This window comes from Diadema antillarum, unplaced genomic scaffold (assembly GCF_040938485.1).
Source record: "Diadema antillarum isolate AM-2024a unplaced genomic scaffold, OU_Dant_1.0 scf00000112, whole genome shotgun sequence".
NCBI classification, from domain to species: Eukaryota; Metazoa; Echinodermata; class Echinoidea; order Diadematoida; family Diadematidae; genus Diadema; species Diadema antillarum.
Window position 1 is genome coordinate 2,173,180 of NW_027271001.1, and position 60,274 is coordinate 2,233,453.

Here is a 60,274-nt window from a genome sequence, read left to right on the forward strand (position 1 = left end):
GTTACTGTTTTCCATTATAAATCTTGCCACTACCCCTAATGATTTTTGTGTTTGTTTCTGTTTTAATAAATGTGTGTGTGTGTGTGTGTGTGTGTGTGTGTGTGTGTGTGTGTGTTCAAGGATCTGCTGCTCAGTTGGTGTGAACATCATCCTTGACTCTGATCAATGAGCAAGATAAACTTGATTGCATTCTTTCAATGGTTTCATGTTTACTTCTGGTACTGTACTTGATTTGATCAACAATCTCTCTGTGGGTCTCTTATCTCACATAATTGTTCTCCTTGGCATCTGCCATGTATGCTATTTGCACAGTCAGGCATTATTACTCACATGCAACATACATGAATTTCTGCAGTATGGTGAAGTTGGAAATAATGAGATCCCTTTTTACTGTGTAAACGATTATCACAATTCAGCTATTCAGTCACCCTTGACACTTAATGAGCAAGATAAACGTGATTGTATTCGTTCAATGGTTTCATGTTTGCTACGGGTACTTGGTCTGATCAACAACCTCTCTGTGTGTCTCTACTTCACATAATTCTTTTATTATCATCATTATTGTTATCATTTATTCGGCATTGCAGACATTGCACATGTATGGGTAAACACAAAGCACATTCTTCTCTTGGTATTTGCCATGTACGCTATTTGGATAGTCAGGCATTATTACTCACATGCAACATACACAAATTTATGCTGTGTAATGAAGTTGGAAATAATGAACTCCCTTTCCACTGTGTAAACAGTTATCACAATTCAGCTATTCAGCTGTGAAGATGAGTGAATAAAGACCATGCATTGAATTGAATTTCCACATGGAGGCCAGAATTCTAAAAAACACATTAATCATTGTAACCTTGTCTATCCTTTTTTTTTTAAATTGCTGAGGTGATTAACAGTCCCTGAGACACACAGTTGGCAAAAATGTGCAAATGCATACCTACATGTACATTGTACCTGGTAGCCTAGTGGGATTTTGGGGAAATGTGAATGCAAGAGGCACTTTGAAATTGAAGTTGGGAACCAAACTTTCAGTACCATTCAAAAATGTTGGAATCATGTAAACCTGGTTCCAAAGCAAAATCCTAGGAATTAGACCATCTGAAAGCAAGAGGCATTTTGAAATTGAACTTTGGAACCAAGCTTTCAGTATAATTCAAGTACATTGTATGTTGGTATCATGTAAACCTGGTTCCAAAGCAAAATCCTAGGAATTAGACCATCTGATTTGCTTATTAAAACAAACTGATTTGCGAAAAAACAAAGATCATTTGATACAGATCACTCTTTTAAACTCTTTCAAAGGATTCTCATGAGGTGGGGTAAAACTTCAAATACTACATGTATCACCTTATAATTTGAAATCCAAAGGACAGAGGAGGGGTTGGCAAATCATTCACTTGTGATATTGATTGATATGCAAATTGTTGCCAATATATGCCAGATATAAGTTGTGCGTTTATGTGTGTGTGTATGTCTGTCTGTCTGTCTGTCTGTCTGTCTGTCTGTCTGTCTGTCTGCTGCTCTGTCGGTAAGAATGTCATCCTTGACTTTGAAGAAGAAAGATATACTTGGTTGCATTCATTCAATGGTTTTGTGTTTGCTACGGTTGCTTGGTTCAATCAACAACCTTTGTGTGCGATTCTGCGTCGTCAAATTCTTCACTTGGTACATTTTGTATTTGCATACCGTAAAGCAAGATATTTCCATGGCATGAAATTTTCCGGCATTGGAGCTGACAGCCTTTTTCACGGCATGAAATATCGCGAAGTGCCACTGGCATTCAGTGCATATCGTGAAGAAAAGAACTCTTGTATGAATATGAATCCTGACTCTCACAATATTCTCAAAATCACAATGATCATGAACATTTCTGGTTTCACTGTAGTCAGGCAGTATCAGACAAGCACAACATACATTATGCAGTGTGGGAAATCAACTTTACCTTCTTTAGAAGCATTCTTGCAGACTTCTACCTTTAGAATAAGAACACAGCAAACTTTGTGTGTGTGTGGGGGGGGGGGGCAGGACATAGTGAAGAGCTTTTGCTTAACTGGGACGTTCCTGTTTAAGCATCACGTTCATGGTCGTACGAGAAAAGCCAAAGTTGTACTGGACTAGAATGAATTGAGAAGAAATTGCTCCTGACACACATCTGACCCTATTTCGTTTCAACAAAGGAGAATGTTCAGTCCCTTAGCACACAAAGTGTGAGGAGAAACAGGAATGACCTCTAACATCGGTGGAGAGCAGAGAGGCTGCATTCCACTTCGTGATGGATCTGGGGCTCCCGTCCACGGTGAGAACGAGCCACTGTATTTGAGTGTGTGTATGTGTGTGAGTGTGCTGTGTGTGCATGTGTGTGGTATCCAAATTCTCCCACGAAAAAAACAAAACTTACACCATAATGTAAAACTACAGTCACACATCTACACTGTACTTTCATACACATAGCACAAATACAGCTCTATCACTTCTAGTTTTAGAGAAAAAGATTTGTAAAATGTTCCTTTATAAAGTGGGGATTGGTGCCCATTTGTGCAAGTATACTCTATCACCCAAGCCATAATAATTTCAGTGCCTGTAATATAGCTAAAATAATAACACAAGGCAAGTGCCGAAATGTGTCTCGCCCACAAATGTACCACAACACATTATGTGATGATGCATGTGGAGTTATTGATTATCTGCAGAGAAGCAAACAGTATCTCATGTCATGCTGTTATAACAGCAATTCTTATTTTGCGCATTCTGACAGATACTTTTTTTAATGGTTTAATCAAAAACTACATCATATTGTCCTTAGCCACAATCTAAAAGAAAAAAAGCACACAATAAAAATTTTCCAACCTACAATATGTCGCTAGGAAATTTCTGAAGCAAATCAGTATTCTGAAATAATGTGTTCAAACATTAACCTGTTGAGGATGGGCTGATTTTGTTACAACACGCATTTCCCATATAGACACTTGCTCGAGTATACTCAGGACTCTTCCTCAATGGGTTAATAGTACATGCCTCAAAATCTGCGTAGTTCACATGGCATATAGAATTTTTTTCTTTCTTTTTAATGCAAATGAATCAAATTTGTGTTCTGGAATTGAAAAGGCCTAAGTAAAGCAAACTATTCTAAACATGAAGATCCAAACACTGTTGCCCATCAACTTCACACTGTGTTCCCAGCAACACAGGTACTTGACTTCAGTCTACATCTCACACAGTGTCCGCACTTTTTACACAAACTCTCTCTCACATAGAGCTCAATAATGCATGGTATGCATACCATGAGACTGCATGCATCAAAGTAAAGGTTATATCATCTGAAAAAAAGCATGCTTTACTCACCGAACATCTAACCAACTTAGAATATAGTCTACCTTGCTCTTTCATAACTCTGAGTACTGGTAAAAGCTGCTGAAATTTCTAGGAATTTTTTTTTTTTTTTTTGGGGGGGGGGCTTGCCAAGGGAAAAATGAGAGAGAGAGAGAAAAAAGAATTTAAAAAAAGGAAGAAACATGAGCTTCTTTACGAACAATTCATACTTACTTTTGGTTCAGGCTCGTCTTTCTCTGTCTTTGATTGCGAGGGCTTCTTAGCAGCCTCCTCCTTCTTTTCACTTTTCTCGTCCTCATCGTCATCCTCATCGTCGTCTTCGTCATCCTCGCTCTCTTTCTGACTCGTGCTTGGCTTCTCTTTGCTTCCTTTCTTTGGCACGGCTGCACCAGAGAAATACAAGACATAAAAAAATGCATAAGTCCTCAAATGCTGCAAGTCCTCACCATTATAATTGAACTTAAGTATATATTTACCTCCGCCAAGGGAGGAGGTTATGTTTTCGTTACCGTTGGTTTGTTCGTTCGTTCGTTCATTTGTCTGTGCGCAAAATAACTCAAAAAGTATTGAACGGATTGGGATGAAACTTGCAGGAAAGGTTGAGAATGACACAAGTACCAAACGATTAACTTTTGGTGATGATCCAAGAATTTTGGGGGAATTTATGAAGGATTTGTGATATTTTGGCAGGTAGGGTCAATGAACTTGGGAGTTCAGGCTGGGCGTATTCGAGGTTTGCATGCGCGCACTAAAGTGCGTGCCCCAGTTTCTGCCAAAGATAGTAGAGATAAGCGTCTTTGGTTTCTGCTAAGGCGAGGCACGCCGCACATCTGAGAGTTTATGACGTAACAAAGGCTTCTATATTGGGGATCTCGGGCAATTTTTCAGTGGGTGGAAATCACTGATCTCCGTATGGAAGAGTAAGATCATCGATGGAAAGTAACTGCTTAGCGGAGGTCTGCGCTCTCGGAGTGCTTTTCTAGTTTATGAATGTGCCTTTTGTGGTTAAAAGAGCTAATACATCCAATTCCAGAGAAACTTTTACAACAAAAATTATCATCTTTCCATCATCATATTGGCACCTCTGAATTTTGCTGTGTGTCTCAAATGTTAGAAAAAGATTTATACAAAGAAATAGTTCAATTTGATAAGTCTGGACAAAATCAGAATGAATTTTTTGTTTGTTTTTAAAGTCCATCTTATAGAAAAACAAGAACTTCAATCTTCTAAAACATGCTTGTATTAATGTGCTGGACTTAAAAATCTAAGTTAAGCAATTAAGATGCTTTATGAAATTCTGTAACCAAATCAATCTTCTATATATGAACAACGAAAGGATAAAAGGCCTATATTATAAAATCAGAGACTCCAACTCTCCCGTTTTCGACGGGAGATCTCCCGCCGAAAGCCCATTTTTGCAAAATCTCCCGTTCTCCCGTTTGAGATTTGATTTCTCCCGCCCTGGCTCTGTGTCTCCCGTTGGAAAGGATTTCTTACTTATTGCTATCGTATATCGGGTGAAAAAAATAAGCCTTAGATAGCACCAGAGAACATCTAGAACCCTAGGAACTTCGCGCTTCGCACACATCAACTTGGAGTCTCCCGTTTGCTAGGGGTTTCGGGCGGGAGAATCTCCAGATCAGAAGGTGCTTGGGGTTGGAGTCTCTGTAAAATGGGTTCAAGAATGTAGCCAATAGGAAGCGCTGAAATGAGACACACCTCCTTCCTTTACTTCAGTACAACTGCACTGCCTGTAATCCTATGGTAGATTGCCGATCGTCTGTGCGCGCGGCGGCTCCTTCGATGAATTGCATGCATACGCGTACGCGCTGTCAATCCTGTAAACAACTTCTAGTTCGGGCTGCCGGCCGGCGCTCCGGCCGGCCTGTCTTCCCTTGTGCATAACATATGTGGCGTACGTACGTACTATACGTACACTTTGTACAGTACAGTAGACCAAGCGTTATGGGACCGGACGCGTACATGGAGTCACTTTGAAGAGCAAATCCAACGATTTAGCAGGTTAATTCTCACGCCGTTTTCAGAGTATGTTGTCTAGTAGGCCTATATGAGGGGTCTATATCAAGTCTTTAAGGTAAAGGGTGCATATTCTATGTAAAATAAGTAAGTTTTCATGCGGGTGTCCGGAAACCCAACCCCCCGTTATACTTATACTGTATGTGCGGGACTTCCGCGAGTGCGACGTGCGTAAAAGTTTGGGACGAACATCTTCGGACGTCTTGACCCACAAAGGTACGTGAAAAACGCTGAAAAATGATGTTAGTTTTCGAATTTTCGACCCATTTTATAAAACAAATGATGCACAGGATTATTTCGTGGCGTCAGTGTAGGCGTAGCTCACTCTCGGGTATTTACAATGTAGTGCAACATGCACTCGGCTTCGCCTCGTGCATGTTTCACAATTGTAAATACCCTCGAGTGCACTACGCCTACACTAACGCACTCTATCCTGTGCATCATTTGTATATTAACGAACCTTTTGACACACTCTGGTTAAATGACCGACTATGACGCACATAATGGGTCAGTATGTGACGGACATTTTGCTCCCGTGACGGTACCACGCATCATCAAATTGGTGGTACTTGACGCGACCATGACGCACTTTTCCCGGGGGTCAAGAGGTGCGTCATACAAATGACAGCTGCATAAACATATACACTCGTGGCTATCTGGTTCAATGCTCAGACACTTCTGCTTGGAGAACAGTTGCTCTAGTTTGCGTTCCTAACAAGAAATATTATCCGTAGTGTTGCTCCACATAACAAGTCATGATGTACAATTTTATTATAACTAGCGGGTACCCGTGCTTCGCAGTGGCCATGGCCACTGTGCACAGTGAACGCGTCGCCGCAGTTACCGTGCATTCGCGTCTGACGCGAGCATCACCGTCATCGCGCGTATAACATGACCCTGATGTTGCAACGCGTAATCCATGTGTAGGACCGCATAGCAACCGGCTTGTGCCGAAAGGGTGGGTTGGGTGGTGGCGCGTCGCGTTAATGGGAACACCACCCTTCGTCCAAAGCCCCCCCCCCCCCCCCCCCGGTTTTGCCGAAAGGGTGCGTTGGGAGCGTTGGATCGCGTCGCGTTGACTGGAACCCCACCCTTCGTCCAAACCCCCCCCCCCCCGGTTTTGCCGAAAGGGTGCGTTGGTACTTTTTCTCTTTTTCTCATGTAACCCTATAAAGCCCAAGCTATCTTGATGTTATTGTTTGATGTTTCATCGTCACATTCGGCACATGGGTAGAGCAACTCATAGTCTACATGACCGCATACTTGATTTTTTTTTTTCATGGTGACACATAGAGGGCGCTATTCACCAAAATATAAAGAAATACATAGGAAATATGCTAAAAACATGATTTTTCTGTATAATTTCTTTATCCCCACTATGTGTTATCATAGACCAATATTTTTCATATTTGCCACAAATGATTTGCAAGTCAAAGCTCATTATTTTTTATGGTCGAAATTTCTCAAGGTCACTACATGGGGGCGCTATTCATAACAAAATAAAGAAATACATTATGAGACCTGTGATGTATTGTTAGGAATAGGGTACATGCAGGTAATATGAGACTATTAAGCTCATTTGCATAAATGGCATGAAGATGAATACAGAGAAACCGATCAAACTTTGTTTTTGGGAATTAGCAACTATTCATCCTTCCTTTTATATAGCATTTGCACCAATCAAATATTTTTGTTGACAGTTAATATGCAAATTATGACATCATCGCAGAAGTCTCATATTACCTGCATGTGCAGGTAATATGAGACTGTGCATGGTAGACATTGTGTCAATGTTAAAATGACAATCTTATGTCTTAAATTCATGACTTTTTCTCTATTGGTGTTGTTTGACTATTTAATTTTGATAGATATCATATGAATATTATCTAAAACTGAGACAAATAACACAATTTTAAGCCAAAAGTTGATTTTAAGCATGAAACGCCATTTTCCGTGTGTTTGTACACAAATCTCAGAAATTCTCAAATTTGACGCCGACATGAGATTTCATTACCGACATGAGATTATTACGTTAAAGGACAAGTTCACCTTCATAAACATAAGGATTGAGAAAATGCAACAATATTAGTAGAACACATCAGTGAAAGTTTGAGGAAAATTGGACAATCGATGCAAAAGTTATGAATCTTTTAAATTTTTGTGTTGGAACCGCTGGATGAGGAGACTACTACAGCTTGTGAGTCATATGCGTACAACAGTATAAAGAAAATATAAAAGAAAATTCAACATATTTTCATTTTTTTCGCATAATAAAAGAGCAATTGACTTGCCTCTTTCTAAAGGCAGGGGGAATAATATTACCCATAACATTTATCGGTAACGAGTCAGGGGAAAGTGTACTTTTTTCAAAAGATGGAATTTTGTGAAATTCTCTTTATATTTTCCTTATATTGTTGTACGCATGTGACATCTAAGTTATTCATACACTGCAGTAGTCTTCTCATCCAGCGGGTACTGCAAAAAAACTTCAAAAATTCATAACTTTTGAACGGATTGTCTGATTTTCCTCAAACTTTCAATGATGTGTTCTACTAATATTGCTACATTCTCTCAATCCTTATGTTTATAAAGGTGAAGTTGTCCTTTAAGGTCTTTTACTTTTATTTTTACAAAATAGGTATCAAATGTTGCACAAAAGTTCAAAGAAAAAAGATAATCCTGATGAGCATTTTATTATGTTTTATTATTCTTTTTTTTTTTTGCAACTGAGCTAGGCCTGGCCTAGCTCAGTTGCAAAAAGAAAATTGAATAAAAAATAATAAAAACCGCGGAAATATCACACAAAACGTTGAGACCCCAGTCTTTTATGGTTAAAACTATGAAAATTGTGAATTCAAATGTTTGAAGTAATCGTGTACAGTATCTAACACCTATAAAATAACACTTAAACTAAAGATTATAGCACACCAAATTAATTGTGGCATTAATTTGAAAGCACCCTATCTAAAGTACACAAATATTAATTTACATACATGTTCATATAGCTGTGTGTTGTACTTTGTGATACATTTTTTATATACTTTGAATATAAAAACTGTCAGAGAAGAAGATGAGGTCTTTTGATGTTGGCTTCTATCTAATTAGGCAAGTCACTTGAAATCAGAGATGTCAATAAAACCTGTCCGCCATGTTGACGTCTCATATTACCTGCAGCTTGTTGGGTCTTGTTGGTCCCCTTTGAAGCCATATAACACATATCTAGTACAGTACATAGACCAAAACACACTTTCTTTGGTTAAACCAATCAATGAGCTTACGTAAAATGTAAAGAATTGATTTCACACACAATAACTTTACTTACACCAGTGTAATTGGTGAAATGTCAAATCTTATATCAAGGCTAAAAAATACTGTAATTTTTACATATCTTTTCAGTATTTGGTGATATTCTCACCAAACTTTCAGTCAGCGAGCAGGAAAATCATCAAGAACTAAGCACAGTGATGATATAAATCTATAGATGGCGCTATATGCATTTTGGAAGTGGTTCAGGTGGAGTAATAAGGGTTTTTAAGTCACGCGTGCCATATTACCTGCAGTCTCATATTACCTGCATGTACCCTAGGTACATGCATATAGTTATCATATTTCATATACCAATAATATCGGAATTTTAAGTTTGCAGATTGATAATGTGATAAACAAATGATATTAGAGGTATAACTTGGGTGGAGGAATCAAAATGACACAAAATAGAATGGCAATCTTTGGAAAATACTGTTATTTTCAAGTACCTCTATTATATCTACTGTTTTATGGCATTGTCACAGAAAAACAAAGGAAATAATAGGAAGAACATTTCAGGGCCATAATTACTTCACATTTTGCTCCTTCAGCAAATTTCAGCCAAGAAACGCCCATTTTATACATTATAATATGGGTAATTGGAATTGGAACAGAAAAATATGCAAAATCTGACTGACATGGTTGTCAGTTTTATTGTTGCCATGGCAACCAGCAATATCAAATATAGCTTAATCATATGTCAAAATGTTTGGAATAAGATTTTTAGAAAAGTCACCAAATTTGGTTAAAACTGAATTAAGGGCGAAGGAGTGGCGAATGAAAATCGGGTAGGGGGCACAATGTGCCCCCCCCCCCTTGGGCTTTATAGGGTTAAAAGACGAGTTTTGAATTCATATCTAACCAACTGATATTAAACAACAAATAGCAATTAGACCAAACAGTAATTGGACGAAATGATGACTAGACCAACTGGTATATATTAGACCAACTGATATTAAACAGTCTATTAGACCAACTGGCTGTAGACCAAGTTGTAATAGAGTGTAAACCGATCCGGACGATAGCCTCTTTGAAATGGTTGTTTGAAGGTTAAATATAAATTCAATTCTTTTGATATTACGTAAGAAAAAGTACCAACGCACCCTTTCGGCAAAACCGGGGGGGGGGGGGGGGGGCTTTGGACGAAGGGTGGGGTTCCAGTCAACGCGACGCGACCCAACGCTCCCAACGCACCCTTTCGGCAAAACCGGGGGGGCTTTGGACGAAGGGTGGTGTTCCCATTAACGCGACGCGCCACCACCCAACCCACCCTTTCGGCACAAGCCATAGCAACCAAGCTGTTTATTATTCATTTTTTTTTTGTTATTTGCATAGTAAACGATTGACCCCCTACTCTAACCTACCCATTGCACATCTTAGATACCTGTTCTATCATTGTACGGGGTCAGTTCAGTATGAAAGTACATCGTTTAGGAGCCTATTCGTGAACAGACAAAGAGAGAGTCTCTGATTTTATTAGTTTAGATTTCAAACGGGTTAAGTTTGCATCATGTTTGCTCTAAATAGTAGGTGCCAAAAGAGGTGTTGCTAATGAGTAATGACATCCAAATAGTAGGCCTAATAATGTTACTTCTGAAAAACTGTTGCTGCTTATTGTCAATTAGAGAATGAAGGTATTGTTTTTAGTTGCTGACGTGCATCTGTCGTCTCATATAAATGTACAAAGTCTAATGAGGTTTAGAGGGGGGGGGGGGGTGTGGGAGGGGATGCCCCCTCCCGCTCGACGGAGCTTTTGCGGTTTTTAGAATTGAAATAAAGCGATCTGAAGCACTTTTTTGGGTGGAAAATTCTGAAATTGTCATTCCCAAAAGTGTACTAAGTCAATAGAAGAGACCAATCAATGGGAGGGTGGCAAGATACTCCTCGTATATTCGAGGGAGTTTTTTTTTTTCATTATTAGAACTGAAATTCAACAATCTGGCGCACATTTCTGTTGGAATAGGCTCCCTATTTGGACATTAATTTTTGTCAATCAGAGAAGTGCAAGATATACCAGGAGACATACCAGGATGATGTGGGAGGGGATAAGAGATTCTGTATTTTCCGATTGCAGTTAAACGTTTTGGTGAACACAATTCATTTTGTGGCATATTGGAAAACTCAAAGTGTAGCCATAGTCTATATAGTATATATGCACAATGCGGGGGGGGGGGGGGGCGAACATGGAGAAAGCGTGGGAGAATGCTATCCCCACCCTTCCTGTATAATACGAGGGAGCTTTTGCCTTTTTAAAGTTGAAATTTAGATATCTCCTATACGCATATTATGAAATAACTGTGGGAAATTATCAAAACAAAAATTGATCGGGGGAACTGAGAGAGGAAAGGGTTGATTAAAAAGGAGATATTCCCCTTATCACATGAGGGAACTTATTGATTTTTCGGAATGTAAGTGATAAGTCTTGTGCACTCAGCATTAGTCAGAATCTTAAGGGGGCAACCGCCCCCACCGCCCCCGACCGTCCCTTTTTGCTACGCCGGTGCTTAGACGGGAACTTTATGTAAGGGCGGAATCTTTGGAAATTCCAATTCATGGGTGTTATGATTCCCCCCCCCCCCGATTTTTCTTCTTTCTTTCTTTCTTTCTTTCTTTTCTTTTCTTTTCTTTTCTTTTTTTTCACAAACAAAGAGTGTGGGGGGGGGGGGGGGCTGCAGCCCCCAGCCCCCCCCCCCCCCCCCCCCCCAGGTTCCGCGTCCCCTGAAGACTGATAGTCCATGGGCCAGGCCAGATATTGGTACCATCTGAGGTGGCAAAACCTTTTTGGTGTCATTTTGTTTGTCGGGCATAGATATGCTTATCAAGCTATGATAGCATTTCCAAATGAGTAGCTTAGTCATAGTAAATGAATTTTTAACCAACTTGGTCTCGTTGTTATATCCCTATACTTCTGAATCGAAACTAACCGCCATACATTTTTCGGGTCTTGGCCCATGGACTATGAGAGGGAGGGAATCACACGATTGCGTAAATAATACCTCATGGCTGTTGATAGACGAGGGAAGTGGAAGAGATTATCAGCATTGTCATGTTCCATCAACACTATACGTACATGAACGTTTTTCAGTGTTTTGTGTTGTTGGTCGTTGTTGTTTTTGAAAGGGGAGTTGTTAGGGGTGGTGGTGAGTTGTTCTTTTAGTTTTTTGTGAATCCACTGGATTCTAAGCAAAGTCTTTGATTTTTTAATATATTTATGAGCAATTGGATTTTTCAAAAAGACAGACTCTTTTATTGATAATCCAAAGAACAGAAACTGTCGATTTTCACTTTTAACCACTAAAAATTTGAGCATTTTTTTTTTTGTGATCAACTGTTTTGAATTGATTCAATGTATATGTACATGCATGCCGTGTTTTCAACATGTCATAATTATTTTTACGATATAACCGGGACTCTGGATGACTATTATCAGGTTCATGTCCAAGTTTATTTCATCTTTCCTCCTTCTGTATATAACATAGTACATTTTGAATTACATATTGTCAGAATAACAAGCACATAAGTATAAACTAGAGTGAAAAAAAGATGTACTGATTAAGCAGGAAAAAGAAGAAGCCGAAGAAGAAAGACGAGAAGACCCTACAGGAAAAACAAAGCTTAGTAAAAATCAAAGCCAAAGGTCGTAATTATCACTACAAATAACATTCAGCAACTGATTATAACAAGAAAGGGGTATGTATTGAAAACAAATATTCACAAAAAGGGATATAAGCAAAAACAATGAAAATGCTAAATAAGAAAATAAACAGAAAACAGAAGAAAGGTTGCAGAAGCAAGTAAATCATACCACTATAGGCTACTTTTAAACAACTATGCAACATATCTAACAACTATAATCAAATGGTACCAAAGGGGCATAAAACAGAAGAAACGATCACACTGTAAACAGCTGGTAAAGATAAGAAATAAACAGAAAAAAGAAAGAAGCAACAGAGAGCATATATGATTCACAAAACAACAATGAAGGGAAAATGATAGACCTAAAGTAAAATGGGTTAAAAACTTTAATAAGCAAGGGCATATGGATATAAAACAAATATTTACAAAAGAGACATACAGCAAAACACAATCACAATATTAAGATAAAAATAAGAGAACAAGAAAGGAGGAACAGAAAGCAAGTGTGAATGATAAAATTTACAAACAACACTGAGGGATAAAAGAAGAAAAAGAAGTTGGCCACAACTTGGTGTGGAGACAAAAAAGTCTTCAGAAAGAGGTTATGCATTAACTGAACAGAATACCACCCCGAAAATGGCAACACAGCAATTTAGAGCGCAAGTTTATCAGTCAACTTGATAAGTATGACTTCAGTTTACGTTTAACATACTGACAGCACAAAGCAAGTATTGGTCTTTTATTATGCTTGAATCTAAAGAATCCTAGAATCTGAGACCAGTAAAGTTTGGGATGTAAATGTTGTCTTTGTATGATTAAAAAAAGTTAGATGCTGGTGAGACAGGTGCATCCTTATGGATTTATGAATTCATGATTTACACACACACACACACATAAAAAACCCACCAACAACCCACACACACCTCACTTGTAATGTTTCGTAAAACTCAAAATGATTGTTTTCTCTTCGTCATTGCCATAGTCCTCACCTCCCTGGGTCCCGTTGCATAAAAATTTTTTAGCAACCATAAAGAATTCAGGTTGGGATTTGCCCAACCTGAATTTTGTAAGGTTGCTAACCTAAGAATGTAAAATCCGTTGCATAAAAACTCTGGTCGGGAGCTTCCAACCGGAATTTTGTGATTTCAACCGGAAAAAATCCGGTTGGAGTTTTATGCAACGGGCCCCTGGTTTCAGATTGTTTTTAGCTAGCGCCATCTATGGTTCGCATCCTCTGCTCATGATATTGATTGGGCAGAGTACTGTCATAAGTTTGTGTGCATGTGTGTACTGTGTGTGTGTGTGTGTGTGGGGGGGGGGGGGGGATGCTGGCTGAAGGATCTTTTCTTCCTATTCTCTTTCTCTCCCCATCTCTCTCCCTCCATTCCATTCAGCGCGCTGATCGACCGCCGCACGTTTAGTATCCAGAACAACGGGACGCTAAGGCTTGGAGAGCCCGGCTGGCTCGGGGAGGACATCCACAGCTGGACGGTCAACGTCTAACGTTAGAATTATTTACGATCGAATACTAGTAGCTTTATGTGACCGACCGAGCTAGTTTGGAGATGTCGTGAGGCGAGAAGAGGTAAAGAGCATTTATATCCCTGCAACTTGTCTTCTGCAGTGTTCTTGGATTTCTGCCCTATGCCGTAAACGCTGATGAAAGACGCGAAGGATGGAAAGTTGATAGTTAGAACATCTTTATCAGCTAACAATAACAGTGGTTTCCTACTAGTGGACAACGTTAGCTTTGCTTTGTTTGGATCTGTTTTAATCGGAGCAACCCCAAATCTTTGGAAGAGTGTCTAGGCCGAGTGCTCGGCTCTGCCGTTCCGTGAGATTCTCCGCTCGCTCTTCGATCTTCCGGCCAGTCGACTCGCCCTGATGTTGCGGGTAGCTGGTGGTCAGCAGCGATCACACACCACCTCCCTGCGAATAGTGACAAGATTTGACCAGATAGTGGTAAGACTTGTTCTTTGTACGATTTTATAAAGTCTAAGAAGAGGAAGAACAGAAAGCCAATATTTCCATGATATGGTCACAGATAATGCAGATGGCTGTTGTATGCACTCTGGCGTTTTCCTTTATAAACATTTGAAGCATTTGTCAGCTAGCTTTCGAGAGCTAGATATTATACGTATAGCAATGCCAGAAATGAGTGATGTAAGCCTATTAAATAAAAGTCTGTATTTTGTAATCAGCCTAATCCCTGTACTAATTCATTCTAGTGGAGCAAATAATTGCTCCTGACCTATTTGTTGCAAGCCTTCACAAGAAAAAAAAAATCTTTAAAATGGCATTTGGTATCTATCACAACAGTATACCCGGTAATTTGAATGTGAATGAGGATCATATCATACATGTTATCCATTATTCCGGGTTCAGCCAAAATACCGATGAAAATGTGCTGGCAAGAGATCTAACAAATTTTTGTTAACATTTAAAGTCAGATGTAGGTTCCTATTAAGCTTTAAACTGTGGATGGCATTGTGTATTGCATGAAGAAGTAGCTGATGTTTTCATTCAATTTTCATAGAGCCTCTTTTCCTGTATTGCAAGCTACAATGTATAAGGGGCCTACGTAGGCCCTACCTGAGCTACAATTTAAAATTAAATTGATTCTTTTCTCATTTCAGGAAACATTGTAAATTTTCCATCCCTGGAAAATTTACAAAATCATTTATCTGTTTGCCACATGTGTTTTGATTTGATAAATTAATCACTTTTGGTTTATCAATAATCTAGATCAATTATTCTTTTTTATTCATTTTTTATATCATTCATGTATATCTAGTTACTTCTTTCATATTGATTTATTTTGTTCTGTGAAAGTGCAGAAGGCCTTACGCACTAGATAACTTTTTGTAGGGAATTGACATATATGTTGATTTGAATTAAAGGGACTGTACAGTACTGGTTGAGGTGGGGATTCATGTTTTGAACATTCCTAAGTGAGATAATGAGAAACCTCTTACGAAATATGAAAGAGCATGTAATTTTAAGAAGGATTCAACGTTTATTTGATGAAAATTGGTTTTGAAATGGCTGAGATATCCAAAAAAGTGATAATAATGAAAGGCGATAGGCCACAACTTTATTACGATCTCTTTGTTTCACCTTGATTTTGGATATCTCAGCCATTTCAAAACCGATTTCCATCAAATAAACTTTTGATACCCTTTAGAATTGCATGCTCTTTGACATCTCATAGAGTGGTTTCTGAATATCTCGCAAAACGTTAAAAGCTAAATCCTCACCTCGACCAGAACTGTACACACCCTTTAAAATGAGTGATTTCAATTCAAGATGATATTGAGAAGATGTAATATACATTTTAGCCTGAAGAACACAGAAGTGACCAAGAGATATGCTCCTGTTGCACATTTTCTAGAAAAATTGCATTTGATCCTGAAGGACACAGGAGGAAAGTGTTTGCATTATTGTGTTGTAAAAATGTCTGAGATATCTCATATATGATGAAAACAAACTCAAGATCTAAGCTTTTTATTATCCCACTGCACTCATGTGTGCTACTTTTCTGGCTTTCACTGGCATAAGTCAATTATGATGCCTGCATCCCTCCTGTGTGGAAGGTAAGAGGAAGCAGGGTGTTAATTGACTGTGTCAACATATTTGAGCGGCTGGTTGGCATGGCAACCAGATGCTGTGTGCAGCTTCTATTGTGAGAGGTCTCTGCCGACGTAGGGTATCTATGATAATACGTATGTATGCAATGAATGGGCATGCAGGCGCAGGTGATGGATAAATTGCCCAAGGGGGAAAGAGCTGCTTATTAAAGGTTTACTGTAGCAGCCAGCACTTTCCAGAATATGCCAGAGGGGGTTTGCCTTTGAAGAGAAAGGAGCACATTAAAGATTTTAAATGTCATAGTTTCACATTGATATAGATGGAACCATAAATTTGGTGATATCAAACCAACATAAAACAGTTGTGTGCATTGTAGATGTCTTGTAAGTCAAATAAATAAAGAAAAATATAAGACAGAATTTAAAACAAACTTAAGTTTTGAACCCCCCCCCCCCCCAAACAGTGATACTGGTCTCAGTCACATCCAAGAGAAAACAATGATGATGAAGCCTCTCAGCTTTCCACAGCTATTGTGTTCTCGTTGAAATTATCACTCAAGTTTTTAATGATTTTAAAGGACAAGTTCACCTTCATAAACATAAGGATTGAGAGAATGCAACAATATTAGTAGAACACATCAGTGAAAGTTTGAGGAAAATTGGACAATCGATGCAAAAGTTATGAATTTTTAAAATTTTTGTGTTGGAACCGCTGGATGAGGACACTACTACAGCTTGTGAGTCATATGCGTACAACAGTATAAAGAAAATGTAAAAGAAAATTCAACATATTTTCACTTTTTTCGCATAATAAAAGAGCACTTGACTTTCCTCTTTCTAAAGGCAGGGGGAATAATGTTACCCATAACATTTGTCGGTAACGAGTCAGGGGAATGTGTACTTTTTTCAAAAGATAGAATTTTGTAAAATTCTCTTTATATTTTCCTTATATTGTTGTACGCATGTGACATCTCAGTTATTCATACACTGCAGTCGTCTTCTCATCCAGCGGTTACTGCACAAAAACTTCAAAAATTCATAAATTTTGAATGGATTGTCTGATTTTCCTCAAACTTTCAAGGATGTGTTCTACTAATCTTGCTACATTCTCTCAATCCTTATGTTTATGAAGGTGAACTTGTCCTTTAATAGTTACCTAGATCTCTTCTGAAAGTCATTTCTGCCAAATAATCATACCTCTAGATGATTTAGGTTGAAGGATATAATTTTCTCTTTAGAATTCCTCATACTCTTTAAATCCATCATATTCGTTACACTGAAATTTTAAGATTCTAGATTGAACTTTGTTTGTCTGATTCTGTGAAACTTAAACTGTTCAATTTGTTTGATATTTCCATTTAGACAAATCAACCATAATCAAAGTGGACATCATGTTGATATAACTGTGTGTGTTAATGGGCATTTGTACACCAAAGCATTTGATGTATCAAAACACATTAAATACAGCAGTGATAACATAATGTCTATGTACACATACGTGTCTATGCAAAATGTTCAAAAACAAGGAAACTGCTGAATTCTTCAGACACTTTACTTTTTGCTTGCCTCATTCAGATTGGTTGTATCTGCATAAATTATTATTGATTAAATTTGATGGTGAAATCTGTTGCAGAGCATATCATACATGTAGAGATAAAATTGCCTTTTTGCCTTTTTAGAGGTGTAAATTACCCAAACACTTGACATCCCTGGAAGGGTTATATCCACCTTATTTTCTCTGATATTGCCTCGAGAGAAAGTAAAACTCCCATAAGGGACTGTCACAGTATATTACAATAGACTTGAAGGCAACACCATGTATATGATCTGCATTGTGCACATTATTTCATTCTAGCTCCATCGACAACCAGTATAATTCGGGAATTATATTATGTACCTGACACTGCTCAAAATGAGAAGATTTTAATCCTCACTGCATTTGTTCAAATCACCAACCAATAGTATGTAGACCATTTAGTTTTTTTTTTTTTCACAAGAGTGAACAGTTTCTCATGCACTGTAGATAACCTCAATAGTGCAATGGGCATGTTGTATGATTCACAATTGTAGTGTAAATATTATATGTATTGACAGATAGAAGGTTTGCAGAATTTCTCACTTCCTGTGTATTTGTACATAAGAAATTAAAAACATTTCGATTAACGTTTTGAAAGACTTGCACTAGTTAGTCTATCATGTGAATTTGAAGTCTTGTCTACTATAATACCTATTTGGATGAAGTGACTGAATTGGAGGAATTGTTGAAACACATTTGTCTGCTTTTATACAGTTTGATAGCTGGAAGGAATGTAAAGAAGTGATAACTCAGTTTCAAAATGAGCATTGACAGGACAAATCATTCTTTGTTTGTATGTCAGGTGTTGCATTCTATGGATAACTATGCTGTCCATTGTACCAGTCTGACACCTAATAGGTTTGGTAGGATAGAAGCAATGAGCGATGAGGTCAATTTACATACATGGAAGGTCACATCTGCAGAAAGCAACATACAAATAATGGCATTCTACTCTCTCTCCCTCTCTCTCCCTTCTCTCTCTGCATCCCTGTGGCAGGACAAACAATGATGTAGCAACTGAGATGGCCCCAGTGTAATTCAATTCCTGGCGAAATTCAGACAACTCACCAGAGCATGTCACCCTGCCCTATTTAGAGAATGACAGGTATGTTAACGGTTGAAAATTGCTTCTTTGATACCACAGCGAACATTTCAATTTTTTGCTTCTTTTAGAACTCAAGTGTTCAGAAATATACAGGGCACAGAAATTGAACCAATTTGTATTTATGAGGACAAAACCATCATTGACTCCACTGTAAACATGAAGCACAATTCATCATTAATCTCAGGTAATGTAAGGGCGCGTTCATGCGAATTTCGTAGCCAGAATCACAAACATGAATCATGATTCAAAACGGCGTTTCAAACCACGATCTCCGCGGAAGAGTGTTCATGTGGGCTTTCGCAACGCTGATTCTGGCTCAGCTCATCCATTGCCAATGCGCAGCGCACTGCGCAGTTTGACCTTGTCTCTTCTGCAAGTCGAGCCTGCATGACCTCCTGTTAAATCCTTCTGCCAACTGATTAGTCAGTTTATTGTATGCCTGTCCGTTTTATTTCGGTGAATACCTTCCAATAAGCTGTGGCATTCAGGCTCTGCCCACAGATTGGTTCGTCTCTCAAATTGTTTTCCTTGGTAGACACAACTGCAGCCATTACTATTATCGACTCAATTGGAGAGTAATTACATGTATTATTATGTATTATTATAATAAATAGCTAGCTAGATACTAAAGCATAGAATCGGTGTATAGCGTTGATGAAAACAAACTAGTGCAGGTATGGCACTGAAACACACGATTCACAAGACGTACAAAAGCGCGCGAACAGAACCAGAAGCTGTGGGATACCCCGTGAGACACACATGCGCACAGCACACAATGACGTCATAGAATCATGATTGAAATCACGGTTGCGTTCATGCGGTTTCTGCGATTGTGATTCTGGCAGAATCATGATTCAAAACGCCCTTTTTTCCGCGTTTCAGATCAGCGTTTTGAAACGCGTTTAAATGGAAAAATTGCATGAACGCAACACAACTAAACACATTTAGCGACTAAACACGTTTAGCGACTAAACGCATTTAGAAACGCAATTCTAGTTTCGCATGAACGCAGCCTTATTCATACTAAAGTGTAGAGGGTGTTTATACTTCAAATGAAGTGTTGGTGTGTTTGATTTTCACCATACATGCTGTACTGAAGTTATTCGTAATACACAAACATTTTGCTAATGAAGATGCAATTTGATGGATCTCAAAAGATTTCTCATGATACAGTTGTTAAAGTAACTCAGATAAAGTGTACTTATGAAATGAAGATATCTTTTCGCAATAGCTTGTCATTCGTTTACCAATTAATGATTTTTCGGAGATGTTAAAGCATTCTGCCTCAAAGGATGAATCAATCTTTGTTTAATCTTTGAAGGATGAAACATTTACTGAATATTAAACTGCCAGTGTATTTTCTGAAAAAATATTTGCTCAAGTTTTAAGCTCCTTTAGGTACAGAGGATAAAGCAAGTATTATGTTTGCAAGTCCCATTTGTTCTACATCTGCAGTGTGCTCACCCACAACTCAAAAATAAACTGCCACAATGTCATTAAATCAGTACAGTAATAGTGGAGCTAGAGTATAGCAAAGGTCAGAGGTCAAAATGAACAGATTTTATTTAGGTCAAGGGTCATGGTCACAGCCAAACTATGATCTATGATATTGTTCACAATTGCAGCAAATATTTCCTGTAATTTGATAATTCTCACTTGCACAGGCAGATTACTAGTATCAGAATATTTTGAAGGGGAAAAACAGGTGGCCGTGCAGGGACAGCAGACAAGGTCAAATTCTTGAATTGAATGTTATTGTTACAGTGATTTCGTGGATTTCAACAAATGTAGTGCAGCAGCATTTGATCAAGGTCACAGCAAGGGAAAGAAGAGGGTGATAGTATTACTGAAGGTATAGTCAGTAGTCAGTCCTTGCTCTGACATTTAAAGGGATGGTATAGTTTTGGTTGAGATGGGGATTCAGATTTTAAAATTTTGCAAAATAGTTAGATACATTATATGAAATATGAAAGAACATACAACCCTAAGAGAAATTCAAAGTTTAAATAAAATTGACGAAAATCGGTCTTGAAATGGCTGAGATATCAAAAAAGAAGAAAAAAAACAACAACAAATAACCCCAAATTTAAGGCCAAAGTAAAACAAAGTGGCTCTAATAAAAGGTTGGTCCCACCTTTTATTAGGACCACTAATAATGGATAATTTGGATATCTCAACCATTTTAAAACTGATTTTCATCAAATAAACACTGGATTATTAGAATTGTATGCTCTTTTATATTTCATTATCTCACAAAAAAGTAGGAAATCTGAAGCCCCACCTCAACCAAAACTACACCTTCCCTTTAACTTACAGAATACTTTGAATTAATGCAATGATACTAAGATGTTTGTGGCTCCAGGGAAGTAGATGATTTTTTAATGTTTTTTTTTTCTCGATGTTATTTGTGACATTAAAGGTCCAGTTTACCTTTGGAAGCAGTCATTTGCAAAATGTTCAAGATATCGCCTTTCATGCATATGTGTAGGGCTGTTGTACCACAAAACACCCTTCCATGTGAAAGTTTTGCAATAAAGCATAAGTTATAAGGAGATGTCAGCATTTTTCTCAATAAATCGTAGCAGTATATGGTTTACAGTAGTTTGGAAACATTTCTATTATAGATATTGTTCACATTTTGTTTATTTAGCAATACTTAGATTAGAATCAATTTTACTGATTCAAATTTTCACAGTGGTTGTTTCTATCCGTAACTCACACTTAAGAACTATTTTAAGCACTAATGCTGGGTTTTCGTTTCATCTGCAGATGGTAAATTTTGCCTTTGAACTTGAAGTAATTACACATGTGGTATCACACAGTTCTGTATTTTGTGATGGGAGTTTAACTTGGAGGGAAAATATCCTTACAAACATTTGAAAGTGAAAAAGAGGGATATTGTGCAAGGGAGCAAAGCAAGGGAGGGAGATGTCCCCTTGCTACAATGTGAAGCTTGCCCCTGTTTGTTCTTCAGTGTGGAAATTGATTGATGTGATGCATATTGTTTTAAAGGTCCTGTTTACCTTTGGGAGCAGTGATTTAAAATTTTTTGAAGATATCACATTTGATGCATATATGTGTAGGTCTATTGTATCACAAAGCATCCTACCATATAAACTTTGTGCAATAAAGCCTAAAATATAAGGAGATATCAGTATTTTTCTCACTAAACCGTAACTGTAGACGGTTTAGTCTGGAAACATTTTTATTATAACTATTGTTCACATTTTATATATTTAACAATACTACACATCAATTATATGGATTCAAATTTTTATAGTGGTTGTTTCTACCCCAACTCATATTTTACAACTATTTTACAGCACTAATGCTGGGTTTTTGTTTCTTCTGCAAATGGTAAATTATGCCTTTAAGGTATTTTGTATGTACAAGGAGACATTATTATCTATATTGCCATATCTTAGTACAATAGCTTTTAAGGCAGGTTTTCAAAAAGCTGTAAATAAAAAAGAAAAAATTGGTAAGCACTTCATATCTCTAAAAAGCAGTATTCTGCTGCTCAAATCTGTGTAGTTGGCAAGTATGGTAATACAGGTTTCAGCTTTTTATGCCTCCGCCACGAAGTGGTGCCGGAGGCATTATTCATTTTGCTTCTCTGCTGTATTATAAAAACAAAGCAAATTACCCCTCATTAAGAAAGACAAAACAATTAAATTAAAACATGACATTGCAAAGGAATTCGGTTTTACATGTGTTTGCCTACATTTCTACATATTTACCTGTCAGATTTTCTAAGATTAAGTCTGTATTTGAAGGCATCATTGGATGTTGAACATTACCCATGATCTAAAATTTTCCCTTTTCAGTTGGGTTAACTCATCATATGTGCTTCACATTCGAAGATACTGGTATGCTTTTTGAAATGTACATGCAAACATCTGGTAGATGATTTTCACAATGTTCAAAGCACAACAGATAATCACTTGCTCGCTTTGGTGCGTACTTGGCCCTGTCTATAGAATGAATTTTATGATCGACATCATAGCAGAGCTCAAGTGAGTTCTCTATAGTCTTCCCACACTCTAAAATTTCATTGTGCTTATGAATATGATGGAATCCTTTCAGTGTGGTCGGAAGTGTATGTTATGCATTGTGGGAGGTATAATCCCACTTGGCCACACACAGAGATCACCAATGAGACTACCCAACCATCAAGACTTGTTTTCTATTTGTTCCCAGCATTCTTTGCAACCTTAACCAGGGTAGCAACTCTGCTGTGGTCCATAACTCAGGAATATTCTATTGATACTTTGTTATGTTTCTCTTAGTCTAGTTCACAGATTTATATTCTGTCCTGTCAGATACATAAACCTATAATATAGTATTAAATATCTCAGATCATACAGATATGAACCTCTGCAAGAAAGGCTGTACCCCTTCAGTTGGAATGGTGCGAGATGAAAACTGTGACTATTAATAGTAGAGGGAGTAATGCACTGTGAATGATTCCTTATTGTGAGAGAAGGGGAGTGCAAACTTGTATCCAGACTACAAGGGGGGGGGGGGGGGGGGATGGGGAAGGTAGGGGACTGGGAGTTTGGGAGATTACCCTATGCAGACAGACAAAGAGGATCTAGAAAACATGTTACCACATGGATCTGAAAACAGTTTTCTGGATCAATTAATCCGTATCTTCTGATAGCGGTGAATATATCGCTGCCTCATTATTGCTGTTTTTCCTGACCTTTCAATCTCGATATTGCAGGGAAGCAGAAAAGCTGTCTTGAATTCACAAAAGCAACATGACTAGTAAGAAGATAACTCCACCTTCCACGTCAGAACTAGGTGAGTTTTGAGCTGAAGGTCTTCTTCTACCTGTGTTGTAGCATACTCCAATTTTTTGGCTTATATATATATATTTTGTGTGTGTATGTGTGTGTGTGTGTGTGTGTGTGTGTGTGTGTGTGTGAGTAAATTTGCAAGTTTTAAAATCGAGAAAAATATATGAGGCTATGGTGGAAGATTTACAGTCATCTTATGTTTTACAAATCAAAGATGACCACAGTAGCTATGATTATACAAACAAAGAAATAAAAGATCTTTTTATTAAACCGAGTAAGTGTACATTGATAAGAAAATATAGAGAATTTCAATTTATGATGTTACATGGCGTAGTTTACACTAAGGAGCGTTTAATGAAGTTTGGTTTTGTAACAGACAGCCTTTGTTCCTTCTGCCAACATGAGCCTGAAACTTATCTGCATTTATTTTTACACTGTGTTAAAGTGAAACCGTTATGGGAATTCATAATTAATTATTTTGATATAAATGAGTTAAGGAATATGAATTGGAGAGATATATTTGGGGGAATTTCTGGTTATTCAAATAGATCAAAATGTGTAAATACTTTGATTATCTTAACAAAATACATCATTTTTAAATCTAGAACGGGAAATAAGTTACCCACTGGAGAAAAGATGCAAAAGATTATTGTTGAATTAATAAATGAGGAAAAAATCCTTGCGACCAAGGCTGGGAAGCTACATGTACATTTACAAAAATGGGAACATTTTGAGACTTCGTTGAATAAACCAGTCTGAAGCTACGTGCAACGTCTGTGACTTTTAAGAAAATAGTAATGTTTCCATAGTATTCCACTCTTTCTTTTCTTCATTTTTTTCCCTTTCCTTCATTCCTCCTCCTCTTCTTCTTCTTCTTCTTTTTTTTTCTCTTGTGTTGTTTTGTATTTTCTCCCCCTCCTTTCCCATGCGTTCCTGTCAGCCTGTTGGCGGGCTGATTATATAACTATATTTACTATATTGTGATGTGTAGGCAAGAGCAGTTAACCAAATTAGGTGCATGTGTATGTGTGTGTGTATGGGTGTGTTTGTGTGTGTTTGTGTGTTGCATGTGTACAGATAGGGGTGGGGGAGGAAACAGGAAGGGAGGGAACTGGTGGGGGTGGTCATAGGGACTCAGTAAGGGATATGAGTTAGTAGGTGGGCGGGTATTGGTTGATAAATAATATGGTTCCATTATTTATTACTGTATAATTTTGCTGCATAATTCATTTGGATGATTATTAAGATTAATGCTAGAAGAATTGAATTATCACTGTTAAATTTAAGCAATTTTTTTGAGAGCATAGGGGAAGTGACGGTATGTAAATTGATAATTGTTCATGAAAATGTAATTTTTGTTATGTCATGTACAGCAATAGCAAATTTGCTATTATGATCACAAATGTATATCTTATATTTTCGTCATTTCAATTGTAGCAAATGAAAATTGTTATTTTTTTTCTATTACTTTGAATGGAACAGAATAAACATCGTTGAAAAAAAAAAAAAAAAAAAGTGTGTGTGCGCGCGTGCGTGTTGTGTTATGTGCTATGTTTGTGTATTTGGGTGTTTTGATGAAATGCAAAATCAAGTATTCTTGCCAAGGTTGAATGCTGGGTAGTGTCCAGAGAGGAACAGCACATACTGATGTGATGTAGAAACAAGAATATCTTTATGTCTTACAGCATTATAACTTACACTTTACATGCTGATGATTGAATTTCTAGCAGTATAGCATGCATTGTTGTGATTGAATTCTTATTCTGTTGTCTGTCACGCCATGTAATATATGGCAGTCATTAACAAGTCAGAAATCATGGTAGGTTAAGGTGTGATGTGTGAGGTTTGTAGTTAATGACATCAAGCTTTCTGTGTACTTGAGACTCTTTGCAATGTGGCTGTAAACACAAATGGTTTTGGATTACAAGCAGATGTAAAATGTTAATTAATCTGTGTTGATGTCATTCAGTTTAAAAGCCTTACATTTGTTCCACATTTTCAAAGATACTGAATCTGTTTTATACCTAATAAATCACAGTGACATGTTTAGACTGCATATGATATTAAACAACTCACTTCTCTCAATGCATTAATATAGATGACAGTAGCAGAAATCATGGTAGGTTAAGGTGTAATGTGTGAGGTTTGTAGTTAATGGCATCAAGCTTTCCATGTACTTGAGACTCTTTGCAATATGGCTGTAAACACAGATGGTTTTGGATTACAAGTAGATGTAAAATGTTACTTAATCTGTGTTGATGTCATTCAGTTTAAAAGCCTTACATTTGTTCCACATTTTCAAAGGTACTGAATCTGGTTTATACCTAATAAATCACAGTGATGTTTAGGCTGCATTATATAGTATTAAAAAACTCACTTCTCTCAATGCATTCTTATAGATGACAGTAGCAGTATAATATATCATGCAAATAATCTTTCTGTAATGAAAGATTGACTCACTTTTGTCAGAATGTACTGAACGTGATGTTTGGAAATTGACATGATGATTGCACCAGGTCTGACGATGCGGCTGAGTTACAACTTACTTCCAGATGTTCATGATGATGCCATCAACGAGGAACTCCTTGAGGCGCTGCGGCAAGGTTTGCAGGACGTCAGTCGGCAGCGCCTCCGCTTTGTGCTCATTTCTTTCCGTCGCCAGGCCAACCAAGAGAACTGCTTGGCACTCCGTGATGTCATCAACATCCTCAGTGAAAATAAAGTGAGTTTGTCCTCTTGGATACCACTCTTGTTCAAGATGTCTGAACAGTTATCATTAGCGTCTCATCTCTACAGTCACTTGTGCCTTTCTTGCCTCTTCACCTATTTACTCCATCTACCCTTACAAACACTTTCTATTCCTTTGCTGTTTCCTTTTATATTTTCATTTGTAGAATCAGGGTTAAATTATGAATTTGCTAAATATTCAAATGAGGATCAATCTGTGGTTCTGCAATGTCTTGTAAAGAAGTGCAGCTTACTTACGTGGTTTTAGTCATGATAGGGATGCACAACTACATATTTATTCTAAACATGGTCATAATGGCGTATTTGTGTAGTGCCAAGCACTTTTAAGTGAATTAAAGTTGCATGAGAAGCAGTTGCTTGGGCATGCATCTAGGTGTCAGTGCAAGGGATTCAATGTTTATAGAGATATGTGGCTGCAATGGGATAGAGTTCGGGATACTGTTTTTTCTCTGAAATAATAATACAGCATGAATTCAAACCTTTTGTAATTGAAGTGATGTGCAAAACAAATCTTTGCTCCTGATACTGGTAATTCAGTGTCTGTCCATGGTAATGAGAGCATTTGTTCTGTTTCAGAAATACATGTAGTACAGCACTATGGCATACCTTAACAGATAAGTGGTATAGCACAGGTTGGTTGTCGGCTGACTTTTTTTTTTTTTTTTTACTTTAACCCATTGAGGACAGGCTGATTTTGCTACCATGCGCATTTTCCATAGACACCTGCCTGAGTATACTCGGGACTAGTCTGTAGTGGGTTACTTTATTTTTAATTAGAACATATGTGACCGTGCACCTCAAAACGAACATAAAGTCGCACACACTGATTTTGCGTGAGGACTGAAAATAAGTGAAATGGGTCAACCTAGCCGAACTTGACTTTTTCATATTTTCTGAAAGAGCGGGTCTTTTTTTACATTATGCTAAAATTTGGTTTCATAAAACGGGCAGGAAAGTGGGTTTTTTTTTAGCAGACTATCTCGAACATTTTTGGTAGAATAGTGTGATTAGGTGTGTCTTTAGAGTTCCTTTTTCATTTCTGAAAAACCTTGTCCACACTCTTCACTTTCAACTCTAATAACTTTTGAAGGGATAGTGCTACTGCTTTGAAAGTTGGCATTGATTATGGACAGAATGTGTTAATGAGGCATGCTTAATTTCAATTTAATCTAATAATCCCTTCATTGTTGTTACTCTGGTGGTTTACTTCCTGTTTTTTGTCCCATTCATCGCACAGCCAGCACGGTTTGGTAAAGATTAAGCGCTTGAATAGACACTGTACTTCAGAGCCTCTTTTCTCAGTTCACACTTTTCCTGAGTTTGTGCTTTCTTTCCAATATTTAGATAGGTTAGAAGGGTCCATTTGATTTGAGTTATAGATCATTTTAAAGCTTAAAGTCTGCTCTTTCAGAATATAGTCTTAACTAAAAATTCATGTCTGGCGACTTTTTGTTTGTTTTGAGGTGCAGGGTCACATATAGGTATTAACAAAGAAAGGGTTTTACTATACATAATAAGTACAAAACAAAAGAAAACGAGGTGTAATCACTGTAACAAATATCTTAGTGTACTATGTGTTGACCCATGGTGCTTGTTTTCACCGTGGTATAATAGTAATCTGTTTACTTTTCATCTGATTTGTTGGTTTCTCTGCGTGGCAGGTCAAGTTCAAGACCCGCACACTGAAGCTTCTTCAGATGAAGTTTGAGAAGAAGCATGGCCTGGATTACGAAGCCTTGTGGAAATTGATGGTGGAGGCGCAGTCAAGAACTGGTACACTTCAGTTTCATGTGAACTGTGCCTTATGATGTTTGGTGGGAAAACTGAAAAAGAGAATGGGAATATGGATTATGATACCAAAGAAATCTTTGATGCATCTAGATTTTTGCAGAAATATTCTCATTTGTCATTGAAAAACTGTGAGGTCAGCCTAGTCCACATCAAATAGTTTGTCCCCAGGGCCTTGTAGAATTCTGTGTGCATTTGTGGATTAGCTGAAAAACTTGTGACTTAGAGATAATGAATGGTTTTCAGTGTCAAGAACATACAAAAGGGCTCAGATAGTGGATATCAAATAACTGCTCATTTAATCAAAGGAATCTACATGTTGTGCTTTCGTAACCTGTCTGCGTGAGCCTGTATTAGCTATGTTTGCTGAAGCAACAGAAGCAACTGTCTTTAGGAAGTATATTCCCATAGTAGACATTAAAAAAAAATAAAAACACTGGGCCTTCTTTATTCATTAGTTAGTATATATTTGTAACATTATATAGATGATGCCTGGTGGGGGAGGGAACATACTGAATGTTCCACCTGAAGGGTTTGAAATGCTATTGAGGGACTGATAGCCTCCCGAAATAGCATTATATTTCAAACCCTGAGGGTGGAACGTTTGGTACATGTTCCCGACAACAAAAGTCATCATCTGTTATATTATATGGGTTAGTCAATACGTCAAATACCGATACGTCAAATACGTCAACGTCAACCACCAGCAGCACAACGCACTCGATCGATCGCTCACTCGCGCAGAGCCAAATACGCTGTGTGCGCGCGGTCCTAGGCCTTCTGTTATTTGTTACGCGAAAATGTTTTCCCATGGGAGAGCATTACAAGAATGTTCGCCCATGGGCGAACATAACGAATGTACCTCCATCACGTGACGTGACTGTGTTTAGCCAATCACTAATCGGTATTTGACTAACCCATTTAATATAACAAAATGAATCAAATACAATCAGTGTTATTGAATAAAATATCTCAAAGTTACAGTTAAAGTGTCTAGTACTTCTATGTAATAATCTTTATGATATTTATAAGAACGCAAGGTGTACATTTGGCAACAGTGTGTGCTATTTTGTTGTACGTCATAAATCCATCACTTGTAAAAACACCTGTCATGCAGGTCGAGACAGTGTCCAGGCAACATATGGCAAGCGGGACCAGCTGGATGCGTCGGGTAGTCACCTTGGCAGCGCCATCAGCGATGCCCGAGACTGCGAGCTGCTGACCAAGCTGAACAAGATTCTTCAGACGAGCGATGGTTTTGACCTCAAGGAGATGAGGGCAGTGTGCAAGAGTTCAGATGTCAGCCAGCACGGACTCATACCCAAGAAACGGGTGAGGATGATTGGGAGATATCCCTATCTCTTGATATATCTTGATATTCATAATACTAGTCGTTGAACAGTTATCAGACATTGTTACAAGTTAACAAGATGCTTAAATTACTGATCTTATTGATACACTTTATCCTGAAAAGGTTAATATATAGGAAGTCTTTTCATGCAAAGAAAGAGTCAAATAAATAGGGTCTTGTCAAGAGGCTATAATCAAGAGCTGATGGTGGATACTGAAAAAATTTGAATTTGAATGCAAACTGGACATATGACTACATCAAATTTACAAGTATCACACAATGTCAACGAGTTTAAAGTTATTTAAAGCGACATCAGACCAGCACATAATTACAATGTATATGCAAATGAAAACACCATGCTGTCATCGATTATTCTGTCATCTAAGTGTTGAATAGAGGAAATGATCTTGGCCAAACTTTTCCTGCACACATATGAAATGATGCCTCCTTGTGTTTGACACAGAAGCAAATTTTTGAAATACATTTCTTGTCCTTTTTATAGAATTACAGTCAACCTTGCATAAGTGGCTTAGTAGAAGGTCTTTTCAAGGCCACTTCTCTTTATATTCTATTAATTTTAATCCCTCTTAAGTCAAATTTTTTCTAAGTGAAAGCTATTTCTTCGGTCCAAATAGATTTGACTTAGGCGTGGTTGACTGTATACTTTTGCAAAAAAAAAAAGAGAGAAGAAAAACTAGGGCCTGATATTAAAACTCTTAATTCCACCAAATATAATCCCCCCTTTCCTATCCATGTCTTGCTTTCTTCCTCCATAGTTCCGCAAGATCTGCAGTGACCAGCGTCTTCCCGTTAGTGGGGTTTTACTGTCAACCCTACTCAGCAGGTGTGATGATGAGAAGAACGGACAAATAAGGTAACCAACTCTGGCTTGATGAATTTGGATTTATTCTGATTAAACTCTTTAATGATTAACTCATGCATCAAGTGTTTCAACTGGCCTTGTTCATTTCTCTCTACATGTTTTTGCCTTTGGAGTAGGACTACTGCATGGAAGTTCATTAACTTTCTGTATTGGAAAATTTTGAAATTTGATTTCTTTAGATCTATACGAATGCAACATTTTCAAGAAACTGAACTGCCGTGTACATTAAGTTATATAATCATAATGCCTAATGATCGAGGGCTTTTGTTAGAGTTTGATCATTATGAAACATACTTTCTGAGAGACCATTCCCTTAAAGTTGTGTCTTTCCGGGTTAATATTTATCATCTGTGCAAGCATGTTAATGCAATTTAGTGTAGATCTTGTTAAGTGTGCTAAAGACAGTGATACCTGTTCAAAGTCCACATCAGTGCAGCAAGACATCCATTGAGGTTTTAAGACATTTCTGTTTGTTTCATTAACGCATGTCTTCCGAATGAAAAAGGAGGCTGCATAATTCTGTGATTTAAAGCAATTCAATCTTATTGATACATTTACAACTTCCATGAACATATTCATGGCAAAATGCCTTTGACATACTTTGTCCTTAGTCTACTGCATTTGTTGTGGTTAAGCAAGATCATGTATTCATGTCATATGAAATAATGTGTCAATTGATTGTCTATTTTACTAAACTTATATGAGTTCTATGATTATTTTGTCTTACATACTCAAAACCTTTCACTATGTCATTGTAGCTGGCCAGAGTTCATGACCCTTCTGGAGCGGGCAGTCAGTCTGGACAAATCTCTGTCCACCTCGCAGCAGGGCAGACCCAAGTCAGTAGCATCATCACAGCAAGGAGTCACACTGACCAGTAGCCTGAATAACAGCAAGGCTGGAGCTGAGACTAGCAAAGCAGTTTCCAATACTGGTAAGGAGTGAAACTCTTGTATTATGAAGTGAAGGGATAACCATTTTTTATTGTTTTCTGTTGTGCGTAACCCACTTAGGATGGACTGATTTTGCTACAACACGCATTTCCCATAGACATCTGCCCGAGTATACGTTGGCCTCGTCCTCAACTGGTAAATGGATCATGTTCAGAATTAGGTTGTCTTCACATAATTTTTAACACAGGATCATTTTCAATTGACAGACACACCCACACAACCAAAGATTCTTTTAGTTTGCTGCACTCTGGAACTCTACTCTATTCCATATTTACAAAGTCTCTACTGTACATCTTTTAACCCATTGAGAACGAACTGATTTTGCTATAGCACTCATTTCCCATAGACACCTGCCCGAGTATTCTCAGGACTCATCTTCATCGGGTTAAAGAAGTTGCATAAAGCACACATCTATTTGTATAGTGAATTCTATTTGCCAGTTCTCACATACTAGTAAAAATATGGTAACCTGATACCCATTCATAATGATAATATCATGCAGTGGCTAAATATTCTTAATAGATAGCCCAATTTGGAGACAATCACTGATTACATATGTAATAATCTTTGTGTGATTTCTCTGTTTATGTTTGCAGATACAATGAGTGATAAGGATAAGAATCTATTGAAGAAGCACAAGAATGTATCCTTCGAGCACTCTAAAGGTCCACTACCGAGCAAAGCTTCCAAGCCAGTGGTCTCAAATGCTGCCATCATGGGAGACGATCAAACAGAAAAGGATTTCCTCAATTCAGAGTATCGGCGCATCAGCGGTGATGCTGGCGAGTCCAAGCCCAGTGCCATGGAGGGCTTGAGACAAGAAGCGACCCTTGACCTTGCAACGGAGACTAAACAGAAGCCCGACAAGGGATCCACAGTGGTGGAGACCAAGCCCACGCCAAACAGCCTAGCCATGTCACTACCCTCCCCACCCACTCAGTCACCAGCCGTCCCTAAAAAGCAGACTAAAACAGCCTGGAGTAGGACCCAGTCCGCCAGACCGAAGACCGCAAGCAGCAGGCCCGCGAGTCGTGCCACTCCTCGTAGTGTCAAGAAGACGAAGGTTGCTGAGAGCGTCGGAAAGAGTGAGTCAAGAACCTCTCATTAGACAATGAATAGTTAACTTTGAAGTTATGATCAACCTCGAGAAACTCCTCAGACTAATGAGTGTTTTGCAAGGCAGAATTAAAAGCAAAAACAATGTAACACATATTCACATATTCTTGCAGTAGGTATTGTGAGAGGGTCACTGCAGCTTACAATGCTGGCATTACCTCTACTGGACGTATCAAAAACTCGCTGTCCCTGTCCATAACATCATGATATGATACAAAAAAATTCATCCTAAATCTGCCATATGGTATGATTCGAATGATAATTGTAATTAAAGGGGAGGTTAAAGAGATATTATACCAAGCTTTTCTAAAGCCTACCATCTCTTTCAGGTGAATATGCGGTATTACTGAAATGCATACATTTTTAAAGGGAAGTCAAAATATATTGAAACATGCTATAGTACTCATGACATTTTGATCATATAATTTCTGTGTATACCAATTAAATGAGCATGTATGTAGTATTTTGTCCGTGAATCTGGAGAACTGTTTAGACATCATGGTAACCTGTAATGTACTATGATGCAAACTAGAAAGGCAAATTATCGTGGTGCTGCATTCATAATCACTCAGATAGTATTGATGAAATTGTAAAAGTAAAGAGTCATAGTTTATACCATTCTGTCATGTATTTTGGTTTTATGGCCACCATAGCATCACCAAGGAGAAGTAATAGTAACCTTGGTGCATCAAAGGGCAAGGAGAAGGTAATTTCTACTCCAGAGAAACGGCTGAGTCAGCAGACGTCACCAGGGAGTGATAAACAGAGCTGCCCACAAGAGGACTCAAAAGGTATGACAGTCATTGCTAGTTTGATTAAAAGGAGTGTATAGTTTTGATTGAGACCTAACTTCAGGTTTCTAACAATCTTCTTTTTTTTTTATGATGAGATAATGAGAAACCTCTTATGAAATATGAAAGAGCACATAATTCCAAAAGGGATTCAACATTTATTTGATATAAATTGGTTTTGAAATGGCTGAGGTATCCAAACCAGAGCAATCCTAATAAAATATGGGACTTACCTTTTATTAGGATTGCTTTGTTTTTTAGCTCACCTGAGCCAAAGGCTCAAGTGAGCTATTGCGATCGCCCTTCGTCCGGCGTCCGTCGTGCGTCGTCCGTCGTCCGTCGTCCGTCGTCCGTCGTCCGTCGTCCGTCGTCCGTCGTGCGTCGTGCGTAAACTTTTTACATTTTCATCTTCTTCTTGAAAACCCCAAGACCGATTTTCATCAAACTTGGCAGGTAGCATCCCTAGGGGGTTAGGAACTCAATTTGTTAAAATGGGCACCATGCCCCACCCAGGGGGCCCCCAGGGGGGCCCAAACCCCCCAAAATTAAGGAATCTGTAAAAATCTTCTTCTCTAGAACCAGAAGTGATAGAGCTAAGTTAATAATATGAGTTAGTACATTGATGACTGTAGTTTCAAGTTTGTTCATGGCAGAATCAGGGGTGCCCCCCTTGGGACCCAGGGGAGGGGGGTGGGGAAGGGTTCTAATGGGGCCTAAATTGTACATTTTCATCTTCTTCTTGAGAACTTCATGACCCATTTTCACCAAACTTGGCAGGTAGCATCCCTAGGGGGTTAGGAACTCCATTTGTTAAAATGGGCACCATGACCCACCCAGGGGGCCCCCAGGGGGCCCAAACCCCCCAAAATTAAGGAATCCGCAAAAATCTTCTTCTCTAGAACCAGAAGTGATAGAGCTAGGTTAATACTATGAGTTAGCACATTGATGACTGTAGTTTCAAGTTTGTTCATGGCAGAATCAGGGGTGCCCCCCTTTGGACCCAGGGGGGGGGGGGGGGGGTGGGGGTGAGGAGGGGTCCTAATGGGGCCTAAATTGTACATTTTTATCTTCTTCTTGAGAACCCCATGACCCATTTTCACCAAACTTGGCAGGTAGCATCCCTAGGGGGTTAGGATCTCAATTTGTTAAAATGGGCACCATGCCCCGCCCAGGGGGCCCCCAGGGGGCCCAAACCCCCCAAATGAAGGAATCTTTAAAAATCTTCTCTAGAATCAGAAGTTATAGAGCTGAGATAATACTATGAGTGAGTACAGTAATGACTGTAGTTTCAAGTTTGTTCATAGGAGATCCAGGGGTGCCCCTCTTGGGGGTGGGGGGGGGGGGGGTGGTTGGAAGGGTCCAAATGGAGGCCTGAATTGTACATTTTCATCTTCTTCCTGAAAACCTCATGATGGATTTTTGTCAAACTTGGCAGGTAGCATCCCTAGGTGGTCAGGATCTCAATTTATCAAACTGGGCACCATGCCCCACCCAGAGGGCCCCAGGGGGCCCCAATTCCCCCAAATTAAGGAATCTTGAAAAAATTGGGCCCTTATTGTACATTTTCATCTTCCACTTGAGAATGCCTTGTCAAATTTTGGTAGAGCTGTGAATAATTTAGATTAGTGACTGCGTGAAAGGTGAACTTGCGATACTCAGGTGAGCGCTAGACCCGCGGGTCTCTTGTCTTTGGGTATGGATGTCTCAGCTATTCCAAAACAGATTTTCATCATATAAACTTTGGATTCCTCTTGTAATGGTTACTCTGTATTATTTCAAAGGTGGTTCCCTGGTATCTCATAGAGAGTTAAAAGCCCAATGCTCCTCTCCACCAATACTACACTATCCCTTTAAAAACTGTTTTTCCTGCAAGTCAAATGAGGTAGGGAGTTGTAACTTTTATTATCTTTGTGCATCAGCCTTTGGTACCAAGTTTGTCATATTAAGATGCTGAAATCAGTATCATTCAGCATCAGAGTGATATGTTTTAGTAGTGTAGAATATTTCCAGTGCCACAAAATATTCACTAGTACTAATGTCATGTGCTTATCCAAAGGTTTGTAATATCCAGGTATGCTCTCATTGGAACAAATTACAGTATTCATCCACTCTTGGCATATTGTCTTTGAAATTAAGAAGTTACTGAAAAAAGCAAAACAAATGCATACTGAAACACAATAATCTTTCTCACATTAATTTATTTTTGTCTTCAGAAACTGATTCCCTGAACCAATCAAATACTTCAACCACATCTACTGCTGTCACTGTGGCCAACAGTGATGGCTTGAAAGGTAAGTTTATCTCTTCATATCATTCTCTCTATAGACTGGAAGGTGCTTTTAGTACAGTGTACTCCCGTTATAACGAACACGGGTATAACGAAATTCTGGTTACAACGAAATTAAAATTCAGGCCGCAACATTATCAGCTGTATGTTTTTTTATTGTTTATTTGTTCAGTTATACTAAATTTTGATATAATGAAAGAAAACTGCTGGTCCCAAGGGCTTTGTTATAAAGAGAGTCCACTGTTTGAGTAATAATCCTTCCAGTCTAATGGTATGTACAAATGTTTGACTATACCCTTTGTGAACATTTGTTAATTGAAGAGGAAAGACTGCCACAAGAATGACCTTTCTGAAAGTTACAAATGATAAAAAGATAATTCCAGTATTCAAGACAGAAGTATTACAAGGAAGAAGTTAGAAATATTTATGTATTTATGTGAATATACATTTAATGTGAACAAAATTGCTTTATGTTGAACATGGTTTCTGTAGAAATGTGAGCGTCAAGCGACTTTTATTCACTTTAGTAGATGTCTAAGTTTCAATTGAGAAGTGAACTAGATCAGGCACATTATATAATGACAAATGTTAATATTCTGTAATAAGAATCAAATGAGTGGAGGAAGAAAGAGTGGGTGTGTGTTTAGATGTATGTGAAACAATGTAAATAGTATAGTCTTGGAATGAATGAATTTGTGGTCTTCTGTGATAACACTTTTCCAGTTGAACTTGTACGCTTCACCCTATAACGGGGATGAGCAATGTCTTTATTTTGTAAAAATATATATATGATGCAATTTATGAATATAGATATGACTAACAACCAACATAATCAAGGTGATAAGACTGAGTTTTTATTGTTGTTGTTGTTGTTGTTGTTGTAGGAGTGGGATCCTCTGCCTGTTTAGGTAGTCAAAGTAGTGATGTGGTTAACTATGATTCAAATAATGACAGGATACCAGAGATATATGCCATTTAGTTATGTCATTGAAATGAGGTATATCAAAAACTTCTAATAACATCAATCTGTCATCCTCAGACATTGACTTGCAAAGTGGTGGTGTGGATCCAAGTCCGGGCGGTGCTCCTGGGAGCACAGCACCGACAGAAAATATTCCCCAGGGGTCTGTGACCCAGGGGTTGATGGCCCTGGGAACGGGTCAGGAGGAGGCCACGCCCAGTGATGCCAGCCTTCAGAAGAGCGCATCCAGCCCCAGCATTGCGTCCACCCAGATCAGCCAGCTGTCACAGGACTCGGACTCACATGCCTCCTCACAGGGTGAGTTGGTCTTGCTTTGGAGCGCAGTCTGCTCTAAAGGCTGGAACTCTCATTAAGTGTTAATCTCTTCTTCCTAGAAATTTTATCTGACTGGAGCAGCTGTTAGGAGTTTGTAGCATTTGATCTTACATGACAAAAAACAAAGACATGAGTGGTCCTCATTGTTTCTTATATTTCCATATGCCGTTATGTTTTGAGCATCTGAGTGTTCTTACGAGAAAAAAGCAGAACAGTCACAGATGATACAGTTTCACAAAGAAATGGGATTTGTTAATGTGTATTTTGTGAGTAGATGACTAGATAATCTGTTGTGGCTGTGGCTTGGCTGATGTCTCATCTTGAAGTGTACAGAGGACATGGCAGGGCATGAATGGGACTAGTTCTAGATATTTCAGCTTGAAATTTATCTCAGAGATGTTATGGACGAGTACTTTATATTGTGTTAATTTCATGAATTTTCTTACTCCAAAGATTGATGTATACTCTTCATATGTGTAGACTCTTACTAAAGGTCTGTCATTGTGTTCAAACATGTAGATTTTTAATTCATCTTTTTTTTTTCCCCAAATTATTTCAAATTAACTTTTATGTGTTTGTTCTCTTATTGTCATTAGCCACATTAGTGTAGATATCACTTTTGTTTCATTTCTCTTATTTGTTACCCTATTTCTACATCTTGCTGATACTCAACTGATATGATATAACACTAGGTGAACTGCTCAGTTTGGTACATTATAGACTTGAGTAGAACTCTGCAGTCTTTAGTAGCATTGTGGCTTGCTGTCTATTGCAATATCGATATTAGACATCCAGATGTTAATGTTAAAGAACTGAACTGAAACATGTCTAGATAGGTAAAATTGTGTTGTAATATGCTGTCCTTTTGGTCAATTGTCAGATGTCCTCTCCGTAACCCATAGAGTCCTCCTGTTTACCCCTACTCCAGTGACCATTTACAGTGTTTGTTTACTCCAGCCGAAGAGTATCAAATGTATTTCTGAATTGATCTTTATCAGGGGAAAGTAATGTATCGGCAGTATCAAGCCAATTATCTCAGGATTCAAACTCGCATAATTCCATACCAGGTGGGTAATGCATTTTAGGAAATTCCAATGAAATACCTACGCTTTTTTTTTCTCTTAAAATCATATATCCTCGCAGAATTCCTGTGCCCAATAATGCAGTAATGGGCGAATGAAAATATATAAGGGATCTAATTTACTAACAACTTTGAATGTAAAACTTGCTTGGCCCTTGTTTGATCCCCTCTCAAAGAAATACACTTTAAAAGAGTTTCTTTCCTAGTTGTGGTATTATATGTTTGAATATGAAGTATCTTTCTAGTCTTTTGCTTTTCTTCCAAGTGTGACAGTTGCAGAACATATGCTCAGAAGAATAATCATACTAATGCTCATTCAGCAAGTCTGTTCGCTGCAGTAAATTATTAGTTACTAGTAGTATTTGTAATCTTTTGGTGATTGAGGTAAAGTGAAATGGCTAATATATGTGAATTGTGTGCGCAAAACTATAATACAAAGCTTTTATAGTGAAATAGGCCTGCTTTCTATACCTTTTCACGTCTTCTTTTCATATCTTGTGATTTCTTCACACTGTCACTTCTTGTTTGTATACCAACTAACATTTTTGAATGCATTTGGATCGGGGTTCTGTTATGTCCTCAGATTTGTAATATTCTGTCCCATGTTGGCATTCTATGTCTCGCCAGCTTCCCATGTACACCCTTCATCCTATAATATACCATGGAGCTACTATTCTGTGTTAGTAGCTCCATGCTTATACCCGCACCATTGTCCGTACTGGGCAGACTGGACATGTTTTATGTCTTTTCATTCTTCTACATAAACCATTCTGTGCATTCATCTCTCCCTCTCTCTCTTGCTGTCAGTCTCTCTCTCTCTCTCTCAGTCTGTCCATCTTTCTGTCTCTGCATCTACTTGTATTTATCCCCTCTCCCCGTGTGTGTGTGTGTGTGTGTATATATATGTTGCCCTCCATTCCTTTCATGTCTTTGCTTGCTGCCAATAGCTAACACGGCCTGTATCATACATATGTGTGCTTTGGCCTCCTCATGCGCAGCTTCAGACCAGCCCCTGCTTTCCTCCAAGCAGCAGACCGGTGGCGACACCCGCTCTATCCTCTCCTTTGTCAGCAGTGTCGGTGGTGGTGGTGGTGGTGAGGAGAAGAGGAAGGGTATGGGGTCCTCCCTCATGCAGTCCTTCAAGAGCCTCCTCAAGAGGGGGAAGAAGGGGGAAGGGAAGGAGGAGGAAGAGGAGGAGGAGGAGGAGCTGGAGGAGATGGAGATGGATGGCGAGGAGGAAGAGTTGATGAGGCTTGGTAGTAGGGATGGGAGTGAGGGTGGAAGCATTGATGGCAATGATGAAGGTAAGATGAAAAACAAAGAATGCTTGCGAGACTTACCGGTAATTGTTTTTCGGGGAAAGTTGCATATTAACCCTTACTTTTTAAAAGTTTTCTCGCTGCATATTCTATACTCTTTGAGCGCTTCTATATAAAGGCATTATAGAGATTTGTGCATAGCTCTGCATATGAAGATATAAAGATTACGTGCAAAACTTACACAATTTTGTAGCCTTTGAGATCATTGTTGAATCATGATATTTTGGGAAAAATGATGCATTAATCCTCCCTTTTTAAAAGAATTCTGCTGCATATTCTACACTCTTTGAGCACTTCTCCTTCATAAAGGCAGAAAAAAAGATTTGTGCATAGCTCTGCAAATATGGTGTGGTTACTATAACATTTCTCTAGTGGAATGCTTTGCATTTGATGTGGTTGTTTGATGTGGTTATTGTTGATAATACATAAAATGTGATGCAGATTTACATTGTATCTCCATGCATAGTAAAGCTTCACAGTACACAGTAGTGTAGACACTTATCTCCTGACTTAAAGAAGTCACCTGTTTTTCACTATGTCAGTGATTGATGACTCTATGAATGTGATGCTCTCAATCAAAATGCATAGATTATTTGTGTTTAGAATCGTGTTGTCTAGTATTCTCAAACAAAGGAATGAGCTGTGAAAGGATATCATGACCTGAGAACTAGAAAGGTGCTTGGACTGCAAAGTCTGGAGTTAGAGCCATTCTAGCTCTGACCTGGACAATATGAATGTTTTTGGCGGAGCTGATTTTGATACAAGCAGAGATCACAGTTTTTTTTTTTTTTAGATAGCTGTAGTAATGATTGTGGTACAATGATTACGAAGTAATTATTGTAAAAAAAGAAAAGAAATAGTGCAGTGATTTGGAAGTGGTGTTTCATAAAGTTTAAAGTCTGTTTTCAGGCACATGCAAAGCAGCAATATCATGTGTATGTAGTTTTCTGCTCCTTGAACAGCACAGTGCACTATACTGGTATGCTTAACTTATTTCGCTTACCCACGTTTTCGCAGAAGACATTGCTGAAGAAATTGAAGAGGAATTGGCGGAATCTGCTCAACCAGGACAAGAAGACAAGGAAGAGAAGGAGAAGGAGAAGGAGAAGGAGAAGGAGAAGGAGACTGACGTTGAAGGTTCTGTCACCTTGGACGTCGTGGTGCAGGGGAAAGAAGTGAGGTACTACAGACCAGATGCTTACATGCAGATACAGATGGTGCCAGATCCACCGTCAGTGGAGCTACGGCTGGACTGGGTGTAAGTATGAATGAAAACTACCATTGATTCTTGTAGGGGACATAGTGGAACAAGGACTGCTATATTATAGTGGGACATTATGGATCAAAGATGAATGCATTATGGTCTGACAGTTTTATGCACTCTTTCAACTACTAGTGTATATCAGTTGTATCAGTTCACAGGAACTGTGGAAATTTCATATCATGGCTGCTTGAAAATGATATTGGCGAGCTGTCATTGTAGGTTATTTTAAAATCTATAAGTAGAAAGATGCTGAGTCTGATTTCTTCATACATCTAATGTCACGATAGTATTGATGCATATCTAGTTTGCTTAAATTGTAGAAACTTGGGGGCATTTCATGAATTGTTTTGTATTACAAATTTGTCAGACAAATTGAGAGAAAGATTGTCAGACAAATTTGTGGGACAAATTTGCTTTCAGCCAATCAGTTGCAAGGATTTCAATAACTCATAACAATTGGTCAGAAAAAATATCTGACAAAACACTTCTGAAATGTCCCCCATGTCTGTGTTAGATCAACTGACTAATTTGTACATTTGCAGGGTTTGTGCTTCATATATCTTTATTTTTTTTTTGGACTGGAATAGGATTTATGTTGTCTTTTAGTGATGCAACTTAACATCAAGCCATTGAAATACCATATGTTTTTGTGCGTTACCCACCGTAAAAGTGTTCATTGTCAATGGTCATTTATTCCTCAGCATTATATGTCACATTTTGAAGTGCTCATTTCTATTTCTTGTTGGTGTGATGCAGATATGGTTACCGTGGCAACGACTGTCGTGGGAATCTCTTTGAGGTGTCCGGAGGAGAGGAGATTCTCTACTTCATGTCCAGCATTGCCATCATGTACAACCCTGCTCTCAACCTGCAGCGGCACTACACCAAACACACGGCTGAGATACGGAGGTAAGTGGTGGACACTACCAGTGGCAAATCCAGAGGGAGGCACACCCCCTTTATTTTTTGTTAAAACAAAAGAATTAAAGAGGAAAAAATGAGAGAAACCCGGAAGTGGCACCAGAAATATTTTTTTGCACCCCCCCCCCCCTCCCTTTACGGAATTCCTGGATCCGCCCCTGACCACTGTGTGGAGTTTAAATCTGTCAGAAACAAAAGTGTTTGCCCCTTCATTTGTGCTAAAAGTAGGAACCGAAGGACATTAATGAATTAATGCAATATCTTGCAGACACTAAAAATATTTTAGAAATAAGAAAGATCATGACTTTTTGTTCTCTTCAGTGTGGCAGTTCACTCTGATGGTGTTACCGTGGCGACAGGACAGTCTAGAGGACCAGATGCATCTGGGGTTAAGGTGAGTGCTGTGTAACCCTGACTGAACTACTGTAAAACCAGAAACGTTTGCAGCATTAAAATTTTGCAAATTGGTGGCTAGCATTCAGTGCATAGTGTAGACAAAAACTTTGATGTGCATTTCACTTTCGCAAATCTTGGCTCCTCACAAAACTCGCAAAAGTTTCATGCATGCGAAAAAGTGCTATTTTTACAGTATCAGTGACAACTCTAGTATGCATTCATTCACAGTGAGTTCACAGATAATTTGCATTTAACGTATATCTGTGTTTTCATGTATCAAACTTGTCATTGATAACATTATGAAGATATTAGAAATCATATTCGAATACATTATATTCAAATGAAAGTGCAAAAAACCCAAACAAACAGTAATGTAGGAGAAGATATACCTTTTCAGCATAAATGAATGAAATACTTGAGTTTGCATTTTCGACCTGAATGTGTTTTAGGCTTCAATCCATATGTGGCGTGTGGACACTTTAGAGACCAGTCTGATCATCGAAGAAGGATTTGATGCTGTCATTTGCCTGGCATTTTCACCCCATCAGGTAAGTACCCTGAATGTTACCAATCTCTTGATAGTTTTTAAAAGACTCTTTGACAAACAGACTGTCAAGGGAGGCTATAAATCATGACATTTTGTGCTGTAGATTTGTGATTATAATCAAGGTTTTGCTATTCATAATAGAATGTAACGTACGGGTGGTTAATGATTTTGACTTTTTTTTTTGTATGATCTACTGTTTTGTACATGAAAAGTAGTGTAGTGAAGTGAAACAGTATTTCTAAACATGTATGAAATATATACAACATTGTTTACAAATGTACTCAGGACTTTTCGTATGATGCATACTTGCCTGTGAAAGTAGTGAATGGAAACAGTATTTTATGAATGTTTGAACATTATTTACATAGTATACTGATAACTTTCATTCCTGAAATGTTCATTTCTCATTCAATTATTCTACAGGATCACCTACTAGCTGTGGATAAAAGCAACAAACATACTTTATCTGTGTGGAATTATAAGTCTGGGGAGAAAGTTGCATCAGCACTCGTAAGTCTCTACTCCATCTCACAAGGGCCCCATTTCATAAAAAGCTTCTTTGATAGCAGCTCTTGCTGGAATGGTAGTTGTCATGGTAATGACAAGAATCCAGCTTCCTGATTAGCTGTTGCTACAGGAAGTTGGTATTCCAGCAAGAGTTGCCATCCTAACATCTTTTATGAATCGCGCCCCAGATATCATTTTAAGATTGTTCAGAAACCGCCTGTTACAGGTGAAATAAAAACCAACATATTGAGAAATATGTGTAGTATGCATACTTGGATACAAATCAGGGATTGATTTTAACATCTTATTCCTGATTCCAAGCTATGCATGCTTTCTTCCTCACCAAAAGAAGAGGTTTCATCACAAAGAACGTAAGACACAAATAGTTTGAGGACAAGTTTGAAAATGGTTCCTCAACTGAGCTTGATCTCAGCATAAAAAGAAATCTCCCTTGTCCTCCAAGAAAATTAAAATAGCAGCAAACAAACATACCAGCATACACAAAAGTGACATAATTTTGTTGCATCCTAGAGTAGATAACCTTAAAAGTCATACCAAGCTAACCGGTATTATCCTTAGGGAGTGTGTAGATCCCCCTAGGTAAATTGATAGAATCTGTGTCTCACCCCTTTCCTGCCATGATTCTAGATGAATACCTCAGTCGTCTGCCAGGCAGCCTTTCATCCCAGAGACCAGCATCAGATCATCAGCGTCGGGAGGGAGCATTTTGTCTTCTGGAAGCTTTCCAAGGAGAGCGAGGAGGGAGCGGTTCAGCTGGAACAAAGCATGATGGGAAACTATGAGGTATCAAAGAGACTTCATCTCCACCTCACAGCCAATTTTTCTTGTCAATGTTTACTTGTGTGTGTTTATATGAGTATTACGTTATTGTTTTGTAAGTTTGATTGTTGTCTTTTTTATATTGTATGTATGATAAGTCAATTTTTTTTTATTTCATTACTGTCATATACTCTATTTGTCATATATTTTGTGTGATTTTATGTCCTTATGAATTTTGTGAGTTTGTCTGACATTCACAAGAAAAATAACACACCGAAATATTGCCTCCTGTAACACAAATTCAATGAATATTGTCTCCAAGGTGAGAAAGTGCTAACTTTGCCATTTCTTTCCCATTATGTCAGTGTTGTTCTCCATGTCCTGATTTGCGAATCATGTTTGTGGAATGTATTCCATATACAGTATTTGATATCTGCTTTCATATCACTAGGTGTACAGTGCCTGCAGATTTACATATTGTTAAAAAAAATTATATGTTTACATGCCATGGAACCCTTGATAGACAGCAGGAGAAGTGTTTTTTGTTGTTTTTTGGCAAAGATAAGATATGTCTTCACATTCTAAAAAACCGACTTCCAAATTTACACACCATCTCTCTGTGTTTTGGTTAAGATGTGTTTCAGATTTTCTGTCATGTTGCGTGCATTACCAGTAATTGCTGGGCTCCTTTGCCAGCCTTCTATTACCCATCATCTACTGTATGAATATCTTTCTCTTGGTTGCAGACGAGTATGAAGGCCAAGTATGTGATCAGCATGGCGTTCCGTTCCAATGGCGACCTGATCACAGGTGACTCTAACGGCACTCTCTACGTCTGGCCATCTGGAGGCAACACCATCTCACATACCATCAGTCATGTGCACGAGGTAGGACCAGGGTTCCTTTTTCACCCAGAGGTTTGCATCAGCTACAATAAAAAAAAAAATGAAATAACATCAACTGAATTGCTAGGAGATAAATTTGTTCCAGTTGAGCTGTTTCCATGATATTTTTGATCATTTGATTTTGCTATATGAAATGGATCCTTGACCCGTTGAGGACGGACTGATTTTGCTACAACACGCATTTCCCATAGACACCTGCCTGAGTATACTCGGGATTCGTCCTCAACGGGTTAAAGGGAACCCAAACCCAAAGAGTAATGTGGATTGAGTGAAAGCAGTAACATTAGTAGAACACATCATGAGGAGACTACTAGAGGTTATGACGTATGTGTGGACAACAATATAAAGAAAATATAAAGAAAATTCCACAAAAATTAACTTTTCTAGCATTACAAAAGAGCACTTGACTGACCGCTTTCAGAAAGCAGGGGGAATGATTGCTACCCGTAACGTATGTCAGTATTAAATTGATGGAATGTGTACTAGCAATTTTCATGAAAAATGAATTTTTGTGGAATTCCCTTTATATTTTCTTTATATTGTTGCCCACACATATGTCAGTAGTCTCCTCATCCAGCGGTTCCAACACAAAAACTTCAAAAATTCATAACTTTTGCATCGATTGTCTGATTTTCCTCAAACTTTCACTGAAGTGTTCTACTAATGTTACTGCTTTCACTCAATCCATGTTGCTCTTTGGGTTTGGGTTCCCTTTAATAAGAGACATGTGACTGGAATACTATTATTAAATGTACCAAAATCACTGTCAAACGGCCTCATGTGTTAATGGTGGGAGGAGGGGCGGATGGCTGGTCGGAAAAGTGATTAAATAATGGTACAGGAAGAGACTATTATGGGTGCCAATGAGAAGAACTATAAAGAAAAGTGACAAAAAACTGTTTGTTTTTTTTTTGTCATGCAAATCAACATGAACTTGTGTGTCTAAAGTACCATAGTTAAATTGTCAGATCCCCCCTTTATGAGCAGATAAACAAATCATGCACCTAATCAAACCTAGATGCATGCGCACAAAGTCATTCTCACTCTCCCCACATGATTTCAGGGACCCGTCTTCAGTCTTCAAACCATTGGAGGTGCTATAGTATCTGGAGGCAGGGACGGGGTGCTACAGTGCTGGACCCTGGCAGGAAAAGGGGGTGATCACCACGGAAAGCTGCAGGTGAGTTGTCTGATCAGGTGACCGGTCACATGAGTACTATGTAATTGCCCAGATGAGGCTATTTGCAAAAAAAAAGTTAATACCACTGGAAGATGAATTGTATGTAAAAATTACAAAATATGTTGCCTTCTGCATACACTTCTATCCATAGTGATGCAGACAGGTTGTTTGTATGTTATTTCATATACTTTTTTTTAAAAAGAAATGATTCTACATGAAATGTATATGACATGGTGTCGTACAAAAGCAAAGGTAATAATAAATGGTGTACTGCATGCTATCAATATACATCCAGAATGTAAAGGAATGACATTCATTGTGGGATATAACTTCAGTTGCTTCAGCTTAGTATTTCACCACAACATATACATACTCCTTTGTTCTCCAACTAATGTTATGTTTGCTCTTTGTGTTTATTGAGTAAAATATTTTGTAATTGCTCAAATTTATCAATACCTCATTCAGTGTAAATCATCTATACCTATATTGAATAGATACCAAAAGAAGAAGGGGGCATCCGCTGCATTCTCCATAGTGGATCCAGTGTCTACGTTGGAACCACTGTAAACTCTCTCCTCCGTATCGCTCTCAAAGACACAAAGTTTGCCATCACTGGAGAAGAATCTACCTCATGCCTAACCCAGGTGAGTTTGGTTTTAAATGCCGATATTGTACAATTCATTCTTTTACATTGTTTTCTCTGATATTGGTAAATTAGGAGGAATACATAAAAGCTGCATCTTGCATACAATTAAAGAATCTTACTGAAAGCTTCTGAATATTGTTAACAAACAGTCCGGTGTGGTAAAATGACAAACTTTGATGCAAAATATTTTGTGAAAACCTGCACAAAGTTTCCAGAACTGGTTGTAACATTTAGAAAGGCATTCCTCCACAACTAATTATAGATATCAATAAATCATAGTGTATTTGTATTGCCCTTTAGTATTCCTTTTACTATAAATCTGTGCTTTTCTGATGGTATTACAATCTATACCCAGGGCCACTTTGCATTTGTGGTATGGCACATCCAGCCTCAGAATATTATTTAAAAAAAATCATGAGTTATTATTTCAAGTCAAGGCTTGGAATATCCACACCTCTGCCAAATTTACCCTAATATACCAGGTTTGTTCCTATGAGACTTTTTGAACATCATCTACAGTGTATATTCTGATCAAAAACTTTTTGCTTACCATATGCTTCTAGCAGTTTGGAGACAAAAAAGTTGCTAATTGCTTGTGAAGTCTGTTGAGTCTTATGCCTTACTGCAACTGGGCTGGTAATGGATTGTGTCACCGGTCAATGTTCTCAATACCTTTGCTTTCACACAGAGTCATTATGAGGAAGTCCACTGCCTCACCGTACTCCCTGGTGACCGTTTCATCACGGGCAGCTACGATGGCACCGTCTCCCTCTGCAGCTTGGCTGACCACCGTCCACTCTGGAGGTATGCCGTCAAAGGAACCAACATCCACTGCATGGATGTTCACTCGGACAGTGGTCTTGTTGCCGTGGGAACCAAGGATGCAAAGTAAGGCATGAGCCAGCTGGTTGTTTTTACTTTTTTTTTTTGCGTGTGTGTTGCCTGTTTTGACTGCATACCAATATTCATCGTAAGCTATACATTCTCTTGGCTACTGGCATGGCATCCATGGTAGAGATAGTGATATAATACAGATGAAATTCTTGTAAAAGAATTTCTATGACTTTTTATAGGGTTGGTTTGAGGCATTGTTTTGTCCATAAGGTCTTGCATTTTACAGTTGTGCATTTTTCAGCATGTTCTTGAGTTTGGTTACTGATATGAGATGGGGAATACACGTAAAGGATAAAGTAGAAGATATACTGTAAACGTGGAAATTTTCGCGGATTTCGCGCTACGTTCGGCTAGCGCGAATTCAAAAACGTGCGAATATATCTTTGCAATTTTCTATGCACATTTTGAACGGCCTGAATTGTGTGCGCTTCGTCGATGATACTGCTACGTAGTACAGACATGTTTACGCATATAGCAGTATCATCGCACGCACCGCACGCACCGAGCCCACGGCCGATTGGTGTGCGACATCCCCGCGACTACAGTACACATGTACTAGTACATGTACTACAAAACATGTACTAGTAGTTGAGCACTTGTACTCGCACTTGCGCCGCTTGCTATGTCGCTTATCGTACGCTGGCATCGCTGGATGAAAACAGTGACTGTGTATTAACCCGCTGCGGAGCGCAATTTAAGAACCCGTGAATATGTTTTCGAGCCGCTCAGCGCGAAAAATTAATTGCGCGAAAATATTGACGTTTACAGTAGTAAATAGTAAGGGCATGTGTTCACTATTTTTTGTTCATTGACTGCATGCAAGCTTGACTAAAGCCATTAGTGATATTGACTATGTTCCATCCAAGATAGTACATATGTGACCGTGCACCTCAAAACGAACATAAAGTCGCACACACTGATTTTGCGTGAGGACTGAAAATAAGTGAAATGGGTCAACCTAGCCGAACTTGATTTTTTCATATTTTCTGAAAGAGCGGGTCTTCTTGTACATTATGCTAAAATTTGGTATCATAAAACGGGCGGGAAAGTGTGTGTTTTTTAGCAGTTTATCTCGAACATTTTTGGTAGAATAGTGTGATTAGGTGTGTCTTTAGAATCCCTTTTTCATTTCTGAAAAACCTTGTCTACACTCTTCACTTTCAACTCTAATAACTTTTGAAAGGATAGTGCTACTGCTTTGACAGTTGGCATTGATTATGGACAGAATGTGTTAATGAGGCATGCTTAATTTCAGTTTAATCTGATAATCTCTTCATTGTTGTCACTCTGGTGGTTTACTTCCTGTTTTTTGTCCCATTCATCGCACAGCCAGCAGGGTTTGGTAAAGATTAAGCGCTTGAATAGACACTGTACTTCAGAGCCTCTTTTCTCAGTTCCCACTTTTCCTGAGTTTGTGCTTTCTTTCCAATATTTAGATAGGTTAGGAGAGTCCATTTGATTTGAGTTATACATCATTTTAAAGCTTAAAGTCCGCTCTTTCAGAATATGGTCTTAACTAAAAATTCATATCTGGCGACTTTTTGTTTGTTTTGAGGTGCAGTGTCACATATAGCCTGTCATTATACAGCAATGGCCTGCCTGTACTAACACCATGAGCTCAAACAGTATCAACGGTCTAGACTGAAGAAAGCACACAAGTTTGCTGTCAGAGAGATAACTATTCTCAGTGGTCCATCTTTTGCATACCTAATCTGGAAAGCATGAAGTCATCGATTGACAATATCATCAATTACTGACACATGCTTCCAAACTGCTCATGCTGATTTGCATAAATTCTCATTCATTTTTAACAAATTTGCTTTGCTGCAACCCAGAATGGGCGACAGGTAAAACCTTTGTGTGTGTGCGCACTGAATGCATGACTGCCGAGGATATTGTCTAATACACTCTCCTCCAGATATACTGTTATTTCCATTTATTTTTCTTTTTGGAATGCATTGAATGATTAGAGCATACATGTATGATTATTTGTATCATTGACCTATGGAAATTGCTTGTTTCTTGTATTCCTATTACCTACTTGCAGTTCTAATATTCCTATCACCTGCTTGCAATCAGATTTGTAGATTTATGCATCAGGTTATGTGGGAGACATGAAATCATTTGATTTGATGTAATTTGTAAAAAGATTCACTCCCTTCAGTTGTCGTATTCTCTATGTGAATCTTAAGTGCGTGGCTGTTTTTTTGTTTGCTTGTTTTTTTTTTTTTCCCTGCAGGGTAGATCAATAATGTGATGAATAATCCAACACACTTTGATCGAAAAAAAAAAAAAATTATCAACTAGCATTGCTATCATATTTGTGACCCTGCATCACAAAACCACCCAAAAGTCACCAGACATGATTTTTTTTTTAAAAGTTAAGGGCAGATTCTGAAAAAGCAGACTGTAATATTTAAAATGATGTATACCTAACTCAATGCAAAATGGACTTCCTAACCTATTTAAACAATAGAAAGGAAGTATCGGTACACATTCTGGAAATGTGTGTACTGAGAAAAGAAGCTTTGAAGTTTAGGATGTATTCAAGGGCTTAATCTTGCTGCATGTGTCTGGTTCAATGAATGGGACAAAAACAGGATGTAAAACTCTACAGCAACCACAGTGAAAGGATTATCAGATTAAGCTTAGATATTGTTGAAAGTGCAAAGTGTGTAAAGGTGTTTTTGTTTTTTTACAAGAAAGGAAATGGGCCTTCTAACACATACCTAATCACACCATTATACAAAAAGGTGTTAAGAAAAACTGCATTGAACACAATTTTGCCATTGGTACTATGATCCCAAACTTTAGAATTATGTACAAGTATTGCTCTTTCAGAAAAAAAAAAATAGCTTGACTCATTTTACTTTTGAGTTGTTACATAAAATCGGGGGGGGGGGGGGGGAGGGGTGGAACTTTTTGTTGGTTTTGTGATGTACAGTCACATTTATGACGAAATTGTATGCATACAATTTGTGTGCATAAACTGTGTAACTTTTCAAGATACAAAATGGTACCAGACTTTGCCTATCTCTCATAAAGATAACCATTCATAAACAGAAAGAAAGAAATATTAAAGATACGATCAATTCTTATCAGTCCAGTTTTGAATAATATTTTCAGTTTAGCTTTGAGATAGTTTGCATCTATATTCCTTCCAAAAGTAGATCTTTGCTTCCAGCTGTTTTGTGCCTGTATCCCCTTCATTCTTGCTTGCTTAGTAATGCTTTGTTTTCCTGTGCATGCTGCATGCTGTCTTTATGTAAACTTCAAGCTATGACAGAAGGTGAGTGCATGTCATGGTTTTATGCTGAAATAAAATCTGTTAAATTTTTGCGTAGATGTTCTTGTGGAGGTTTGAACATGTCTTATTTGTATATATTCAGTCTCTGACTTTTCATTAATTTTCTTTTGTGTGTGTGTAGAGATACAGATATGGTCTATCAATAAGTGTTCACTTGAAGCATCTTTGCTCTACTATTACTACCGGGAATTATTGATACTATTCGCTAACATTTATGACATGTGCAAAATTGTTACTGATATTTAACAGATGCTACAAATACTGTAAGAAAGAGGATGAGGATCAGACATTTCATTTGAGAAATGTATCAATCTTTCCCACAGATTTTTCTTTTTTTGTGGGGAGGGGGTTGTTTCAGAATGATATGCATGGTCATTGTGCGAAAGGGACATCACATCACATATTTTCTCAGGAAAGAGTGGTCATGATGTTTCTTTTCTTCTGTTAAAATATGACTTGTATTAACCCATTGAGAATGGGCTGATTTTGCTACAACATGCATTTTCCATAGACCCTTGCCTGAGTATACTCGGGACTAGTCCTCAACGGGTTATCTGCAGGAGTATGCTATCACACTTACATCTATCCAATCTTTAAAGCACCCTCATGCTTTTATATGTAGAGAGATACTTCATGGTAATTCCACCATATAGGAATGTCCTTGTTCACATTATTAACAATTAAGGTTGGCATGCATACATAGTGTCATATCTTTGGGGTCTTCAGAATGTTGGCAGGGTTTGTGAAGTACCCATGTATTCAAGTAAAGAGGAGAGTCTATGTGCTTTAACTATGACTTAAACTTGGAGTACAGGTATGTGCTGGATGTGTCATTTAATTTTGCATGTGCCTCAACTTGCATCAGGTATACAATGCAGTGATGACCAGTAGCTCTACTGTATATGTTTTTTGCAGCTTGGTGATTTTGAGCCTTGGTCAGTCTAATGAGGAACCAGAGGTCAACCGCTACAAGCTAGGCAAGGGAACTGCAATGTGTCTCAAGATTTCACCAGGTTGGTCTTGACTTCATAGTAGGTGGTCAGAAGAAGCCATTGATTTTTTTTTTTAATGGATATGTCATGAAATTGCACAGTCTGTATATTAAAAGGAAATGTTTGAAGATGCAAACCAAGGCTGTAGAGGTTTTCTTTTTTTGATGGTTCTTTTCTTCATGTAAATGATCAGAGCATCTGTCAAGTAGGACAAACTTTAGAAGCATTGTCAGTGAGACTTACATCTGTCAAATCCTCTGTGATAAACAAATAACGTTGACTGATATATGTTATTCAAGTTAAACAATGACTATTGAATCCTTTAAAACTTTAACTTAGCTGAATATTTGATATTTAGATCATTTAAGCCAACGTGTAAGAAGGTGCTTGTCAAGAAATGACAGACCTGATTGAAGGTGTACTGTAAAAGTGGAAATTTTCGTGCATTTCACTCAACAAGAAGTAGGGCAAAAATTAGAGCATGCAAATTTTTTGCTTGCTATATTTAACAATTATTTATTTTTATGTTTTGATCTCATGGAATTGTGCAAAATTCATCTTACCGCCTAAATGCGAAAAATTACTCATGCTAAAATTTCCGCTTTTACAGTATATAATTATATAAGCTAACATCTCTTGCTCTTTTGTAGTTACTAATCTCTCTGTGAACATTTTTCTTTTTTAATTTCAAACAGATGGTGAGTTGATAGCAATTGGTTGCCAGGACAACCTCGTCCTTGTGCTGAAGACGAGTGATAAAGGCCACACCCTGGAAGAAGTGGGCAAATTTTCTGGTCACAGTGGACCCATCATTGGGCTGGACTGGTCCAGAGAAAAGCTGGCAGCAGAGTCTGGTTACCTCATTCAGAGTTGTTCAGATCAGCTGGATTATATGATATGTAAGTCTTGAGAACAAGGCTATGTCTTAATCACTCATGAACACACACAAAAAAAAAAAAAAAGAAAAGAAAAGAAAGAGAGTAGGTCCTAACTTGTATTCAGGCACTAACAAGTCTGCAGAATGACTTTACTGGCTGCTGTCTTTAACTTAAGTACATTTATTTGTGAAAAGCAAGATGTCCATTGCCTTTGTTTTTGCAGGAATAAGGATCATTTCTTGTTTGTATGGGTCTCTAATCTATAAATGGGTGTGTAATACCATTTTTAGTGTTCGGTGTGAAGTTCAGACCGAGGAAACTATTTCGCTTAAACTTTGCTGTTGCACTGTTGAAAGGGAATAAATGAAAGAAATCTACAAGAAGTGAGATGACTAGGGAATAGAACATTCCAGGAAATCCATATGTTCTATTTCCATATTCTACATTTATTTTTAAACCATCTACTTCAAGGACACAATGGACATACATGGGGATTATCACAATTAATTGTGAGTAAGTCTCTCTTTCTAAACTTGCTCCTATTTCTTCCCTCCATATTTCATCTTCCAATTCTCTCTCTCATTGCCGCTCCATCTATTGCTGCTCCTGGTTCGGAATTGCTCTCCCCTCCCAACCTTTCCCTGTCGACAGGGAGCAGTCAGACCTTTGAGATGGTCAGCGGTCAAGAGATGAGAAATGTTGAATGGTCATCACAACAGTGCCTCATGGGATTTCCCGTTGCAGGTAAGAATCTAGACCAATCAAGATATTTTCATGTGTAATGTATGAAATAAGACATTCCACTGATAGTCATGATGAGGTCATTATGTGCACATTGGTGAATTTTGGTTTTAAAAATGCTTGTGCAGGAGATTGTAACAAAGGTGGAGCAAGGGCATTGATGGTTGTTGTCTGTTTCTGTGGTGATTTATCTGATTTAAAACAAAGAACGAGTGGGGGTGATGAGGGATGGGGGTTGTATGGCATCTTATCTTCACTCAGGGTCACATGAGCAAGCACTCGTGTTCACCAGGCTCCTTAATGGATAACTGCATTCTTGACTGCTGAAACAGGTGAAAATGTGATCATCTGCCAGCTGTTGTTAGCCGTTTCACCATTGTTTGTCATAGGATGATCCATGTTTTAGATGCCTGTTCCCCATATTTCCTCCTGTGGCTACTCAGAAGCTGCATAAAGAGTATATAAAACAATTATTTTTGAATCTCCAATAATATATTTGTGTATGTATGTGTGTTTGTGTGTGTGATTCATCCTACTATCAAAAACGGAATTGTGTTATTCTTGTTTCTTGCTGAGTAACTCCTTGTCCCATGTGTACTCACATTATACCCCACATCGCTGTGAATTTGTGCTGTAACCCTTCCATTTTTTCACCAGGTATCTGGGGTAAAGAAGTGGAGGGACCCATGCACTCTTCAGTTGATGTTTCTCGTGAAGGAAGCCCTCTAGTGGCAGCTGGTAGCTCTGATGGTCAAGTTGCCTTGTTCCGTGCTCCATGCGGACACTCTGAGGTAAGTTCACAGTGTCACTACATTCCCCATCTCAAGGTAAAATAATCATAATCAACTCTTCTAGCTAGTGAGCAGCATTTCTTAATGCATGCTGAACCTTTTTTTTTTTAAAAGAAAGTGTATATGTGACCCTGCATCACAAAACCAACAAAAAGTCGCCAGACATGGATTTTTAGTTAAGAGCAGATATTGAAAGAGCAGACTGTAAGCTTTAAAATGATGTATAACTCATTTCATATGGACTCTCCTAACCTATCTAAATATTGGAAGGAAAGGACACACTCTGGTAAGTTTGAACTGAGAAAACAGGCTCTGAAGTGCAGGGTGTATTCAAGTGCTTACTTTACCAAGCCATATTGGCTGTGGATAAATGGAACAAAAAACAGGATGTTGACCACTGGAGCAACAACAATGAAGAGATTATCAGATTATGCTGAAATTAAGCATGCTTTCTTAACACATTCTGTAAATGATTAATGCCAACTTTCAAAGCAGTAGCTTTATTCTTTCTAAAGTTATTGGAGTTGAAAGTGATGAGTATAGACAGAATTTTTAAGAGTGCTCTATGAGAAACACCTAATCACACTATTCCCTCAAAAAGTGTTAGAGAAAACCTGCTGGAAACACAAATTCCTGTTTGTTTTATGATCCCAAATTTTAGCATAATGCAGAAGAAGACTTGCTCTTTCAGAAAATATGAAACACTCAATATTGGTTAGGTTGACCCATTTCATTTATTTTCAGTCCTCACACAAAATCACTGCATGCGACTTTTTGTTCGTTTTGTGATGCACGGTCACATATGAATGTTATTTTTGCATATGATTCAGAATCATGTATTGTCAGTGTAGAACAGTATGGTAATGTTTGAACTTTACTGAAATGTTAGTGAATGTAAAGTTGTTAAAACGTGTTTTTCTATTTCAAATCACTGAACAGGGGCAGTCTTGTGTTTCAGGAATTGAATACTTCCACTTTTTGACTTGGACATAAACATTTGTGTTGTACTTGCAACAGAAAATTCATAGAGCACCTTTCTTGGTTGACCTTCGTATAAAAGTAAAAATTGTAGCTTTCTGAGAGTCCATAAATTGAACTCAAGGCATTCTTAAGATTGATCTTAAAAAAGAGAAAGGAAAAAAGCAAATGATGCAGTCTTATGGCATATCCATTTCTGTTTTTCTTTCATTCATGTTTAAACTGCATATCACTAATGGTGCTAAAATCTAACTAGAAAATTGTTCTGACAGCTAATCTCTGTTCTTCCTACATTGTATGATTTAAGGTGCAGTAAGGTGCTATTTTGTCACTAAAGTTACATTTGTCTTTTACTGTGAATGACTATGATAAGTTAAACCAACATCGGCATTCAAAGTCAGTGATAGGAAATGTGTTCTGTTTGTTCTATATTATGGAATAATTGCCTCAATGTTCACCCTCTAATTTCAATGTCAAAAATACCAAGTATATTGGAAAATTATGGCACGATATTTCTTCTGCTGTTCTTATCTTATCTATAGGCTCAGTCAAAGCAGTTTGTTGCCCATCCACACTGCAGCGTGTGTGTGCGGTTTGCGTCAGCCTTGGGCCAATGTCTCCTTACAGCTGGGAGCAAAGACTACACAGTGTGTCAGTGGAAGGTTACATCATGTGAATAATTATGTCTTCATCCACCTGTTCACTCATCCAACCGTCCATCCATCCATTCACCTATCCATCTATCAATCCGATCCACGATTATATTCACTTACTCACACTGTATTTCTTCCTTGATGAAGCAATGACATTATCTTCACTGCAGTATACTGTGTTGAAAGCAGAAATCATATCCACACACAAATGCTCAGGTAGACACATGATTAGTGTGTGAATAAAAGCTCTGAGATTATTACTGAGCATTTATGATGAAGTAATAAAATCTGTGAAATAAAGATGACAATGTATGCAAATAAGAAATTTTGATTCATCTATCCACCAATCCATGTCTTCTGAGCCTCTATCCATCCATTATTTGTAAATATAACGTTATTGTGTGAATTTTCTGAATGTATGTCATATTTGAAGTGCGCTGAAAATGCAATTCGAAGAAGCAAGGCTGTGTACAGATGAAACCAGTGAATGGTTAAAAATATCCAGCTTTTGCATTTGTTTATCCAATAATTCATCCGTCCATCTTATCATGTGGATTGAATGACATAGTGTACCACTGGTATGCACAATTTGAATGCAAAGTTATACATTCCACACTGCTGGATTGTGTGTACTTTTGTGAGCCTTGTTTGTATGTTGAATGAATGGAGTCTTGTGTCATAATTCTGAATTTTGTCTGTGGTATGATAATGGAGAGTGTAGATTTCTCAAGAGAAAGGTACAGTTCCAAAATCCTTTCGATAGATAATAAATGAATTTCACAATACATGTACAACTTTCATATCTATGCCTATTTGATGTATCATCTTCACACAAATAACGCGACTGTATACAGCTTATATTTTGCGATTGGGACTTGGAAGAGAATTTCCAGTGGTTGGGTCCATGATCGAAATCCAAATTGACAGTGCAAGAAAAAGGTACTATTCCCACCTTTTATAATAATCATTCATCATTTTTGTTGTGGAAGGCAATATTAATGTGAATTTATTGCTTATTTCACAATTATCAGTTGACTTGTGAAATTTGTGAAACAAAAACACCACAAAATGTACAATGTATTCTGTAGTCAACAGGTATTTGTTTACTTGTGTGCTCCATTTCCATGAACGGTCTCAAGTTTATTGTTGACCATGTATTGGAATGTAAGGAAACCTGTGCTGTCATTATGGGTTATACTTTCTAAGGAAAATACCAGACTGTTTTCTCTACCAGCATATTTTCAACTACTGTGAAATGTGTAAATGGTATTTAATGTGAGCTGTGCTCATAATTCATGTTGGAAATCATTTCCTGTACCAGATGAGGCACCTTCTTGCCCAGGCAAGAAATATTCATGTGAGAATATCACAAACAATTTTAGGTACAGGTGATATTCAGGGTACTTTAATTCTGTGTTATCAGGTGTGGGGTTGGTGTTAATATGTGTGAACCTGTCCTGTGATGCATTGTTACTCGTTTAATTGTGCAATAGTGGTGTGTCATGTTTTTGTTTGCAGATTCTTACATTCATTGGTGCCTAAAATTCCTAAATTATTTTGCCATAATACAATGTTGTGTTCATTGTCTGTTGCATCAAGATATGCAGCAAGACACTTTTTAGCCGTATGTAGGTGTTCTGTATTGATTTGTGTTGTGGACAGTTGCAATAGTTATGTAATACGTGGACTGCAGAATGCAAGCCTGGGGTCCGTTTCATGAAGCTGTCACATAAATCTTAGAATGGCCAAAGTTGTTCTAAGCTAGGAGAGACTTTCACGGAGAAGTAGAAACCATTTCACGAAGTCTCTTAAGTCTGAGTTTATGTGATAGCTTTATGCGATAGCTTTTTCATGAAATGGCTTTTAGCAAAGTCTCTCCTAAGTGTGTCTTAGGAGAGGGAAAGTCTCTCTTAAGACTTTCATAAAACGGACCCAGGGTCATGTATGATAGTACCAGTAATGCCTTGCATGATCATGTTTTGACGTCCGAGGTCAGATTTGCCATGAATTGACTTTCCATAACTTAACTCGTTGAGGACCAGTCCTAAGTATATTCGGGCAAGTGTCTATGGGAAATGTGTGTTGTAGCCAAATCAGCCCATCTTCAACGGGTTCACCACTTAATGGAAATATTTCAATGTTTCATATATGTACTGATGCATCATGGTGAAAATTTGTGTGATATGGATAGACGTACACTTTCATCCATCTGTTTGTCTGTATTTCTGCAGATTCTGGCAAGATTGTGTAGCTATATCTTTAATCCAGTGGCGTATCTAGGGGGGGGCAAGGGGGGCACGTGCCCCGGGCGCCACTCCTTGGGGGCGCAAAAAAAAACGAAGAAGAAAAAAAAAACGAAAAAAAGAAAAAGAAAAGAAAAAAGAAAAGAAGAAGAAGAAGAAGAAACTCACCGGAAAGGGGGGGGGGGGGGGGGGGGGGGGAGGAAGAATGGTGGGGGGGGGGGGGCGAAAACGAAATAACAAAAGATAAAAACAAGACATAACGATGACTCGGACAAAATGACAATGTTTATTGTGTTCACACAAGAATTCCATGTTATGTAAGCTGAAATACAACAATTTTCGGCTCGCTCGCTGCACTCGCTCTCTAAATTTCATATAGAAGAAGAAGGTAAGAACAAAATGTGATGATGACGCGGACAAAATGACAATGTCTATTGTGTTCACACATGTCATTTTATATTTAGCAGGCACAATGTTTCACGGAGCAGCGGCTGCAATTTCTTTCGTTCTGAAGCGATCGCCAATTGGATCAAAAGAAGGCGCCAACGGTTTCGAACATACGGGGGGGGGGGGGGGGGGCGCCAACAAAAAATCAAACAAGATAAGAACAAAACGTACTGATGACGTGGAAATATACAAATTTCGGCTCACTCGCTCGTACTAATTTAGAGTATTTCTTCAAGTCCTCAGTTTGTTGGTAAAAATCGTTATCTATAAGGCCGTCACTATATCTTGATTAGAATTGTAAGATTTGATAAGCAAAAAATGACAAGAGTTCCATGTTTTGTAAGCTGAAATACAAAAATTTTCGGCTCGCTCGCTGCGCTCGCTCGTACTAATTTAGAGTATTTTTTCAAGTCTTCAGTTTGTTGGTAAAAATCGTTATCTATAAGGCCGTCATTATATCTTGATTAGAATTGTAAGATTTGATAAGCAAAAAAATACAAGAGTTCCATGTTTTGTAATCTGAAATACAACAATTTTCGGCTCGCTCGCTGCGCTCGCTCCCCAAAATTTATTAAAACAAAAAGGAGATAAGAACAAAACGGGATGATGACGAGGAAATGTACAAATTTCGGCTCACTCACTCGTACTAATTTAGAGTATTTTTTCAAGTCTTCAGTTTGTTGGTAAAAATCGTCATCTATAAGGCCGTCACTATATCTTGATTAGAATTGTAAGATTTGATAAGCAAAAAATGACAAGAGTTCCATGTTTTGTAAGCTGAAATACAAAAATTTCGGCTCGCTCGCTGCGCTCGCTCGCCAAAATTTATCAAGAACAAAACGTGATGATGACGCGGAAATAAAAATACAAATTCCAGCTCACTGGCGCGTCCATGGGGGGCATTTCATGAAGCAATTTGTCAGATATTTCGTCTGACAAACTGTTAAAAGCTACTGAAATCCTTGCCTCTGATTGGCTGAAAGCAAATTTTGTCCGACAAGTTGTCGGACAAAATGCTTCATGAAATGCCCCCCCCCCATTTAGAATATTTTTTAAAGTACTCAGTTTGTTGGTATAGATAAATCGTTATCTATAAGGCCGTCACTATCTTGATTAGAATTGTAAGACTTGATAAGCAAAAAATGACAAGAATGCCATGTTTTGTCAGCTGAAATACAAACATTTTCGGCTCGCTCGCTGCGCTCGCTCGCCAAAATGTATCAAAATTCATTACATTTAAATCACCCTCAAAAAAGACCCCTTTTAAGGGCTTGAAAAGCATATCATGTGGACTTTGCTTAAAGTCCCTACCGGGATGGGGTTGGGGTTGAACACAAGTCTTTTTCAGATATTAGGGGCGCAATTTTCGCGCTTGCCCCGGGCGCCGTTTTCCCTAGATACGCCACTGCTTTAATCTTGTCAAAGACATACATGTAACTCAGGCATCTAATTCAAAGGAGGGTAGGGAAACAAGCTTTCAATTGTATCTACAAAATAGTATTTACAGGAAGATGTGTTACATCTCTGGACTATGATTGTTCCAAATTGTACCTGTAGTTTAAAGTCATGTTAAATGATTACTGTACAGTCATGGGGAATACAAATGTTGTGCTTGAATGTACGCATGAATGCCTGATGAAGACTATGATGTCAAAGTGTGATGTTGTTCTATGAAGTAGGAGTGGAACCAAGCGATTACAGAGAATATATGGTCTTGATAATAACATGGAAAGTATGATTGTATAAACTACTGTATATGCCGTCATCATTATGCCATTTGTAGACTACAAGCTATCAGGTTATGATGCGTGTGTTTCAAATTGTTCTTTCATCCCGACTTCCGTCCAATTAGTGAATCCCTCCATTTTTCAAGTCTTTCATTAAGTTCACTGTCACAGTGATCAGAAAATTATCATTTAAGATCGTTTGTTCCCCCGCACTCATACATGTATTGATAATCATGGCATGCCATTTTCCATTTGTAGGTTTAAATGTGAAATCAGAATTTGTTTAATGATTAGTGTAGTTCATTTAGGGGAAGTCATTAGGAGCATAATATAAATAGTATTGTCAAATATCACTACTGGAAATCTTGATGTCTTTGCTATGCATTGTTAAGATTATATTTCTCTTCTACAGTGCAGAATTTGAGATCGTTTGAAAGGCAGGCAAGGACACCAACACAGTCCGTTGATAATCATTATG

At 38.1% G+C, this 60,274-nt stretch overlaps 1 protein-coding gene across 1 annotated transcript; it reads left to right on the forward strand.

Annotated features, from left to right (window-relative positions):
- Positions 1 to 23,346: 23,346 nt before the first annotated feature.
- LOC139719578 (uncharacterized) lies at positions 23,347 to 55,406 on the forward strand. Its single transcript, XM_071630990.1, has 28 exons — positions 23,347 to 23,389; positions 25,902 to 26,107; positions 27,795 to 27,906; positions 29,039 to 29,253; positions 30,049 to 30,146; positions 30,914 to 31,096; positions 31,715 to 32,193; positions 32,878 to 33,015; positions 35,229 to 35,306; positions 36,342 to 36,581; positions 37,598 to 37,666; positions 38,679 to 38,957; positions 40,017 to 40,257; positions 41,020 to 41,172; positions 41,506 to 41,578; positions 42,030 to 42,128; positions 42,551 to 42,637; positions 43,283 to 43,438; positions 44,161 to 44,301; positions 45,383 to 45,499; positions 45,994 to 46,143; positions 46,834 to 47,033; positions 48,875 to 48,886; positions 51,262 to 51,359; positions 52,034 to 52,237; positions 52,868 to 52,960; positions 53,615 to 53,748; positions 55,269 to 55,406. Exons 1-28 carry the CDS (start codon positions 23,347 to 23,349, stop codon positions 55,404 to 55,406), a joined length of 4,236 nt encoding a protein of 1,411 aa, XP_071487091.1.
- Positions 55,407 to 60,274: the final 4,868 nt, after the last annotated feature.

Coding starts and splice junctions, on each gene's coding strand:
- LOC139719578 (XM_071630990.1), top strand. CDS start 23,347: ATGACTAGTAAGAAGATAACTCCACCTTCCACGTCAGAACTAG. Junction 42,638..43,282: donor AGAAAGTTGCATCAGCACTC/GTAAGTCTCTAC, acceptor CCATGATTCTAG/ATGAATACCTCAGTCGTCTG. Junction 52,238..52,867: donor TCAGCTGGATTATATGATAT/GTAAGTCTTGAG, acceptor CCCTGTCGACAG/GGAGCAGTCAGACCTTTGAG.